The 72089-nt window shown below is 40.7% G+C and overlaps 2 long non-coding RNA genes across 6 annotated transcripts; one reads left to right on the top strand and one right to left on the bottom strand.

Moving 5' to 3' along the window:
* Positions 1-22459: 22459 nt before the first annotated feature.
* On the bottom strand, positions 22460-40887 carry LOC104862291. 4 transcript variants are annotated; one of them, XR_780259.3, is made up of 5 exons: positions 40758-40887; positions 39290-39403; positions 35908-36954; positions 25243-25354; positions 22460-22563 (listed from the first exon to the last, which is right to left on the bottom strand). It is a non-coding gene; the product is annotated as an uncharacterized LOC104862291 (long non-coding RNA). The 4 variants fall into 4 exon arrangements; XR_780258.2 differs by lacking the exon at positions 25243-25354 and having other exon boundaries at positions 22460-22621; XR_780260.3 differs by lacking the exon at positions 25243-25354.
* An 890-nt stretch (positions 40888-41777) lies between these two features.
* Positions 41778-47266, top strand: LOC104862290. Of its 2 annotated transcripts, none has more exons than XR_780257.1 (3): positions 41778-41856; positions 42805-42899; positions 46918-47266. It is a non-coding gene; the product is annotated as an uncharacterized LOC104862290 (long non-coding RNA). The 2 variants fall into 2 exon arrangements; XR_780256.1 differs by having other exon boundaries at positions 41784-41861.
* The last annotated feature ends 24823 nt before the right edge of the window (positions 47267-72089 follow it).

Below are 72089 nucleotides of genomic sequence, written 5' to 3'. Positions count from 1 at the left end.
GAGCATGTGGGAAGAAATGACCACCTCCATCACAGTTGGAATGGCACTTTCATTCCTCCCAATTCACCTGGTGCCCTTCAGCTAGTATTTACCTTCCTACTTGGAACATAACCTACAGGCTCCAGTGAATTTTGTTGCTATTCTTTAAAAGAAGAAATAAAATAAGATCTAAAAAAAAAAAAAAGTTTGTCTGTCATTGTTAACAACCACAAGATGCTTTGTCTGTGTTGGGGTACAGAGCTCACTCATACAAGGATAAGGGAAAAAGAGACCTGCCCTGGGAGAAGTGAGCACAGATGATGCAAATCAATTAGTGACCATTTTCTATGAACCAAAAACTGTATTGAGTTTTTGATTTTAGTTGTATCATTTAATCTTTACAGGCAGCCTGTATTTTATTATGACTATCTCCATTTGCTGGATGATAACAAGCGACTGTCAGAGACGTAAACATTCTCAGTCACAAAATGAATCCAAGGTAGACTGAGGGTTTGATCGCCAGCCATAGGGTTTAGAGCTACAATTCTTCTTACCGTCTTCCTTTGCTTATAAAATGATTGTGTCTCATGGACAAGGAGGCTTGCAAATAAGATTGAAATGGCATAACATTTTCCAAAAAGAAATTGTGAATTGTGGAAGAGGAGGCAAGTGGCTTGGAAAACTTTCAATTAAAGTGTGTCTGGAAAACATCACCTATCAGTCTCACTTATTTACCTGCTTTATCAAAATTTCGTGTAATTAAAGAAAGTCAGGAGTGTGTAGGCAGAGCTGTAGCTTTTAGAAAATCAGTACTCATGAGGAAGTTTAATATTATTAGTCTGAAAGTTTTATATATTGAAGAAAATCCTTCTGGGACAGTTTAGGAATCAAATCCCTTATTCTGAAAAGTTCCATTCTAGTAATAACATTCACATATTACTTCGTTAATACTCTTCCTAAACTTCTTACTTAGACAGGGGTTACGTAAGATTGTTTCTGACTTTAAACTCCATTTTAGTTTCTTAATTATCAGGACCAGACTGCATCCCGTTTCTTTCCCCTAAAAGCAGAGCCACTTTGAATCAACTAAGAAACTCAGGAAAGAAACGTAGGATGCAGGCTGGTCCTGTCCTAACCCCACCCCAGACTGGAGCTCCATTCAGCACTTCTTGATGTTTTGCTTCGGATTCGTGTGGGGAATAGTTGCCATGGAGCACTCCAACACCCATATTGAGGCTTCTGGCAACGATACTACTCTTCTCTAAAGTTCCAGCCCTTCTCCTTCTCCTTCAAGTTTATGGGTGAAACACACGACCCATGCGTGAGCCAACAGTGAATCCCCTCTATTTGGGCAGACACTTGCTCTAAGACACCCCATTTTCTCTGAAGTGCTGGAAGGGAAAGATATTGCTTCACCTGATTTACAGCCATATGACTACTTTATGGGAGCAGTGTCCCTAAGGATGGCATTGAAATAGGGAAGGGGAACAGAAAATTAAAACAAAAAAATTTTTTTCATGACATTTGTCAGCATTGGCTCAACCACACTTACTACTTCTGTTCCATTTGCCAATGCATTCTAGGTTTTGCTTACATTTTCATTTGTTTTTCTGCTGCTTAAAATGGAAGACTCTTAACTGAAACTTTGATTTCTCACCCCAAATTCAGTTCCAGGAAAGGAGTTGGTGCCGTGATTCCTGTCTCGAGTCTCTGCCCTTATCACAAGAGTCCCAATCCCTCTGTGCGCGGACCCTGCCTTCAACTTCTCACACATCTCTAACCTGGACAGTGGACTTTCACTAGCCCCTGCTCCAGGCTAAATTGTGAAAAAGGCTGCCTCTTTTCTCACTGTGTCCTATATGATTACTTAAGAAACACATATTAATGATGGGACACTTACCAATATATGCCGGGCTGGGGAAAACTAGCTACATAGAAGTTTAGCACCAGGTAACTGAAGGAGCTTCACTAAAGGTAGGTGAAACTCTTTCATTCTTGTTTTCTTAGACCTGTTGAAAGTCAGCATGAAAAACTTGGAAAGGACACGGCATCTTAGGCTCTGCCTAAGAACGGGAGAGCTTAAGAGGCCTCCGCGAAGTACTCGTGGAGGAGGAAGACCAGAAGCAAATGACAGTGTGGGGAAAGGTGCACAGTTCAAGTATGGGGGCAGGCCTGAAGGAAGGGCATCTCACAGGAAGATTGCAGGCCAAGGCATGTGTGTGCCCTGCAAGATGTCAGTCTTCTCCTCAGCCTCCTCGGTGAGTTCTGCAGGATTCTCTCCTGCTCATCAGTCTGAGTGGAGTTCATTTGAGCAGAGCTTGAAGGAAGAGCATAGGAGGGGAGAGGTGAACAGTGAAACCAAGTTTACTGTATCAGGCATTTTGATGAAAAAATTGCAGTGTAGATGTTGTTGGGCAGAAAAATACTATCTTTTCCTTTGTTTCTTTACATACTTCCTGAAATGAAAAATCTTGATATGAAGCCTGATGGCCCCAAGCCCCAAAACTGTACATCTGCCGTTGGGGCCTAGAAGTTTCTGAAAGGGAATTGGTCTGTGTTCTTGTACCTACTTTTATTGACTACTACACACTTTGGACATTGTTTATTGTCATTGAATATCACTTTTTCTGTAGCATTTTCACTAGCTCCATATTACCCATTGTGTAGCTACACAAACATTTGTGCATTGACTGATATCTTCTGCTTGGCATTAATATTTTGGGAATTTTTTAAAAAAAACACATTGAGATGTTACAGAAATGTTCTTGCATGTTTTCTTAAAATTTCCCTTAAGGTAAGTTCCTAGAAGTAGAATCTATGGGTCACAAATATTAGTATTTTACATTATTGTACATTCAGGCTTCCTTTCATTTTGTATTTGTATGATATATGTATGCATATATGTATGATAGATCACTATATAGTATGTGTTTATATTATATAATGTATCTTAAATACATTGAGTCAATATGTTTGCTCATGGGAAAGCCTTATAGACAGGTTGCTAGGACTTCATGTTCTTTACAGGTCTCACAATTAGAAGGAGTTTCCAGACTAAAGTCCCTCAGAGATAAGGAAATAATGTTAGAGCTCTAAAATCTTGCTACAAATTTTACCAAAGGTCTGTGTCCCTCCCTTTTTCTCCAACTTTCCCTATATAACAGCTCCATTGTGTCTAATCTGCATAGAGAAGAACATAAACTCCTTGAAACATGCCCAGTGTCCCAAGTTAGTAGAGAAATGTTAGAAGTAGAAAATCATCATGTATAAACCCAGATACAATCATTGATTCAGGCAGTGATCATCAAAGAAAGCTAAAATAGTTAGGTGAAAAGTTTTGGAGAACAAGATATTCTCACAGTGCCAAAATATCACCACACACATGACTAATTCAAATGGGAAATTATATCATTACAGTAAAAGACCTGATGTACAACACATTCACCCAGTGACCAAACTGTGTGTCACTAATGGTGGAATAGTTGGGCATTAGTGCCTCTTTATGTCCCTCAGTGTCAAATTCACAAAGTTTCTGGTAATATCTTCTCGTGTCAAAGAGTTCCATCTGAATATAATTGATCCCTTCATACTTAACTTCTATTTCATAGAAAATTTGAGGGGCAGAGGAAGTTAACTGACACTATAAATAATCAGAAAAAATCCTAGATGTAGGATATTCTAAAGGACAACATTATGATTTAGACCCAAAATCTTACCCCAGAGTCTTGTGTATTCAGTGGTGGGGCTTTTGGAAGGTGATTGAATCAAGAGGGTGCAATGATGAATTCATGGCTAAATATGCTGCTAGAAGGCTGGGCCTGGTTGAAAGAGGTGTGTCAGTGGGGGTTACCTTAACTGGCTCCATCTTTCTATCTCTTTGATTTCTGGGTACCATAGGTTGAGCTGCTTTCCTCTACCACGCATATCCACCATGCTGTTTCAGCCTGTCATGGACTGAGTCCTCCAAACCGACAAGCAAAGTTAAATCTCTCCTCCTTTAAACTGTGAATGTTGGGTATTAGGAAAGCTGACTAATACAGACACAACCTTAACTCTTCAAAAAGTCAATCTCCTTTTTTAAATGTAAGAAAACTCCATTAAAGTCCAAGCTACAAGAAATGCAAGAAAAAAAAAAAAAGAAATGTAAGAACTATGATGTAATAGCTAAGCTTAACCACAAATCTGGAAGGGAAAGAAAGAAAATGAACATATCTATAAAAGACATCCTTGAGGTAATTAGTAACTTCACATTAGATAATATTATGAAATATGGACTTTGACTTTATATGAAAGGAGGGTCATAAGCTTTCTTTGTCCACAGTGTATCTAGTCACTGCACGTACTATATACAAGGGCCTCTGGTCAGACAGCCATACCCAATGGTGGTCTTTTGTGCTTGATTCCATTTACTGTGCTGACTTAAATGTCCTCCTCCGACTTCACTGATTTTTTTTCTGACCTGTAAGAAATAGTCTCAGTGCATTTAATTTAAAATAAGATTTTCTTGTCTATGATACAAATTTGTAAGGCCAAAATGTCCCTTCTGGCTTCTGTTCCAGCTGCATCCCAAAAGGAGTGACAAATTTTTCTTCAGTTGATGCCAAAATATTTTCTAAATTCAATATTGGTGTCTCATTTGATTCATTAATTATTTATATATGTCCTTTTATTTTTAAATATGTGTGGGTTTTTAATTATCTTTGATAATTAATTTCTAACTTATGTGCTGTGGTCAGGGAACATGGTTTGATTTTTATGTTTGCTCAAACACGGTCTGTGGAGAAGTAGTAGTCAATCTTTGTAAATGTTTTATGTGTGCTTGAAAAAAATGGGTGTTCTACAGTTTGGAGTGCTCTGAACATGTGTCTGCCTTAGCCCTGCTGTGATAATTGTGTTATGCAAATAGTAATAGCTCTACTAAGCTTTTGCCTGCTTAATTTATCAAATCTGAGGAAGGAGTATTACAATTTCCCACCATGGTTGTGGTTTTGATACTCTCTTATAATTTGGATTATATTTCCATATGTATTTTATCTGAGGTACATGGGAGATACAGGGTTGAGACTGTCAAAAACAAAGAAAGTCTGAGAAACTATCACAGTTGAAAGGATCCCTAGGAGATTTGAAAATTAAATGTAATGAGACTTTTAGTTTGCAATCTTGGGACAGAAATGGGACATTAGGCATATGCTAAGAAAATCTGAAGAATGCATAGATTTCAGTTAATAATAATATTGGTTCATTATTTGTGATGCATGTATTGGGAAGCAGGGCAGACATACAGGAAGCCTCTATATTTTTACGTTAGCTTTCGTCTCATCAGAAAAAATTATCTGACACCCACAACTTAAAGTTGGAGAGCCAGATTAAGCCTGTTTTAGGGGGATTCAGTCCATGGTCAGCAGGCTCCAAAGAAGAAACATCATGGCTGAATAGCATCGTGGAGCTAGCTGCTTAGTTCATGGTGGTCACAGAGCAGGGCCAAGGAACAGTGCCGGAGAGAAATGAGTATGGAGGGATCATACATAATACCCAAGGCCATGATTCCATGAAAGACCCATTCACCCACAATTGTACGCTACTAATATACTAGGCATTTCTTAATCTGAAATTGACATTTCAGCATTAACAGTCATAATCCACTCCTTTTCAACTTTACATCCAAACACGTCTCTTTAAACTATATTTAATCTCCAAATGAAGGCAATTACAAGTTCATAATGCTGCCTAACATGATACAGCTATCCCATGTGCAATTGGAAACACAATAATCCCTTCCCCAAAGTCTCAACAGATCCAGCATTTTTCAAAAGTCGAAATCTATGTCTTTTCCAAGACTCAAAGCAAACTCTTAGCTGTGAACCTCTGTAAAAAAAAAAAAAAAAAATCAAAAACAAGTTACATAATCCCAAGGTATAACGAAACAAGATAAACATTCCCATTCCTAAAGGAAGGAATCGGGTGATAGAAAAGAATAGGACCGAAGAAGACAAAAACAAAACAAAACAAAAATCAGCAAGGCAAACAAATCATGTAACTCCTTTTCCAGCATCTGTAGCAGGTGGTGTTAAAATGTGAGTTCCAAAGGGCATGGCGATCCCACCCCTATTACCTTGCCAGTTGTATCCTGATCATGAGGCCTCTCTCAGCCTGGCTCTACTCATGGCCTGCAATTTTCCTCCACTAATGTTTCACATTCCTGGCATTCCTGGCTTCACAGCTTTATGCACTGACCTGTCAGGGGCTCCTTGATGGCTTCCCGGGCTTTCCTTTTGAAATCTAGGTTTGAAACTTTCCTGACCCCACAACTCTTGCATTCTGCATGCCAGTAAAACTGGAATCACATGAACAATACCAAGTTCTGCCATCAGCACATACAGTAGCCAGGGCCCCTTGGACCATGACAAAAGTGTCTTCTGAGTGCCTAGATGGCTGAGCACAGTGAAATGAATCCCAGGGAACCAATTCCCTAGGAGGCTTTTCTTGGTCAGGGATCCAAGAGACTTCTCCAATGAAAAGTGATACTTTCGTACCCTTGACCCTGCCTTAGGCAGATTCCTGAGATGCCCTCAAGGTCATCTTTCTTCTTATTTCTTTACAATATACTTGATTTCTTTTTAATGGTTCTTATTTCTTGAACAACCATACCACCATTAGCCTGAACTTCACATACGGTTCCTTTTAGGCTAAAATTTAAGTGTTTTATATTTTCCTACTTTGCCTTTTGCCCCTGATCCTCACTACATGTCAAGCTAAAAGCAGCCACAGTACCCCTACCCAGCCTGAATGTTAGGTTGTCTTGAAATTTCCTCTGCCAGATTATTCTACCACCCTTAATCTCAGTCTACTGCAGTCTCAGAACATGGGCAAAATGTAGACAAATTTTAAACTAGTGTGTAATACACACAGTCTCTAGTCCAATTACCACTGGAGTCCTTGTTCCCAACTGAAATCACCTGAGCCTGACCTTTACTGTCTGCATTCCTATCAGTATCCTGGTTTTTTCAGCTTCAATCAGTCACCCATAAAGTTCTATTTTTAGCACTCTAGAGCTTCTCTAACCCACTTTTTTGAAATATTTCTGAATTACATCTGTAAACCACATGGTCAGGTACAGAAATAGCAGTGACTCCTTTTCTCTAGTGCCAATTTTGGTGTTTATGAACTTTTTCTTTGCTGCACTAAAATACCTGACTCCTACAATTTAAATGAGGGGATGTTTAAATTAGTTCATATTTTAAGGGAATCCAGTCCATGGACGGATGTCTCCAAGGCAGAAACATAGTGAAGAGCATGGTGAAGCAAGCTTTCTAGTAAATCAGGAAGCACATTGGTGGAACAATGCCAGACAGGAAGGAGTGAGGAACCATATAAAGTGCCCAAAGCCACACCTCCCAAACTCACCTAGACATACCCAGGATCTTGCTCTACTAATCTGCTAGACATGTCTTAATTCAATAAAGTTTACTCGTCAGGATTAATGTTCACAATTAGCAGCTTTTCTATAAATCTAAAACGTCTCTAAAGTTTATATATGCAACTTTTATATAATATGTGTAAATTTATATAATATATGGATATAGATATATAGATATAGATATAGATATATGTAAAATTTGGACAAAATTAGTGGCACTTTCCAGAATAAAATACTCACCCAGAATCACAATATTTGCACAAAGCCCTACAGAAATTGATCACAAAATATAAATTACAGTAACAAAAGGAAGTTACTTTTCCTGTGAGAAAGAAATAGAAAAAGACTATAGACAAGAAATGGCACACTAAGGTCTTCCAAACACTTAAGATGATGAAATTTTCTGCTATACTTTATAAAAATTATTTTAGATGATTAAAACTATAAAAGTCGAAATTAAAACATTGGAAAATGATTATATATATATATATATATATATATCTGCACTCTACATTTTGTTTACTCATGTAAACAGTTATGAGACTAAGAAGACAACAGAGATTTTCTTCTCCTTTTAAAAAATATACATACAGTCAGTCACAACCCAGAGGATTTTTAACTGCATGTGGTATAGAAAGCCCATTACCTTACTTTAATAGCAGGTATTCATTATCAGAGACATACAGTCTTAAATACTATCTTTGGACTAGGATATTATAAGAATTACCAAATAGCAAAATTCCATGTAGCCTTAACAAAAACTGCAAGAGGGCACCAGTACTGAATGATCAAACATAACCTTCAGTAACAATCACAGAAGACAAAGGGTTTCAACTACATTCAGAAGTTGTGTTGTATTTTTTTCATTAAGGCAAAAGTAGAATTTACTTTCTACAGACAAAATTGGTGCTCTGAGTTACTTAAAAAAGATTTAGCACAAAATCACTAAAGTTTGCAGTTTGAGTAAAGAAATTTTCAGATCAAAACTTACCAGGTGAAAGGGTGAATTATACTACTTTGCTCTGTGTATATTGACAACTAATTTCATGGGGTCTGAGGCCTAAAAGAGTCTGCTCACTAACAGAAAGTGAAACCTGACATCATATAAACCATGAATTCCCTCCTTTGAGCTTCTTGTCTGCAGCAGCATAAGTCAAATTAGGAAAGGACAGAATGAACAGAAGACCTTTTCTTTTCTTTTTTTCCTTTTGGTTTTTTGAGACAGGGTCTCGCTAGTAGTTGAGGCTGACCTGGAACTCACTATGTAGCCCAGGCTGGTCTTGAACTCACAGCAATCCTCCTGCCTCAGCCTCCCAAGTGCTGGGATTACAGGTGTGTGTCACCACGCCAGGCCAGAAGACCTTTGCTTAACAAAAGGACAATAAAGCAGAGAAGGAAGCATCTTTTGATGCAAAAAATTCTCTCATGCACTCTGCATATTTAGTTGTGGTTTATGCAGTTATGACTCAATTAAATGACATTAACTGTCCCAAGTCAAGAGTGATTTTATTTTCCCTCTTCTTTATAATATGTAACTCACCCACTTTGGAGACAGTTAGTCATCATCATTGCAAAAGGGCACAGAAATATGTTACGGTCTGATTAAATTCAAATGCTGAAGACATATCTTTTAGCCAGAAGAGCATCTTGTATTCCTATTAGAATTTCCATACAGAGAATGTTATTGCATTTATCACCCTCCACTGGTTTTCTAAGGTAAGTAGCAAAGACTATTTTCATTTTCTCACAAAAATTAAAGACTGAGAAAAAGGTTGTCCGGGCAAATGAAACAGAATGTTAAAGGAACAGGAACAGTCTCCTGACTCTGTCTAGACTTTAAGAAACTTTCTTCTAGAGATATCTAGGGTTGAATAAAATGATTATATGACAAATAAGAGGCAGTCTGAACTCTACTTTTTCATTCCTCCCACAGCAAATCCTTTAGTGAGTCCAGGCTACAAAACTTCCAAACTACTCGTCAATCTGCACTACAGTCTCTCTGCTACTATCACCAACTCCAAACCTGCAATCATCTTATCTTGGACTGGGACAAAGACCTCCTACATGTTTCCCTTGATGCCATACTGTCCTTCAACCCACTCTTGTCCCAACAGCCAGAGTATATTTAACAACCACAAGTGGAAAAGAGAGTCAATCTCCTGCTTGAAACCTTTAATTGTTTGCTATTGCTCTTTGAATAAAATTAAAGCTCCATACCAGGGCCTCCAACGTACTGTGTTACCTTCATCCTAGTCAATATGTCTGACCTCATCTCCTATTATATCCTCCTTTCACCCCTCTCCAACCACACTCCTTATGTCTCTGTCTCAGCCAGAAAAGTTCTGACTCAAGATCTCACAATGTCTGGCTCATCCTTGTCACTGAGATCTTGGTTTAAATGCCTCTTCCTCCAAGAAGAAATGCATAAAGTCATAATCTAAATTGCTGTCAGTCATTCTTTTTCTCACCATCCTGCTTTATTTTACTTCTAGTACTTGTTACTACCTTGTTTTTAAAAACCAGGTATTCTGCCTGTTTCCCACCTATCTATCATTAGAATCTTAGGAAAAGCAAGTGAAAGAGTCACCTATTTGGTTTAGTGATATATCCCCAGTACCTCATACAAAGCTCAACCATAACTGGGCAATAACTTGTTGCCTGAAAATGTTAATGAATAAAAAAAATGGATGGATATCGTTGATTTAGGAACAAAGGTCAAACAAAAGTTGACTGGATATGCAGAATGGTTACTATTTTTTAATAAGACTAGAATGAATTAGAATTGTTTCAGGAAGTCCTACTTAAATAAAGTGGCATCAATTGAGAGCATTTTATTTTACGTTGACTCCCTTCAAAGCTATTCACAAAAGGGCCATTTGACAAACATGACTGAATGCTACCCAAATACATGATCTCTTTTCCTTAGTGGAAGATTAAGGCTGGCAACTGGGTGCCTAGCCAGGGACTACGGTACCTTTCCCAACCACACTCGGTCCCCTCAAGCTTATTGTTCACTGTGGCCAGTTTTAATGGGTAATATGTTAAAGGAAATGATTTGTGGCACTTCCAGGCCAGTGTCATAGAAGTCTCCTGTGTAGTCTGCTTTCATTCTCTTTTCCATGTCTGACCAGCAGGAATGGAAGTGGGGCTCAGAACCAACTGGGGACCCCTGGATTAAAGATAGAATCAGTTTGAGTCTAAGAATGATTTACACAGAAAAAGCCAAGGTGCTGAAGTTCTTATCTACTGGTACCATTCCCTAGGTAAGAAATAATTTTCTATAGCGCTTGAGCCATTTCATATTTTAAGGTCTACCTATTACTGCAGTTAGTCTAATAAGAAACCTCACCAAAGGTCCAAGTAAATTAAATTTATCACAAGAGAATATATGACCCATTGACAATTTGTTTGCTTCTTGGGAAACTTAAAGTAGATCTTTCAGTGATAGATTCAGGTAGTTAGAAAAGAGGAAAGTGTTTCCAGCATTGGGAAGAAAGGGAAATCAGAAGGTAAATAACTCATAGTTTCATGACCAGTAATTTCAAACTGGTCATACTCTTGCACAAACAATGAAAGGAGCCTCCATTCCTAGAATGGAAAAAAGTGTATGGTAAAAACTTCTCCCACTGAAATAACAATATCTCTTTAAATAGGGTGAGTGCAGACTGGAGGTCATAAAAGATAAAAATTTTATCAATCCTAGGATTGAGAGTGAGAAAAACTTCTCCCTTGGTTTGCATCTGGAAAAAAAAATAGAGCTCCAGCTATATGAAAGAATTAATTTTGGCTGAAGGGAAAGAGTCACAGTCAGGATTGCTGAGGCCTCCTGCCAGTCCATGAGTGCTGATCTTCTGCCACCTCGTGCCAACCAAAACTCACCTTGCATTTCTGCCTGCATGATCCCTCTTTGGAGATATTAGAGCCTTCTTTACTCCAAGACTCTCACAATGTGAAAATTCTGTGCAGCCACGGCAGGCCTAGGGGCCACCTACTTCTGACAGGTTAATCTGTTCTGTGTCCCATGACAGCAGCATGAGGTGACCTTTACCAAGGTTAATGTGACCCCATGGACAGTGTCAGCCATCAAGAGCTCTTGGGGTGAGGTCTCATTTCTTCCTCGGAAGACACTCAAAGGTACTACAGGGATGTGTGTATCAGTGGGGAACAGGGATAGATTTGCCCACCAGTAGGGCTGCGCTGCTGAGCTATTCTCTCTTATTTGAAAATCTAGAGCACTTTGGTTTGTTTCCTCAGCACACTCCAGGAGACACCAGGGCCGGAGGCATGGCCTGATGAAAGGGCCCAGCCATTGTGACACACGGATGTCATGGAGTACATGCTTTGGATGTTCTGGGGAAGAGGTGCAGCGTTTGGTGTGAGAGGCCACAGTGGAGGAATAGACAGATCGAGGACAGGTGAACGAAAGTGACTGATTTCCCTCCAGGGGAAGAGCAGGCTGTCCTGGGGAGAGACGATCTTCCAGCCTCTGAGGTTACTCCCTGAGACCTGAGGGACCGCTCAGAGTCACGAAGCAGATGGAGGTCACAGGCACATATTGCACAAGGGGAAATTTGGCTCAATATTAGAAACAACAGTGAGAATTGGGGCTTTCTAGAGAAGTAGTGGATTTCTTAACCCTAAGGGTATTTTAAAAGGTACTATGTGAGAGAGATAAAAATGAATTCCTTGGTTTAGTCAAGTTTTGGACCATATGGCCTCTAAGATTCATTTTCACTGAAAGAGCCTTTAATTTCCTTAAAGCAGCAGTATTTTTATTGGGGGGTAGGAGGAAGGAAAGAAGAGAAAGCAGAAACATTTTTAATTTAAAAAATTAATTTAGGCATATATGCATTGAAGTCCATGAAATCAACTATCACTTAATATATAGAAATAAAAATTTCTTGTTCTCCCTCCCTACCTGCCAGCTCAAGTCTCCACCATTACCTTTCATAACTGTGTAACTTATTTCTGAAATAGGTATTTTATATGTCTTAATTTATCAGTTTTAGACATTTTTCTTTTGACTAAAGATGAGAAAGTCCTTCTCCCCCACAAAGCCTATTACTTTACCATTCAGTTCCACAAGAGAGCCATGACAAGATTTCGGTTAAATCACTAGTCAAGGTTTAGAATCTTTTCCCTTTCCTTAGCTTTTTTTAAGATTCCAGGAATTTGTGCATAGGAAGGGTCTTTTAAAATTCATTCAGCTGAGTACTCAGTGGAACTTTTCAACCTGAAAATTCATGTTTTTAAGTGCTTGAATCAGACCTGCCATCATTTCCTCTATCCTATCTTTTTGCTCCATTGTCTAAAACCCTTAGTACTAGGACTGATGTTTCTCTAATTTTTCTATTATTTTCCTTCCTAATTTTGCAGTATCTATATTTTTATCCCAATTCTGGTAATTTTCTTATTTCATTGTGCTTCTTTGATTGGGATTCTATTTCAGGTATAATCTTTTTAATTATTAAAAGGTCATTTTGGTCTTGCGAATGCTATATTCCTTTTTATTCTTGCTTCAGCTTTCAATCTCCAGGAGGTGTTAATTATAAACTACAATATTTTAATTTTCCTCTTATCCTCTATCATCCCTGTAGCCTTTGAATTAGTTTTAAAATTCCATTTGTTGCAAACTCTCTTGCTTATTTTTGAATAACTTTTGGGGTATCTAGTGTTTGTGATAACATATTCATACTGTTCTATCAGTGTAGTGTTATGGTTTAGATCTACCATGTCCCACAAAAGTCTTGTATTCATAGGTGGAGCTTTTGGAAAGTCATTGGATGGTGGCGGCATTAAAGCCAACAATTAACCAATCGATGAGTGCATAGCGCAATGTAATGTTCTGAGGTGAAGCCTGATGAGAGGTGATGGCTCACTGGGGTGCGACTTGGCAAAGTATATTCTTATCCCCAGTTCCTTCCTTCCTTCTCACTCTCTCTCTCTCTCTCTCTCTCTCTCTCTCTCTCTCCCTCTCTGCTTTCTGGTCACCATGATGTGAGCAGCTTTTCTCTACCAGGTCCTTTCCCAATGCCTTTTCTGCCTTGCTGCTGGCTGATGGTGAACTGAACCCATTGAAACTGTGAACCAAAATAAACCTCTTCTCCTTTAATTTGTGAGTATCAGGTTTTCTTCCCCAGTGATGGGAAAGCTGACTAAAAAAGTGAACATGCTGACTCTTAGGCTTTCCTGTGGAATTTTCAGACATCAGGTCCGCCTTCCCATTGGGAAGATCACACACCAATATCCACAGGTCTTCCTTCTTGATCCCTCCAGTTTCACCATGCAAGAAAACATTGTCCCTTGCAGCTAAGGCCCCAGACCCCAGCCTCTGAGGCCAGGGCTTGGAAAAGTAAGATAAAAATCTGTTGCTACACTGACCTTTCCTGTTCTCACTTTTCTGGATACACATCTCCTACCAGACCTGCACTGCTTCCGGTAACTCCAAAAGAGGAATTAAGTAATTCTATTTTCTGAGAGAAGAAGCCTCCAATCTCCAGCTCTGTGGGGCAGAGGTGACTCTGGTTTTCTGGAGTAAAGAGGAAAACTGGAGTACCAACTGTTTTCTTTCTGGCTTCCAGCTAATGTGCATGCTTACCCCAGCACCCCGACTCAGGGGTGAGATTCCTAGATGTTGCATAGGTCAGATTGGCTCCCTACTCACAGCCTTCACAGACACTTAGTTTTCAAGGCCTTCACGCCGCTTTCATATTCTCCAAAACGTCTTGGCAACTCTTGTTTGCTCTGACCTCTCCTGCGTGTCCTTTGCCCTCAGGACAAAAGCAGATATGCAATCGGTCTGTTATGTTTAAGAAGTATTCAGACTATTTATAAAGACTATAATTGTCTTCTATGACCTTATTTTGGAAAATTTTGGAAATAGCCTCAATTCCTAGAAGTGATTTTTGCAGTGCTCCTGAGTCTTTGTGGAATCAGAAACCTCAAGAATCCTGTGCATATATGTGGCTTCCATAGAGAAGCAAAGAAAATTAGAAGCCTCTCAGAGCACCAACTGTTTGAAAAATTTAAAGTCTGAAAAGTCATCTAAAGATGACCATAAACAAAAGGATAGAGCCGGGCTTGGTGGTGCACGTCTGTAATCTCAGCACTTGGGAGGCTGAGGCAGGAGGATCGCTTTGAGTTCGAGACCAGCCTGAGCTACATAGCAAGTTCCAGGTCAGTCTCACTACATAGTGAGACCCTGCCTCAAAAAACAAACAAAAACAAACAAACAAACAAACAAACAAAAAACAAATGGATAGAAAGGCCTCTCCAGTTCTGGGGATTCTGTGTTTGCTTTCCTTATTGTCTTAAGGAGTCATGGGAGAGTTTCTATTTTCTGGTTTCATCTTTTAAAGTCTAATCAGACTTAAAGTGGGAACTTTTCAAGGAGGTGGTGAAGCAGCTCTAATGTTCAGAAGTTGCGGCCAAAAAAGTCTGTGGGAGCGATACACACACACACACACACACACACACTTTTCAAGACTCAGATTCCTAAAGGCTGCAAAGTTGAACAATTTCTTCCTGGGGAAAATAGATTTGGTCTTCTTTTCTTGACTCCCTCCCTACCTTGACTTCTGCACAAGAATGTCAAGGGCACAGCCATCAACTGGGTTGACATCAAGAAGCTTCCTCCATTGAAAAATGATGGAACAGCTCACACTGGGAAGCTTTTTGCCTAAGGAACTGTGAATCTCTGTTCCTTTTGCACTAATAAGAGAATTTTACCTCATTGGGTAAAATGGAACACAGCTGTCAGTTACCCATGACAGATAAATCATAATATTAGTTCAGTTTATCTTCAGCACCCCTCCAATTCTCACTGAGTTATTCTTGGTGTGCAGCAGGTTATTCTTGGCACTTTGAATGTATTAATCTTTATGAAGAAAAGAGGCAGAAGAACAGAGTGTTTAAGATCTCACATCTGGATTAAAATTATAGGTCCCACACTAGCTAAAATAAATTGAGCATGTTCCTGAACCTGTAATATTCATATGTTATCTATGAAATATGTAGTCATAGTATTTTTACAATAGGACTTTGAAGATTAAAGGAAAAATATTTAAACATATAGGAAGTGCTTAATAAAGGTACATGTTATTTTTATCAGAGAGATAAAACATGTGTGTGTGTGTGTGTGCATGTGTGTGCATTTGGTTTGGTATGTTGTGTTGGACTAAGGTGTTAAATGTATAAAGTACGTCCACAACCTTCTTCCCAGTAGGGGTCATGCTGCCTTCCAGAAGCATCTAAAAGTGACCATGTTATGTTCAGAAATTTTGACTGTTAGAAAATTATTTTGAATGTAAACCAAAATGCTGCTCTCTATCATTTACATCTGTTGACTGAGTAGCCCTTAAGGACACATGACACAAGATGAATCTGCTCTCTCCTTCATAGTCATTTTAGTTCATTTTCTGTATTATAATGAAATACCTGAGGTAGAGTAATGTTATGAGGAAAAAATGTTTAGCTTAGAGTTTTGAAAGATGAAAGTCCAAAGAGCTTGGTGCAGCATCTGGTGAGGATCTCCTTGGTCATACCACCTCATGGCAGAGGGCAATGGTGGGAGCACGGGGGAGAAGTGATCACATAATCAAACAATTAAGTCAGAGAGCAAGTCTGAGGTCGGTCTCATTCATACACCCTCATCCTGAAGAGAGCATAGGGATCCTGTGAATGTTACCTTAATTCCTTCCTAAGACAACTTCCCCAAGGAGCTCAAGGAACTCCCACTAGACCCCCACCATCTTCCACATCCCCACACTGGAGACCAAGCTTCTAACTTACACACATTTGGGGACACCAAAACCACATCCAAATCACTTCACCGGTTCTCCAGGAATGTGAACACAGATGTCAGTGAGATTTCTCTCAGTGGGGACACTGAGCCATTTCCTCCATGGTTTGTCTTGTGCCTTGGTCTCAGGCCCTTCTCACCCTGGGAGATCTTTTCACTACATCAAGTCACAGCTCATGCTGAATGGTGCCCAGAGTTGAACGCACTATTGTAGGCGTGTTCTCACCGAGGCAAAGCACAGCCCAACTCTTACAAACTCCAAGCTTCCTGAACTCCAAAAAGCCGTGTAAAATGAATCTACAGACTCCACCAAAAAGAGCATACACACTTCAGGAAAAGAAAAACTTGTACAAGTATGTTAACACTAAATTTATTGAGACATCATGCAAGTTACCTTTGGCCTCTACCATTACAAGAGATGTTCAAAATGGTCATTAGCTTTATTAGTATGACAAATTGCTGCTTGGGTAATCTTGGTCACTGAAATTGCTACACTTGCATTTTCAATTTCTTCTCTAAGGGCCAGCAGTGTAGTGGGTTTTCTGCAATATCCAACATCCTCCAGGATCTCCCGTACATACTACTAACACTATCTGTTGAAAAACATCATACTATTTTACTTTGCCTGAAGTGTGTGTATATTTTTTCTTTTGGCAGGCTCTTTATATATTGGACAAAGAAAACAGATTAAAATCCAGGATCCAGTAAGTTTGAGCCAAATAAAATGCTTTTGAAATGCCGAGAACTGTTTATTCTCATTCATGCTTTATTTTTAGTGTTTACTTTGGTAGTGCCGCAGGTTGAAGCCAGGGCTTCACACATGCTAAGCCTATGCTGTACCTCTGAACAACAACCTTAGTCCCCGGGACTGGTTTATTTCAAAAATGGCTCCTCTATCTGTCTTATCTCAGTGTCTGTCGTTATGGGAAAAGGCAAAGCAAACTAGAATCTTAAGGACACTGGGATTCCTAGATTCTCTTTCCAACCTAACTTTGAGAATTAGTCCCCTGACTAAAACTGGATTCAGATTCAATTTCAGTCTCTCCCCTTCATTGGAAACAAACTTTACAGGTTGTGTGACTTCCTGCCCCCCTTACCTTCAGTTCCTTGGCTCTCTGAAATGCAGGAGACACTTGCTGCCTGCCATGACTATGGTGGGGCCATAAGCAAAGATGGTGACAGGAGGGCAGCACAGGGTCTGTCATGGCAGTGCTGTGGAGGGGCTGCCCCCATCTGCTGTGGCTCAGTATGGCCTCCACCTTAATTCCTGTCACAGGAAACTTTTCTCTCTTCATTACCTACTAGAAAGCTCACAAGACTGTGAAGAGAACTGATTATGAATGAAATAAAAAATTGTGAAAAAGTCTTAGGAATCCTAGAATCTAATTCCACTCTCCTGACCTTGAGTAAATTCCCATCCCCTCAGGGTCTCAGTTTCCTTACTTGTAAAACATGAATCTGATTATGACTGGAAAATTCTCCCCAGTTCTGAAACTCTGTGGTTCTACTTTTTTCTCCCCCTTCCAATTTATATCATTGTCTGGTACATCCTGCAAGTACACTTCAGAAAGCTACGTTTTGTTTTAGTTTTATATATGTGTCGGATCAGACAGAATGGAGTTCTTGAAAGCATCCAAATTCATTGCCCAGACAAAAATTTAAACGATTTCTTCTTACTCTGTGACTTTGGAGCAGAACTTAGGAACTACACAGTAAGTTAATATGTGTGTCATTTCTATTTTCCACATATTAAGAAGGGTGAAGGGACAGATCTTTTATCGCTCAGCTTGCCCCTGTCCTGAGAATATTACTGTCCTTTCTTTGAGGGTTGCTGCTCTGCATAGCTGTGTAGCAAGTATCAAGAGGCCAGTTGTCCTAACTGGCAAGCTTGCTTCACAAGGTTACATGAGTGATGACCTCACTGTAATACCCATACATCCCGACAAAGTGACAAATGGAAAGATGCAAGGACAAAGGTAAGGCTCCAGGTGAAATGGATCTACACTGCAGAGAAGTAGAAAGGGAAATGCACAACAGCCCTGGCCATTAGAGAAATGCAAATCAAAACAACCCTGAGATTCTATCTTACCCCCAAAAAGAATGGCCATCAGGAAATCCAATGACAAATGCCAGTGAGGGTGCAGGGGGAAGGGACTCTTCTACATTCTTGGTGGGAAATGCAAACTACTGTAACCCCTATGGAAATCAGTGTGTAGATGCCACCAAAAAAACAAAAAACTAAAAGTGCAAATTTCATTTTCACTCAGCTATTTCCCCTTCTAGGTATCTTCCTGAAAGGCATCGTATTACTGTGGTACATGCGTACCCATTTCTGTAGCAGCACAACTCTCATAATAGCAACATCGTGGAAGCCTCTTGTCTGTCCATCAGTGGATGAATGGATAAGTAAAATGTGGTATTAACACACAATTGAGTACTCCTCTGCCATAAAGAAGGATAAACTTGAGTCATTTGTATAATAATGGATGCACCTGGATACCACGTTGAGTGAAATAAATCAGATACACAGGCTTAAATATCACATGGTTCTATCCATCATGAAATAGTATTTAGTTATACTACCTAAGTTCGTGGATCCAAACATCAAAGATCCAAAAATAATCAAGCTAATAATTGGGAAGTGGAAGGGAAAGGAAAAAGTGGGTAGCAATGTAAATAATTGCTCAGTCCTCATACCTGGGAAATAATGGCTCCTGCCAAGATTCTATAAACCAGAAAGTGGGATCCAAGTATGTTATATAAAATTATAACAATACTAGAAAAACTAAGAAGAGGGAATACTGACAGTGACTGTCTCCAGGGAGAGGGGTTGGTGATGAAGTGAGGATGATTTTACTTTTATTTTTGTTCTTCTGCACTGTTTGAATATTTTAAAATTCTATGCATGCATTAATTCTATTTTAAACAAAGGAAAATTCATTCTATTTAAGTATCTAATAACAGGTAGATAAAAATTTGGATGATGATGGTTTGACTAGAAATTGTCATATATTATATTTAAACTCATACAGAGAACAAAAAATGGAAGACTTTTTAAAAAATCAGATTAATCCTTTTATTTCAGAAATAAAGTATCATGAACCAAGAGGAAGAAAGTAATTCTTTCAAGGATCCTATCTTGGGCTGACCATGAAACTCAGATTAATATTCTGCTTAATAGTATTCTGTTCAAGACTGAATTAAAGCATTTTTCCCATTTTGACACCTGTTCCAATAATGTTCTAATAATGTTATGTAAAATTCCAATAATGTTATATAAAATTATGAATACATAAATGGATTAGGAAAAATGTGAAAGTCACAGCTATCTCATTAGGTAATGCATTTCTAATGAAACTTACCAGTTAAAGAATTTTTTAAAACATTATGCCAACTTGAGGCACCTGATAGCATCAAAATTTGGTGGTTTTGGAAAAATGTCTAAAGGAGTAGGGGAAGTGGGAGGGGTGGGGAAAGGAAAGAAGGGAAAAGAGAAAATATGAGAAATGGAAAAACATGGAAACAATGACTTTGTAAATAGGGAAGGGTGGAGGGGGTGAAGGGAGGGCAGGGGAATGGGGAAAAAATAAAACCAAGATGCATCATGTAAAGATACAAGATCCCAATGATGAATGTAACTATATTGTATTCCTAAAATGTACCAATAAACTTAATGGAAAAAAATTTTGCAGTTTTGGGGCAATTTTACCATGCTCTCCACCTCCCAATCTGAAAGGGAGTCTAAGCTTGATCATCTCTGCCCCTTTCTTCTTGGTTACTTGGCTATGTAATGGGAGGAATGTCTACGCCTTTTGATAGCAGTGTAGTTTCACGAGTTTGTAAACCACAAAGTTCAGACCCATGTCATGAATACCATTTTTATACTTTGCTCATTACCTCGTTACTGTGGTATACAGAAGAGTCTATATAGACATTGGATGGATTTACACAAATGTAAATATGTGTAATCTCTCTTGACACATGTCATAGTCATGTGGGCTGAAACTCTAGACCTCTACAATCTACTAGGCCTTTGAATCGTACTGTTTCATGTGACAAGACAGGGCTCCATCAGAGAGCATTGTCCCATTTGCTCCCTGACCAAACTGAGGAGCTGGACAGAGATGTGTGCTGGCTCTGTTTAGCTTTCTCTCTATCTCCTTTCCTTCCCGTTCCTCCTTCCTTCCTTCCCTCCCTCCGTTCCTCCCTCCCTTGTTTATTTGCTTATTCCTCCCTTTCTCCTTTTCTTCCTGCTTTACTTCCTCTCTTTTCTTCTCCTTCTGCCCTTTCCTCTTCCTCTATCCTCTCTTCCTCCCCCGTCCCCTTCCTCCATTAACCTCAGTAAAGAATTTAAATCTTTCTGTTCTGAGTTCAGTATCTCCCAAGCTTCCGTTTTCTCTCTCCTGTGCTCTGTCCATGTTTGCCCATGAATGTGCTGAGTTACCGGATGCCTAACCATTCTCCGCAGTGCCATGTGCTTTACCCTTCATGAGTCTGATCGTATCGTTCATTCCGCCTGCACCACCTGCCCACTCAACACACTCACTGACACAAAGTCAGATCCCATACCAAATTCAAGCCTCAGCTTGTGGATCAACCTTCTCCATTAAAGCTCCCCGAGCACCCCAAACTCCAAACATAAGTAATTATTCTCTCTATACCTTTATTGCCTTGTCCTGCCTTATGGAAGAAGTCTATGTATCAGAACTATTTATGCATGTACTTAATGTCTCACTGTTCTCTGGATCCATGCCTAAGTCCCCCTCTCTCTCTTTCTCTCTCCCCCTCTCTCCCTTCCTCCTTGCCTCCCTTTCTCTCTCCCTTTCTTCCACACCCCCTTTTCTATTTCACAGGGCTGGTATATCCTAAGTGCTAAATAAATATCTACTAAGTTTTATTGATTTGCACAAGTTTACATAGCTAGCATGGCAAAATCTGCACTGAAGCCCAGTTTTTGAATGTTGCTCCAGTGTCCTCTCTATTACACTATGTGGTCTCATACGATGCACAAGATGTGTCCCCGTTTAATGCTAATTTAAGCTGACAAGGAAAAACATAAGGTATGAAACTGTCCTTGGATAAAGCAAAACAACAGGGTTTCCCACCTGAATGTTTTATATGTCGTGAAAACATGTCAGATCCCATTAGGGAAATGCAACATCCTTTAAAGAAAGGACAGAAGATGCTGGTCAAGTGTTATGGCTGCTACCTACTTTTTAAAATGTTGTCCTCAGAGGCAGGAAGTCAACTGGTATCCAGAAGTGGTTTGCCCTAGAGAAAAACCTTCACAAAGCATTAGGCTCCACATATCTTTTCTGAGACCACCACAGATCATATGGTAATTTAAGAAGTTGAAAAACTATTTAATAAACCTATCTTCCAACAACCAGATTTTAAAAAGTGCAAAAAGAAAGAAGTGCAAGCATTTCACTTATTATAATATTTATTATTTAACCAAGAAACCTCTGCACCATTTTTATCTTTTAAAAAATTGAAGCTATTATCCTAATCTAAATTATTGTTGGACTTGTTTTTCTGTTTTATCCTGGGCAAATAATAAACAAAAGTCCATCAACCTAAATATGTAAACCAATGAAAGCCATTTAGCTGAATTTATACTTTTCCTTTTATATCTTTTGTCAAGAAAAATATCTACAGAAACTACAATAATATGAAGTGCTCCCAGTCAAATTTGATTCTCTAAATCCTGACTCTTCCACATCCCCAAACATAGTTTTAGTGTAGTTCCCTGTCTTCCTTATTATGCACAACCCACTTACACAAGCTCTCTATTACTCAATATAATTCAAATGCCTTGTCCCATTTGGAAAATTGAGGCTTGAGGGAACACACTGTCTGAACTACACATAGATTTCCACAGTGTAACAAAAAAATCTTTTACTTAAGACATCTTAAGAAAAATAACTCCAGGTACTTCATGTAAGAGCAATCATGAGCCTTTGTATAATAGACAACATTGAGAATTTGGATATGTATAGTCACACTGGTCTTGCAAATGTTCAGAGCACTGTGTACATGAGGGATAAATCTACAGGAGTAGCCTTTACATTGATGTTATGTGTAGAATGTTTATGATGTATTTCTCATCCACCATCTTTGTTTATTCTGTTGTGGCAAAGTGGAACAGCTCAGTGTCACAGCTCTGTGTTACAGCTCTGTGCTACTGCTATAGCAATTGGAAGACTGGAGAGTCACTCAAAGACATGGAGAAAAACCTTTTATTATGCAGGTGCACTCAGAGGAGTTTTTAATCCAAAGTCCAAGTGGCTGAGCAGAATTGGGAGCATCCTTATACAGGGTAGGCGAGCAGGCTCACTGATGCAGCGGGTGGAGTTACAGAACGTTCCTGAAATACATACATGGGGGGCTCACAGAGGCGAAGCAGCAGAGTTCTTAGAACATTCCTGAAAGGGTGGAGTTAACAGGACACTTTTGAAAGGCCTAGCAGTTCACATAGTTACAAAATATTTTTATACTCTGGGCAAGAGCACCAAATGGTTACATTTTTGGAGCAAAACATTTTAAGGAAAGAAACATGGTGTGTGGGGGGGCAAAGGCTTGCCTTATGCTTTACTGCTCTTTCAATTCAACCACGTTACTTTTCCCCTCCTTTCTCTGGAATGTTCCCCTCTTTGAAATAAGTATCTCTTCCATAGTGTTACTGCTACAGACAATATACTAATGTACCCTGGAAAATATAAATCTTCTCTAAGCAAAGATGTGAAGCAAAGTCCTTCCCAGACGTTGCAATGTTAAATCATCACTAAAAAAGTGACTAGTCAGAAAGATAGATCTGAGTCCTAATCTATGAATATAAACTTAATTGAAAGCAGGATCTTCGCACAGGTCATTGAGTTAAGGATCACAAGAAGAGATTATCCTGGATTTAGGGGGCTGTAAATCCAATGATGAGTGGGCTCAAAGGGAGGAGAGAAAGGTTTGAGACACAGACATAAGAGAAGGCAATGTGAAGATGGATGCAAAAGCTAGAGTGTTACAGGTCAAATGTCAAGGATTAAAGGAAAATCACACAAGCTAGGAAAGTGAGGAGAACCTGATTCTTCCTCGGTCTCTAATATGTACTGATTCTGTCACCATCTTGATTTCAAATTTCTGGATTTCCAAACTGCAAAAGGTTTGTGGTACTATGTAATGGTGATTCCAGGGAATTAATACACATAGAAATGGGTGCCTGAACAGAAATTTTGGCTCCACAGGGAAAAATGAATGTGTACACATACATCTGTGTGTAAGTTGGAATCACCGTTATTACCTCAAAGCCTCTACTCCATTATGAGAATGGTGGTTGTGAGGCATATCCAATCAACATTTATCAATATTTATTCCATTGATGAATAAATTTTTTCATCAGAAAACTAGCTGTGTGTGCTGCATGGATGAGTCAGTGACAGCTAGGGGTAGTCGTGGATCAGTTGTAACTCTTCCTGAGGTGATGGCCCAGTTATGTTTCCACAGTCTCTACTGGGGAAATGAATAATGTAAACCAATATATTCCCCTGCTTGAAGACTTTTCTTACCTCCCCCCTTCGGCCAGTCAAAAGAATGTCTATCTCTGACTTCCCACAGTCCCTCTTGGCCACTTTGCCCTAGAGTCAACTGTGTATGAACAGTCCCTTTCGATATTAAACCAAGCAAGTAGATGGTAATTCTGTCCCATGAAAAGTGGCTGGATTTTAAAGTAGGAAATATAAAATTTCTTTCCCTTTTGACCCAAAGCAAGCCACTTTCCCTCAGTGCTTCAGGCACTTCTGTGAAAGAGCAGTAAAAATCCCTGTCAGATACCCCTCACAACCTTTATGGGAGTGGTAAATAAAGTAACCGAAGCAAAAGTATTGCCAAAGAGAGTGTGCAGCCAAAAGAGTGAAAACCAGAAATGGCAGCCCATGGTCAAAACAAACATAGAAGCTCTTTTGCCTTTTTAGCCCTCAAAACACAACTTATTCCAGAGAGTATCTCATTGAATGGCTCTGGCACACACAGACATGGCCAGATGCAGCAATTCCCTCACTTGAATACAACCAGGAAGCTTCAGAGCAGAGTTTTCTTAAGGCCCTTGAAAAACAAACTAATGAGCCAACTAGAAAACCAGACTTTTCTTAACTCCATAACGGGTACCCTAGTGAATAAATTCTGTTTGCAAAGGGACTTGAGCAGCCCCATCCCTGTATAAATGGAGTACTCCAGGTCATGGTCTGCCTGTCCAGAAAGTCAAGAGACCACTCCTTCGTCTTTCAGTTTCAGACTTTAAAGATTGTCAGAACTGCGAATTTCAGTGTTCTTCTCATTTTATAGAATAATAACAAGGCGCTTTCTCATTTTGGGGTAACTATTTTTTTTAATTTTTTTGTTTTTTGAGACAGAGTCTCACTATGTAGTGAGACTGACTTGGAACTCACTATGTAGCTCAGGCTGGTCTTGAACTCACAGCGATCCTCCTGCGTCAGCTCCCCGAGTGCTGGGATTACAGGCGTGTACCACCACGCTCGGCCTGGGGTAACTATTAACTGGATTTTGAATTAATGTAGAATTTGGGGGCTTTTTTCTTCCCTCATCAAAGTTCCAGAAGTATATAGATTCCTAAAGCTTATCTATGGGTTTTAGGACTGTTACAAGCCCCCCAAATTGTTAGGATATTTGCATGTTTGTGTACTATAGAAGAGGAAACAACCTCTAGTATATCTAGAGCAAGTTAAAAGTTACTGACCCCTTCAGCTTTCTTACATAAAATATTTTTACTAGTATGCTACTATAGTCACTCCTAAATTATTTATCATTCTCCAGGCCTCCTATAGGTGCCTGCATTATCTCATAACAACCTTCCAATTTAGATCTGCTTGCTATCATGATTAATAAAGCTATTGAGATGGTATAACTTGGCTTAGTTTGGGTCCATTGAACCTGGCTAAGGTCACTACTTTTGTAAGAGAGGGGACAACACAGCAGCTATTCTCATATAACTTTTGCCTCTTAATTTTTTCCAGTGTTGTTTATCACAGTGAACCACCTCTCCTGGAGTTGCTGGATTCTGGATGGAATTGAAGGCCATTCCCCAATCTCCACCAAAAGTTGGGTCGGGATTCTGCTTTGATGGGTGGCCCATTGCCTTGGATCTCAGTCTGTAAGGTAGAGAAGGAAAGGGTGCTGATCTGATAAGCGTGGTGAACCAGAGCAGCCTCTAGCTACAGCTCTGTGAAGAAGTGCCAGAGCAGACTGCTGACCCAGCCCCTCTACTAAATAAGGACTGAAACCAAGGAAGCAGAAGGGCTGCGCCTAAAACACTAATCAGTCTAGAGCATAAAATAGAGGAGCTTGAAATCAGAGGCCCAGATTCTAGCCTAGGTTCTGCCTATGGGATAAAAGAAAAAACCTTGCTTCTCTGTTCTTCGGGCTTCTTATCTGAAAAGTGAAAAGATTAAATCATGTGATTTCAAAGTAATTTTCCACCTCTCTGTAGCAGGGTCACCTAGTTAAGCTTCCATTTTCAATACACAGTGGTACCTCGGTTGATGAACTTAATGCATTCCATGATTCTGAGGAAAATGGCCATGTTCGTATTCCTGCAGGGAAGATGACCACAACTGTGTTTGTCACCCAATACAGCATTCACAGCCAGAAGCAAAATTTTGCCCAATGCTTCTGTTCACAAACCAAACTGTTCGCAAACAGAGGCATTCATGAACTAGAGCATTACTGTATTTTGAACATATACCACAAAAGTGCAAAGTATTAGAATAAAAAAATTGAATCTCATGTAGACTCAAGGTCACAATCAGAATCTGGGAGAATATTTTATTTATAAATCATGTATTCCTTTAAAAAAAAAGGAAACCTAGAAACCTAATAGAAGCTATTATTGATGAAATCACCAGAAAAAGAGCGGGGAGTATCCAAGATAGGCAATTTATAAGGATGGATTATCAAGGAGCTCGTCTCCTGTCAATTTAAAAAGCTTTTATGACTGCTCACTTTCCAATTCCAAAGCTTCTATCTCAAATAGCTCTTTGCAAAAACAATTGCACTAGACAAGTTAGTATAACTGTTTTATGATGATAGTGCTCACTACTACTACCCCTTTCCTGGTCTCCAACTTTATCTAATGCTGCTGTGAGGAAAGGGAATGGTTGCCAAGAGGCATTTCATTGGGCCACCCTCTGCAGAAGGCATTGAACACATGTTGTCCCTTGTGATACACTAAACAACCTTGTGAAACAGTTGTTTCTCTACCCATTTTATTCATGAGAAAACTGACTGCCAGAAAAATTAGGTCGATCAGAAAGTAACAAAGGACTGAAACTGGAGTTAGAAAGTATGATGGTGGCCAGTTCACCATAAACTAAATGCACCTGACACTCAGACTTCTTTCTTCAGCCCAAGGTAATCTATTGATTTATTCACTGATCCTTCACTATTCTCAGTGTTGTGATTTGAATTTTGTCCCCTCAAAACACATGTTATGATTCTAACTTCCCCATATATTACCATGTGATTTCATTTGGAGTTAGGGTCTTTACAGAGATGATCTAGTTAAAATGAGACCATTAGGGTAGACCTTAATTCAGTGTGACTGGTGCCAACAAGGATAGGGGGAAATTGGACACAGAAACACAAGTTTATTCAAGACCACCAAATAAAGATGAAGGTGGATCCAGGTGAAGCCCAGGAACACTAAAAATGGCCAGCAAACCACCAGGATTTAGGAGAAAGGCAAAGACAGATCCTTATTTACATCCTCAGAGAAAAACTAACCTTATCAACAACTCCTTGATTTCAGAATCCAAGTCCCCAGAACTGAGACTAACACTACAAATTTCTATTGCTTCAGCCACCCAGTTTGTAGTGCTCTACTATAGCGGCTCTGGCAAAATGTGACACCCAGTTAGTTAGATAGCAAAGGCACCAATAGCAGTTTCAAGAGTTCAAAGTCATGGCCAGGAAAGTCTCTCATACTCAATGCAAAGCTCTTTCCATCCATTTGTTCCTCAGCCACTCATCACAACCCCAAAAGGGAATAAAGAAAGGCAAATTATCTCCTCAACTTCAAAGATAAATAATCAGAGGCTCTGAAATTTGAGAGACTTAAGAGAACTGTAACCAAACTCAGAACCAATTAAAACTTGGATCCAAGGATATCTGCCTCTGGGTCCAGTCTGAATCCCCTGCACAATGTTAATTCCCTCAAGAAAAGGGGCATAATTCCCCAATATGTCAACATCACTGTCCATCTTGGCACCCAGTAACTTTCATCATTATAGCTTGAAGATTTTTCAGAGCCCTGAGCCTTCCCTGTAGCGGAGCCTAAAGAAACTGAAATGACTGCCTTGCTTTTCAGAGAACTCTCCTTACAGAAGAGCCTTTTGGGGATGGAGGTCTTACATTCTGATCTGGCCATGGAAGACATAGAAAAGAGTGAACCCAAAGCAATGACTTACAATGCAGTATGCATTTATGACTGCTGATCATGCTACTTCTACTGTGCTGGGCCTTGGGGAAAAAAGGTGGACAAGATACAATTTTCATCCTCAGTGGCTCCTAACAAAGGAGAGACAGACAAAGAAAGAGGATTTCCCAGAGCCACCCTTAGCTCAGCTAATGGTTCAGAGAAGACTTCTAGGAAGAACTGATGTGAACCGAATGTCCACTTTAATTCTCTCAAGTCCATTAAAAAAAATCACACAGCTCTCTTAAAGAACAAAAATTTCCAGCACACCTCAGAAGGTTCATCATCCACCATGTAGACTGACAGGAAGTCAAATGCATATTTTCCAAATTTAGTAACTTCTTGCCTGCTCTTCACAATAGTTTTCACTCCTACCCCAGGGATAGTAGGGAACTTTCCATATCCTATTACACTTTCCAATATGTTCCATATTTTGGATGGTGTTACAGTTTAGCTCTGGGGTGTCCCCCAAAAGCCTCCTATGTTTGGAAGGTGATGGATCCTGGTGGATCTGTAGCTGGACTACTCTCAGGATGTGGAGCCTGGTTGGAGGTGGGTCACTAGGCGTGTCACTTGGAAAGCTATTATCTCCCATCCTGCCCCCTCCTTCACTCTGCTTCCTGGTTCTGATCAGCTTTCTTTCCCAGTGCTCCTTTGATACTGCGATTCTGCCTTGGAACCAACCAATGATAGGCTGGAACCTCTAAAAACTGTGAGCCCAAATAAACTTTTCCCTTTAAGTTGTGGTTTGGGGAATATTTTCTCCTAACAACAAAACAATGACTAAGATAAACAGAATATATTTCTTAGCACTTTCTATGTTCTATATTCTTGGTACTTTGCTAAGTATATTCCATATTTGACCCCATCTAATTGCCATTTTATAGATGAGTAAACTTAGAGAGGTTAGGCAATCCATTATCACAAAAGGGGCAAACAATGAGAGTTCTCTACACAATGTCCACTCTACCTTCCTCTTTTCTAAAAGACACTAATTTTCTTTAGGGCAGTAAAACTCCCAACTGAAAACTAAATTTCCCAAACCCTTTATAAACAAGGTGGGTACATGACATAGTCTTTTGAAGGAGTCTGAGCCTATAAAGCTCTTTAAAAGGGTCAAAATCCTTTTTTCTCCATGTTTTCTCATTATTACAAGAATGTGATAGCTAGTGCTCCTGCAGCCTTTCTGAAACTAAGATGAGTCATACACACATAAAGGACTGCTGAACAGAATACAAAGACCTAAAGTCACCACTGACATTTATGTGCAATGTGCCAGCAGTAGACCGCCTGCCTCTGCATTTGTCATTGTTTGATGGAAAAGTAAGACCTATGAATGTTATATGCGCAGCTACTTTTTTGTTTTCTCTTATTTTTTTTATTAAAGATTGCAAAGATACATGATAACAAGAAATGAAGATACTAAATAAAAATTTCAAATATACATATATATGACAGCAAAAAAGGATATGAAATAAACAAGAATTTATGTAACACAGACTAATTGAAATACATTAGTTTGATATGATCTTCAAACATGTTCTTTCTCATTTTCTTAGATTTTTGAAATAATGTAATTATAAATAGAAGAGTCACATATTTAGTTGAGAAATTGTCCTCAAAATTTTATGATTTATAAACTCCTTGGTTTAATTAATTGATAAATATCATATACTTGTTGATTGTACCACTTACATTTTCTAACAAAACTTCCCACAGAAAAAAATATACTTATATTTGAAATCCAAAAGCGACTAAAAATATTCACATTTTTAAGATTAGATTTTTCTGTTTCTATTTTATTATATCCCATACTTATTTTTATTATATTTTCATAAGCATAATGATAGAATTTAACACCAAGAGATATGTAATATTCTTCCCAAACGAATGACTATGAAGTCAAGCATGTAATTTAAAGAAATCATAAGGTTGCCAGAGAAACTATCAATATGCCAAATGTGCACAATCCTACCACATTCATGCCCATGTTTCTCATTTAATAGTGCACACATATATGTAAAAACATACCCCCATACATATACACAATGCATATTTTCTACAATACAATGTATACTTAGGTATAATAACATAGTGCAGTGATGTGTGGAATGTTGATGATTTGTATAATTTGAGAAAAAACAAATATCATCTTTGAAGGAGTTGGAGAATTTGTAATATGAATCAGATACTAAATGATATTAATGATTAAGTATAGTTATAATAAAATTTACTTAAAAATTAATATATGTCATCAGTAGAAAATAAGTACAAAATATATTGATAACATAACAACATTTATCTTAACAAATTTCCAACCAAACAAGCTGTAGTGACAGAAAAGGAAGTTTTCAGAAAGCAGAGATGAAAGAGGAAAATGACAGATGGGCCTTAATACTTTTCCTACTACTCATATATACAGATTTCATAAATTCTCAAATAAAAAAGCAAAGAAAATGAGAACCAAAGTAACTCATCAGTTTGGCAGACCAACATATAGAGACAAGGATTAATGTATTGATAAATTTTAAAAATATGAAATGTAAAGCCTGAGATTTAGCTCAATAGTGCTGCACCTGCCTAGCCAGAAAAATGTGCTGAGTTTAATCCCCACCATCAGAAGAAGAAAAGAAAAAGGAAAAAAAGAAGAAAAGAGGGAAAAAAGCACATATACTTTCTGACATACTCAATAAATTAAAAATAAATTATTTGTTATCTCTTCCTCTTGAATTGTTCCCTTCACAAGGATGTAGTGAGCTTCTTTGCCTCTTTCAATCAGTTTAAGTTTGAAACTTACTTTGTCTGTGAATAAGATTGCTAGTCCTGCCTTTTTTGGGGTGGGTAGATCCTGTTACATGAAGAAGCTTTCTGTCCTTTCACTTTCAGTCTATGGGCTTCTTTTTACGCTAGACGTGTCTTGTATATAACATGTTATTGGATCTTGCTTCTTAATCCATTCTGCTGGTCTATTTCTCTTGATTGGTGAATTGAGGCCATTAATATTGATGGTTATAACCGATATGTACTAACTTATTATTATCATGTTTTGTTTTGTTTTTTTTCACCTTCTCCTTTTAGTTTCTTGACTTGCTTATTTGATTTGCTCTGTTGGGCCTCATTGTGTTGTTACCTTCATTGTCTTTTTCTAGGATATTGTTTAGAATTAGTTGTTGTGCTGGTTTGGTATTCATAAAGTTTCTCAGGTGTTCTTTACCCTGGAAATATCTTACTTCCCCATCCATTTTAAAAGAAAGTTTTGCAGGATACATCAGTCTAGGTTGGAGGTTGTTTTCTTTTAGTACTTGAAATATCACATTCCAGGCTCTCCTTAACCTAAGGATTTATATTGAAAAGTCTGCTGTAATTCTGATAGGCTTTCCTTTGCATGTAATTTGTTTCTTGTCTCTTACTGCTTGTAGTATTTTGTTCTTCTGTTGGGTTTCTAGGATTTTGATTATTATATGTCTAGGTGTAGATTTTTTTTGATCATGGCTAGTTGGAGTCCTATATACCTCACTTATCTATATGTCAAATTCTTCCCCTCTATTTGGGAAATTTTCTATAATTAATTCTGTGAACAGCTTTTTTAAGTCATTTACATTTTCTCCTATTACTTCTTGAATTCCTATCAATCTTACATTATTCTTAGTATCATCTAAGAGTTGTTGTATCAATTTCTCATGATCTCCTACTGTTTTTAAGAGACCTCTGTTTTCATGGTCACTGACTGCAATTTTATCTTCTATATCTGAGATTCTATCATAGGACTCTTTTATTCTTTTGTGAACACTCTCAATGGAGTTTTTAATCTCCTGGATATCTGTTTGAATCTGTCCTATGGATTCAATTTCTTTCTTGTATTGGACATTTATTGTTTCCAATTCTTTCTTATACTGAGCATTCATGGCTTCTACAATGGTCCTGAGCTCATCTATTTTCCTCTCAGTATCTGTTCTAGAGTCACGAATTATAACTCTAATTTTGCTTGTCATCTCTATGATTATCTGGGAAATTACTTCTGTTTTATATTCCTCTAGAGCCTGATTGATCAGTTTTGTTACTTCCTGTGCATTGAGTTCAGGGTGTCCTGATGATTCACTATCAGACTTTTCATCCTCATCTGCTCCACTATTTGCCATTGGTGAACTGGAAGTCTGTCCCTGTGTTTTGCTTAAGCATTTTCTCATTTTTACTATTATTGTTGGGTTATCCTTAGTTTTTAACCTTTAGATTATTACTTAAATCTTCCTGATATAGTTGGGCTGCAGCCCATGGGTCTCTAATGACTCATAGACATACTCATTTTCATCATACTGAAGAAAACAGCTCATTGACTCAAGCACAATCCTTTATCCTAATTGATACAATCAGCACCACAATATAATGAAGCACAATTTGCAAATTGACCACTTATGGTAGTCATCAATCTATCACCTTCAAACCATGTAAATTTAATTAAGATCAAGAAGTAATCCAAAATACGCTTATAGTAAATAAACTTTTCAATAAGGATATTTACCATTTATAATGGGGGCTTAAAACAAAGTTAAGACAAGAGGAGTAGATAAGTATAAGAATTAGAGAAGGTTTCATATAAAGCCAAAAGACGTAGAATGACCAATCATCAGGAAATTGTTAAATTCAAAAAGAACAAACAAAATAGAAATATAGTAACCCTTGAGTGAGGTAGAATAACATAAGAAAAGAACATAAAGAAAAGAGAAAAAGATAATAAAAGAAGAAATCTGAATTAGGACAAGAGCAGAAACAAAAAGAGAGATGAGGGATACTATAGTGGAATAAAAGACTTAGAGAAAGAAAACAAAAAGAAAAAAAAGAATTTTCAGAGTAGGATAAAAAAAGAAAGAAACAAAAATGAGTGTAAAGGGCCTCTTTCAGACTATATCACTGCTGTCATAATATACAATATGTGCTGCCATTTGCAGAGCCGAGTCCCCTGATCTCAGCTAGCTGGTGGCAGAACCCCACAAAGCAGACTGAGCTCAGGCTGCAAGGCCGAGACTGAGTTCCCTGACCTCCTAAAGGTCGTAAAGAACTCCACTCAGTTCTACTATAAGTTTCCCCCACCACTTCTTTAAAGATGTTCAAAGTTGAAAGTGCCAGAAAATACTCTTTATGACCACCTCTGCCTCTACAGAGTAGGTCCAAAGACTGGCACAATCAGGAGGTCTGAAAGTGTGAGGGGGAAGGTTGGGGGGCTTCGGGGTTGCCCACGCAGCTACCTTTCTAGCGCCGAAGATGGCGGTACGGTGCCAGCCGGGGAGGGCCCGGCCGAGAAGACCCTCCAGGTGCTAAAGATGTCTGAATGCAGCCTGCAGGAGAGAGCATGGCTGAAAAGACCCTCTGGCACTGAAGATGGCCAGAACACTGAGGGGAGGGAGCGGCCAAGAAGACCTTCTGGCACCAAAGATGGCGGACGCAACCTGTTTTCTCTTATTTTTAATAGAAATCATTTTCTGATAAAATATGCTGAAATGGGTCAGTGCTGAAACACTCTTTGGAGGCGTCTTCTCCAAAATTCATAGCTATGAAGGTCTCTCTTTGAAGAGCTGGGAGTGACGAGCCAGGCATTCACATGTTCGTAGTGTAAGATTAGACAGGGAATGAACTGGAAACAAGGAAGAGGAGTCACTTATGGGACTGAGGAAAACAAGCTGTGCCATGGCTCTTTTCTGGCTTGGCTACTAAGCCATATTGATCTTGAGCAAGTCACATTCTCTCTTTGGGCCTCAGGTTTTTCATATTTGTAATGAGAAGTTTGGGCTGGAAATCTCTGTGATATTGACACAGAGAGGCAACTAATCTCTTAACCAGTTAAACAGGGAGCCTCTTGCACCCACAGTGGTCAGAAATAAGGTTCCTAGAGGGTCCACATTCAATCAGAGACCAAACTTCTCCAACTATCTAGCCCTTCTACCATTCCCATCGCTACCAGGAGATGCACATGAACTCCTCCTGTGTGTGCAAAGTCTTCTCCCTGTGTACAAAGTCCTCCTCAAGTGCATGAGGGGCCTCCTTATTCCCATTCAGTCACCATTTGTTTCCCTCATGCTCACACAAGAGTCCAGCCAAAGCTAGTAAATTAGGTGGTTCCATTCATATAAGGTTATGAAATAGCATTCTCTATGTGAAGAGTCCAAAAAACTTCACAAAACCACATTTTCTTTCTGAAGTGTCCTGAGAAATTTACAGCTATTTCCCTTTCAAAAGTAGAAATTTATTGCCAACAGACACATTAAGATTTTGGAGCTCTGAGTTCCCTTTATGGAACGAGGCTTAGATGAGGCAGTTTACAATTGCACAAAAGTATAACACAATTGCATGCACAATGTAGGAAAAACAAAAGCAAAACAAAAACAACAAAAGCATGAAGCTAGACATCTTCAGATCAGCATAGTTGATGTATGCCACATGTTCTAAGCTGTTGCCAGAAAAAGCCACAAATTTGTTTGTCAGTTTCCTTGGCACTAAGACAAATATGGTCATAATTTCAGAGATACTAACTTACTGAAGGCCGCAGTTACCCAGAAAACCTGTGGCTAAGTCAACCATGAAATGTAGGACTTCAGATCCCTTTCCCAGCACTAAATTCTACCCCCAATGAGCCCCCTGACAACCCCTCATAGGCAAGACCACCAGGAAGTGGCAAGAAAGGACTTCCCAGTATCTGGGAAAGCAGAGATATTCACCCTACAAACACTGAGCAAGTCAAGCCATCAGAGACTCAGGTTGTTTGTAGAACTTGGTGTCTCAGCTAATGTGGGAAACAATACGACAAAGCTAGATGATGAACAAAGATAGAGGGCTGGTGTGTAGCTTAGTGGTACAGTGTTTTCCTAGCATGTGTGAGGCCTTGGGCTCAATCCTTATCACTGCAAAAAAAAAATTAAAAAGGTGATAGAGGGATGGGTAATCATATATATTGTAGTAAAGAATATCACAAAAAGGACAGCTGGGCTATGCAAGCATTGTCTTGAGGAAAGCCACTAGGGTCTAGACTAGGATTTGTGGATGGACAGTTACCATTAGCTTTGTGGGATTCTTCTTACTATGAATCCATTCTTAACAAGCAAGCTTCTGATTAAGATTTAGTTTTCCAGGGGGCCGTCCTTAGGATGAGGAACTTCTGTCACATAGAATTTTGCAGTCCCGTCCCAGAGGACGTGTGTGCTTCTGCCCCGAGAATCTACAATTGTATGCATCAACTTTTAGGAGCTTGGTATGAGCTATGAGCCTGCCCTGGAAGATGCTCTAAGTGCTAATAAGATGAGATGGCATAACTCAGGGCCAGACAGCCGACCACAGCCAATTCTCTGAGGGGAAGAACACATCATTTCATTATTCCTGGATAATAACCAGCCTGTGGTTCCTCTGGAGTCCCCTCCCCACTTGGTTTGGGTTTGAACTTGCAGGGGGATAAGCATGAAGAAAGCTCAAGGTCCTTCACACTCTTTGGCATTCCTGCCTTCCCTCCTTGTTTGGGTAACCCCCACAGACCACCTTGGGTCTGACAACCAGTGGAACACGCTGCTTCTGCAATCCTGTGCCTACCTTTGTTCTTGCATATTGATGTAAAAAATCATTACATCTCAAACAACCAAATTGCCAGTGCTTTGCATTTATTACGCACATTACCCACAGGCAAATTTGAAAATTATACCTCTTCTTGGGTGTTTTATACTAGATTTCAAACAGCCCAGCCCAGCGTGAAACTGGAGGCAGAAGATAGAGAGGGATTGGCTTTATCTTCTGATTAGTTGTGATGAAAAATGATTTGAGAGACACAAATAGAATGACAATAACATGGTTGGTTGGCCTGATCGCCTGTTATCCATAAACAGATAATGGTGCCTCTGAGAGTTTATGTGGCTTAAGTTAGCTTGTGACGACCAAAAGGGACAGGCAGAGCTATTTTCAGTTTGGGCTTTAAACACATCCCTAAGCTAATGTAAATGCCAACAAAATACTAAAAAATAAAGAAGTAAAATAAATGAAGAACTTACAGTATAGCCAGCAGCAGGTCAGTATCAAGAAGAGAACTGCACAGATGTTCTGGTCTTCAGAATTCAGTTTTGCAGCAACTTGCCTTAGAGGGCCACTGCTGGCTCCCCATGCATCCCTAATTAGTAAGCAGGTTTTAAACTCCCCAAATACCTTATGTGAGCTGTTCTCCTCGCACCTACCCCACCTTCTTATTTTGCAAGCACTCACCTGGGTGTCCTCCTTTCCTTGTAGCAGGTCAGTCTGAGGGAGAGCCTGGGTCTCTCTCATCCATTCCGTTGGAGTATTGGCTTTACCCATTCATCTCACAGGTGCTCAGAAAAAAAAATGAAGAAAGAAGATGCAGGAGAAATTGTGGTGTAAGAAGAACCTCCCCCTTGTGCATATATAACACTTTACAGTCTCTCAAGTTGTTTCTCAGATGTGATCCCATTTGAACTACCCAAAGCCCTGGGATATTCACTAGAACAGTTACCCTCTGCTTCGGACAAAGATGTTTTACCTTTTATAGGCATTATTTTCATAGATCTTCTCTAAAATGGGAAATATATTGGTCCCTATCCAACAAAGCCACCACAAAGACTAAATGTAATGAAATGATTAATATACATAGAAGCCCTCACAATGGAGCCCAGCATATGGAAAAGGCTACATATGTTTGTTGTTGTTACTGTCTGATTTAATCTGGATTCAAGAGAATAGGATCAAAATGTTCTGCTCTCCCATCCAGGGTCCCCATGGCATTGGCTCGCCATGAGCTAGAGTCTGTGCCAACTGCTTCCTGCTGCAGCTCTCCATGTCCTCATCTGTGTCACAAATATTTGGAGTAGACCTTGTCCATGAGCACTGTCTACCATGGCCATTTATGGAGATACATTCTCCCATCTTCCCAAGCAACTCCTCTTTCTCCTCCAGGGTTTGTCTTTTCCCTCTAAGAGGACAGAGAAGGCTATCCGCTCCTAATGCTCACAGCCATCCTGAATTTTTCCAAATAGCCATTTGGCAGTGCAGCAATAAAGCCCCAAATGGGCAAAAATGTCTGTACATGCTGTCTACTGGAGAGGAGCATTAGATCAGGGGTTTTAGGGGCAGACAGGCTAGTGGCAGCTGGGAGGGGGGCCTGGACACAGTCCCAGTGTTTGATGCCAGGTCACCTGGACCCAGAGCCAGAGGGAGGAAAGCAGAGAAAACATGAACAGGCCCCACTGACTGAAGTGGTTGCATGTGCTGTCTGTGCTGCGAATTCTTCCTCTGGTTCTGAAAAGGTTAAAAACAAGTAAAAAAGTGAAACCATTAGACGAAAGGCAAACTCCACGTCCTCAGAATTGGGACACTGACAATAGTCTATGGATTTATTCTAGCACAATGGAACCCTTTCTTTGTTCCCCCACCCAGCCCTCCTCTTGGCAAGCCATCATCAGATTCCCTGTCCCACTGGCTCCCTCTCAGACCCAAGGAAGGCATCTCTCTTCTCTATGAATGAACAACCACATTTCTCTCTCCTTTCTTGGAACATTTAGCTCTTTCCGCCTTGTTACAAGTTCTTAGTCTGTATGTTTTACCTCCTTAACCCCAAACATCATCCCCTACTGCAGAATTAACTTGAGTCTCTTGGGTGCCACAGCAGCCCCTTCCACACGCATTGACCTCATTTGCTCTTGGTTATTTGCTAATCTGCCTGTCCCCAGCTGCTCCTCCTTCACCCCTGCTAAATTCCATTAGGCCAGAGAAGGGGTTTCTTCACTCCTGTGTGCCCGAAGCCTCACACTGTGTTAGCAATCATCTACTGTGAGTTCTGTGAGGTCAGAGATTGAGGTTTACTCATCTCAAAATGTTCCCAGCACATAGAAATTTATTTATGATTTGTTAATAGGATGGAAAATCTGAACTGGTGATTATTTCCGAGGAAGTAAACCATTATTTTTCAAATTTATATAACAATGGTTGTGAAGAAGTACAATACATGAGTGGGAGGAGGGATTCTTAGAAAAGTTTTAATTCATGATAGTCATGTTTTCGACAGCCTATTAGTTGTAAAATTACCAGCCCTGAAGGTTTGTTCCCTTGCTTTTGTTGTTGGTTTCGCAATACTGGGTTTAAACCCAGGTCTTTAGCACTGCGCTATGTTTTCATCCGTTTTAAAACTTATTTTCATTTTTAATTTTGAGGCAGAGTCTTACTAAGTTAGTCAACTTCCCAGGCTGGGCTGGGACCCTTCTGTGTTAGCCCCATGGAAAGCTGGGATCACAATCGTTTGCCACCAAACCTGCTAGGTCCTCAGGTTTGAAGTCAAAGATGGGAAGGTGGCATTAAATGCTGTATTAGATCAACCCCTACCCAACCCTTGAGCATCTAGCCTACATTTGAGCACCTTTGGGAGTAAGCAAAACACACGCTTCTTAAGCAATGCATTCAAATGTAGAGCCCTCCTTATAACTTCCAGTCATGAAGACAATGATTAAGAGGACTGTGTGGCCCAAATATAAAAACAAGTAAGATAAAACACAAGTACACGGTACAGCCAGGCCTGGTGGCACACGCCTGTAATCCCAGCACTTGGGAGGCTGAAGCAGGAGGATCACTGTGAGTTTGAGACCAGCCTGGGCTACATAGTGAGTTCCAGGGCAGCTTCAACTACATAGTGAGACCCTGTCTCAAAAAAAAAAAAAAATCACGGTACAAAAGTGAACATATATGGCATAAACATACCCATAAAAAATATGAGAGGCTGTAAAGCAAAGGAAGAAAATGTATCAAAATCATAATCCATTCCTTCATTTCTTTCCCAAACATCACCAAGACCCTAGTGTTGTGGATACTCTAGCATGAGTAGGATAGAGTAGTCCTCACGGCTGAGTTATGGGGATGAAATTGGGGTGATTGTTGTTTATTATCTCTATATCTTATTTTCTGACCTAGGCTTATATGAATGAATAAAACCTGATAAGACTGAAGAAGTACTTCTTTTACTGAAAGCACATGAGAGGAATCTTTTGCTTCTTGAATTCTGGAGACTTTAGAAAACAGGTTGTGCCAATAGCACTTCTCACTGAGAAAATGCTGAGCTTCTATCAAGGAACAGATTACCAATGCATCGATGTGAATGTGATACATCCACGACGAACTTATCTCCAAGGCAATACTTTCCACTGATCTCAAAGAATGCAACAGCTACACAATTCTGAAGCTGGAAAGGATTTCTGATTTTTCATTTATATTACCTCAGTTAAGAGGAGAGATGATACTGTTATAGAACTCAGATGATACTGTTGTCATAAAACCTCGGGGTGATTTGCACCCTCCACCAGTGCCCATGATAATGTTCTTCTATCTGACACCTCTTAGAAGTCCTCTAGGACAAACCACACCAAACAGAGAAGTTTGGTACATTAAAATTTCCAAAAGCATCCTACAGTGGGTAATTCCACAACTCAAATTACTTTTCCTTCCATGCCTGGTTTCCTCCGAAGGAACCAGGTGGCAACGTACATGAGCATTTGGTCCCATCAATTATGCAAAATGCTCCACGTGCATTACTCTGGATTTTGCCCTTCCTGTCATATGGCCACAAATAATAAGCAGCACCTCCTACCTGAAAGGCTTACAAGATGACAATAACTGATCAAGCTGGAGTCGCTTTCCCTAGACAGCACAGAGTTTGCAGAAGTCTGATGATATAGGCTACGCAAGCCTCAGTTGAAAATCCCTGAAAATCAATAAAAATATTATCCAGATTTTAAATTCACCAGTAATGGAATTCATTCAAACATCATACTGACGCATGCCGACAGCTTCAAAATTGAATTTTTCTTGTGATTGCTGGAGTGAATAAAATTTCCCCCTGGTAGCTAGCTGCTTTTGAAACCTTTATAATTTATGTTCTCACAGCAACTCAGTGTCAGAACCAGCAGTGCTCTTTGGCAGAGAAAGCTTTTAGAGAGACAACAATAGATAGTATAGGGAGAGGCATTTTCACCCCGTGGTCTGGTAAGATTTGTAACATGGTCTTCATTCACAGAGGATTTACTTACTGACAACCACAGTGAGTCCCAGAGTCCTGCTGCAGGGTTTGCTACATTTCTGCCACACCAGGCTCGTGCCTCTCCTCCATTCTCTGTTGCACCACAGGATGCAAAGGTGCCCAGATAAGACCACAGCATCCCTTAGCAAACATGTGAGTCACAGACAGGGGGCAGCAGAAATCAAGAGCCCATCTGCTTGAAATGTGTTCCCTTCAATGCGGGGTGGGTTTTCTTTTTACATTTTTTTATGCTGTGACAATTTCTTCTCTTAACCACTTTATTAAAAATGATTAATATAGTAACTCACTCATACTTACATAGGGAAGCTCTCATCCTACTTAGAAATTAAATAACTGTTTCCTATTGGTGGCATTTCCTTTGAAATGAAAGTTCCTGGGAGGGTTCTAGCGCTTCACAATTGAGCAAAATATTAATCGTCCCATTGCTGTTTATAACAGCAGTGTCACCATTGTTGAGCACATCATCCATGAAAGTCCCAAAGAATAGCTGTAAATGGAATCTACCCTTTTTGAGGAAGGTCTAGAGAGAATCGAGATGGAAACAAAGCTATTTCACAGGAGCCAGGATGAATGGTCTGTTTTCTCAGGTTCTCTCTGAAATTGATCTGCACCGTGGAAAACACCCCAGAACCTCTGACACTTGAAATAAATATCTTATTAAGCCAAATTGGCTTTTTCGTTGTTGTTCTAGAAAGTTTTTAGCCTCTTGTTTGTTCTTCTAGAATCAAGCACACACATACAAAAAATAATAATAATCTTTCTTGCACCAGTGAGCAGGAAGTACTGTGTCTGAGGGAAAATTCAGTGGTTCAGTTCTCAGCCATGATCTAAGCCATTTAGGACTTAGTCTCAATTTCCCCCTTTGAGAAACATGATTCTCATTCTTGGCATGCCCATTCCTCCACGTAACAATCAGGCACAAACATGCTAAGAAATGCGAAAAAGTTGAAGGAAACTGTAAAGTGCTCCTGGGTTACCAAAATCAAACTGGATTGCAGCCCTTTGTCTTACAATTCACCTTCATACTTGTATGTGTTCACCATGTGAGGTTGAAGTTCACCAGTTTCCATGACAAAATAACAGGACTTTTCTGTTAAGCTTTTTAAAAGGCTTCAGCCGGGCGTGGTGGCGCACACCTGAAATCCCAGCACTTGGGAAGCTGAAGCAGGAGGATTGCTGTGAGTTGGAGAACAACCTGGGATACACAGTGAATTCCAGGTACTGAGACCCTGTCTAAAAAAAAAAAAAAAGTTTAGATTTTCATGACACCAGATAATGAACAAAGGGGAAAAACATGAAAATTCAACTTCACATCATAGAGAACAGAGATGCAAATGTATTATTGCATGACATCACTTTCCAAAAAATGCAAATATTGGCCATATTATCTCTAACTAGTCTCAGAGGGGGGTTTGCAGCCCTCCACCCGGGTCTACATGGAAGTAGTAGGGAAACTCACGCACGCACACACAAGTACACACAGTCTCCTACAAGGGAGGGAGGGAGGGAGAACAGAGACACAGAGAAAGTATTCAAGATCAAATTTAACCAAGATGAAAACAAAGCAGAGAATTCACTGTGGTAGAATTAAGGAGAGGAGTGTTGTTGTTGTTGTTGTTGTTGTTGTTGTTGTTGTTGTTGTTAGAGTGAATAAATCAGGAATATGGGAAGAAAGGAAAAATTAACAAAATAAGGGGAAATCTGGGGTGAAGTCAGCACCCAAGAGCATCCCCGATGCTCTATATAATGTGACACGGATGCCAAAGGCCTGAATGTCCATTTGCAGCTTCCCGATATGCCGAGTTTCAGAGAAGAACACCACAGCCACACATCCCACAGATCTTGACCTATGTCAATGAGGGGAATGCTCCGGCTTCCAGACACAGGGCAACTGTGCTCACAGAACTGAGAGTTGGAAACTTATATTCTGTGGGCCTCTATAATGGACACATTGTGACAAACAATGTTTACACAGTTCCAGCCAATGAAATGCTCTGACCACCTCAGGTGTCAGACAAAGCTATTCTATGAGTGGCCTAAACCATGCTTTAAGTCAACAGATCTGATTCTAGTGCCTAGGAATCTCCAAAGCATTTTCTAGCTGTGAAAACTGGGATGTACGGTATAACCCCTTTAGTTTGAGTATTTACATCTGAAAAAGAGGAGTGACACTATTTATCCTGATAGGATTTCTAGGGGAAACTTTTAAAATAACTGGTATATAATAGGCAGTCAATAAATGTAGACTGCTCCCCCATGCAGGTGCCCAGGAGATCAGAGCACAGCCTGTGTAGTCCCTGTCATAAAGAGAAGCCTACTTTGCAGTGTAACTTTGCCCCAAACCCTAAGTGTGCAAGGTCAAAATTAGATTTGACCTGAAATTAGATTTCTGGTACACAGCCTTTGATCTAACAACTCTTTAAGGAGCCCATTGCATTAAGAGCTAATTTATAACGCATGGTTTAGTGGCCCAGCTCTTGTTCTACCCTCTTTTCATTTGCTCAGCGAGACCACAGGCATTAACTACTACATAAATACAGTCTGCATCTTGAAAAGAAAAACACACAGAATCAGCCACCCCTGGAAATTTACTCCTTCAAGGAAGCCTCAGACTTCTGCAACAGCAACGCACCCCTTTGTGGGACCCCACAGAGTTCATGAATTTCAGATGCTTGTAAGAAATGATCTGTTTTGCTGGACTCTCGCTGAGATCAATCATTCCCTCAGTAGTTGGTGCCAATTAAGAGCCAGTGTGATGCAAAAAAGGATATTTTTATACCCTGCTTGACACCAAGTACCTCTCTACCCTCTTCCTCCCTCTCTTTTTCCTTCCCTCTACCCACCCTACAACCACATTTTCAGTCACTTTCTTCTTTAACAGTGACTGTACTCTAAAGGTCCCGGAATGCAATAAAACTAATTGCTTCTGTCGCTTTTCTGCAGAGAAACGCTGTTTATCCAGTGATTTCTCATCATCTCACATGACCTCTCTGCAGCCTGGTACAGGATGCCAAGCAGAGCGCATTGCTGCTTCAGCCTCCTGTTGCCCTTTGTATTCCCCACAGCTCAATCTGTCTCACACAGCTGCCAAAGTTACCCGCGGAAGATCAAGTTGAACAATGTCATTCTTCTGCTGAAGTAAATCCCTGGCTCCAGGAAGGTAAAGCCCCTCTCAGGACCTTCTTCCTTACTTCTCTGCCTTTTCCACCCACTTTTGCAATTCCTTGAATACATTAAGTGAGTTCTTTCCCTCCTTTACTTCTCATTCCTATACTAAACTCCTTACACCACCTTGGTCATCCAAATAGCTAACACGCATCATGGATCCTTTATAACATGCAGCTCAGCTCTGGCCTCTCTAGGAAGCCTGACCCAATTCCCTTGAGATGACTTAGGTACCCTGTGCTATATTTCCTGGTCCTAGTACTTGCTCCTAGCATAGCATGTACTAGACTGCAGTATCATAGCTGGTCCACATGCCTTTTTGATCCCCCACCTCCCACTAGACTGGGAGTTCCTGAGAGCAAGTGCACTGGCTTTAGACATCATTGCACCCTTTTATCTGGCATAGCATCTCTTGTTCACCGTGTAGATCCTATAGCCCTAGCCTAGATCTAGTCCCTCAGTCTGTCCATCAGGGATGGCGCCGAAATGTGTGTGCTTTGTTAAAGCTCCACTGACCACATGCAGCCCTGGATAAGAATAACTTGGTAGAGAATAAATGTTTGATAATGAGTAATGTACCAATGACACCATTTTAGAACTGTTGAAATAAGCTCAAAAGGTTGGTAATTTGGACCAGACAGCATGCACACACACATGCGTGCACACACACACACACACACTGGCAGAGACAGAGACTGTGATATCAAAGAGAGTGGGATAGAGCCTTTGTTTGGACAAGATTTACCATATATGATCAAGAACTATGGTAAATGTTTAATTTTTTAAAGAAGTTATAACAGCAAAAGAAATACTACCATTCATCCCCCTCAAAATCCTGCCCCGTGCTTCAAATACCCTTAGCACACCACTCTTGCCACTTCCTGAAGCACAGAGGTCCTGGAAGTCCTCTTTGTGAGTGTCTTTACTTCCTGGCTATCTTTGGCTTTTAGCTATCCTGGCTGCCTCAGTGTCCTGAACCAATTCTAAACATTTACCTTTTGTGGTCACTTTGATTTTGGAGAAGAGTGAGAAGCTGCTTGGTGCCAGAACTGAAGAATAAGGTGGATGATCATTATGTTAATAATCACCTAATAAGGAGGTGATTATTACCAGCTTAATAATTTTGCAAGCCTGCCTTTCTAGGGGATGGCAGCCTATAGCAGCACTCACAGTATTTTTTATTACACCTCTTAAAGACACAAAAGAGGACTTCCAGTGGCAAGAATGATGGAATAAGTATGTTCAAGTCAGGGGGAGAAATTTGAGAAAGATTAATAGCACTGTCTTTTTATTGTAATTTTTTAAATTTAAACATTCTGTGTACATTTTTATGTTCCTTTGTATTTATTCACAGGCTGATAATCTCAGTTACTCTAAGCTTTTGCAGGTAGGAATAGGTCTATTTTATGTTTAAAACTTTTAATGAAGTCCAGCCCAGTGCCCAACTAACTGTAGGTCCTCAAAGTTGTTCAGATGTGAACTAAGAGGGCTATGGTAAAGACCTCATGCTCTAAGCCTAGATGTGGCATTGACTATTCCTTATTCTACCTCAAGAATTTCTTTAAGCTTCTGATTCCACAGCCACACAAAGAGGTAGACTGGATGATTACAAGTCACCCCATCTCAGATGTTTCTAATCTAATCAGTGCAGGAGAACTTGAGTCTGAATCTCAACCTAGTACTGGATGAAGGATCTTAATCTTGACTATCTCATGAAATGAGACCAGAAGACCAGACAGAAGAGCGACCTGACTGAGCTTCGCCTTTTGAGTTCATCGTGAATGTGGCCAGAATGAAGCACTACCTTTTGTTCTGCTGAAAGACAAATGACTACTCAGCCCTGAGCAGCCATGCCCCCAGAGGGATGTGTGCAAGTCACCCACAGACCGACTGTTGCAACCAATTTTTACAACCTTATACAGGGGGAAAGAAAAACCACATATGACCATTCCTACCTTACAAATTGTGAAACTGAATCATGGAGAGGTTGAAGGATTTCTGCATAAATATACAGTGATGAAATGGTAGGGACCTGATGCCAGGTTTTCTGACTAAATGACTTCTTTCCTTTTTCTTATCTTCTCTGTTGGATCCTACCAGGAAAAAAGTGGCAGGTATTTTCACGTACAAAGCCAAAAGTTAAAACTCCAAAGGATTTTTTAGAGTCACAGTAATTAGCAGGGGCATCCCAAGTGCTTTTTTACTGTATCACCACTACTGTTTCTTTCTTTCTTTTCAAATATTTTATCTTATATAACTCTCCTCCACCGGCGAGACTGAACAGAATGGATAGCAAAGAAAAATTAAATCTGGAGAAGTTATATTGTGAGAATTTATACAGGAGGAATTTGTGAATTTGAATTGGCACAAGAATGACCTTCTCAATAATTGAAATTGCCCTTCATGAAAATGACTCCCTAACCCATTAGAGCATTAAGGGCTTCTCAGACATAAATGCAGGGACAATAAAAGAAGAGCAGCTGGCTTAGATAGCCACAGACATCCATGAAGCTCTTTGCCAAGCGTCCGTGGTCCATACCACAGTCAAAGTCCCAGTCAAGATGTCCCCAGTTGGGATGTGAAACCAAGTCTTCCAACTTCTACTTTATCTGGTGCCTCCTTTACCTTCCCCCATCAACATTCACAAGGTAAAATATTGGTGAACTGTACATTGATCTATCACAAGGGCTGAACACCGAGGAGGCTTCTTGGGAAACGACAGAAAAAAAAAAGATCTTAATTTAAAGCCTGGGCTCTAGTCCTGACTTTTCTACCAAATCCTTGTAAGAAGCTGAACAAAGTTACTTTCCCTTGTACACCATTAAGGGTCCCCCTTTGTATAATGTGGCTGTTGGATAAAAGATTTTTTTCAAGCTTAGCAACTAGTGCATATAACTAGTTATCTTTGTTATCAACCACACTGAAACTAGAAGAGGAACTGAGACTGTTATAGTTTAGGTTAAAAACGTCTCCCCAAAGTCTCATGTGTTAGGAGGTGGGGCTTCGGAGTTATGGTTTATCATAAGAGCACTATACACATCACTGAATGAATCCACTGGTAAGGGCATAGCTAAATGATGGTAGGGCCTGGTTGGAGGAGGTTCAGTTAGTGAGGCAGTGACCTCAAAAGATGTATTCTTGTCCCTGCCCACCCTCCTTTCTCTCTCTTCTGATTCTTGGCTGCCATGGGTTGAGCAACATTCCACCACATGTCCTTCTACTATGGAGCCAGCCAAACGTGGACTGAAGCCTCTGAAACTATAATCCAAAGAACCCTTTCCACCTTTAGGTTTCAAGTGTCAGGTATTTTGTCCCAGTGACAGGAAGGCTGGCTGATACAGGGACTGGCAAGCCTATCCTGGGCAAAGCAGAGGATGGGAGCTCAGCAATGTCTGGCAGGCACTCTTTACCAGTCCTAAGTTCATCTGCAGCTGAGAAATAAGAAGTAGCCTAGAAGTAAAAAAATCATAAATCTTCCTGATGTCATAAGTCCTAAATGAAAATATGCCTCTGAGCCCCATCACCCAGGTTGGGTTGGCGCCGGTCTGTGTCTCTAGCTGCAGCATTTTCCCTACCATAACTCATCTCTATCAGCTCAGCTCCCCATCTCCCCATGCAGATATCCCTGCTGATGTTCCTGCCATTTCTTGACTGACAATCAATTTTGCTACCTGTCATAATCAATTCTGCTCATTAACTCTCCCACCTGCCTCAGTTGAAGCCTCCCGATGCCAAAAAGCATCTCCAAAAAATTATTTTCCTAGGTAGAATAATTGAAACTTCTTGCACCTCCAGAGAAGCTTATGTCTGAAGCTCTCTCAGAGCCATTTCCAAATGTCAGTTGAAGAGTACATTTCATACTAGGCAGGCAGATTCCGCCTTTCCAGCACGGTGAAGTGAAAAGTGAGAAAGAGAAAAAACACGTAGCTACTTCTTCTTTTTTTAAAAATTTGCGGTTCACAGAATACAGAGCTAATTTGACCTTTGTCACTTTTTAATTTAATTGCTTACAGGTCTTTCAGACATGACCCCAGAAATGATTAACACAAGAGAAACACCATAGAGACGGAAGTGCCGGGGACATCCCCTTGTGCCTTTCTCCATGGCATTGGTGACCTGCAAGGCACTCAGACTTGATAGGAACCTGCAGAGTAATTGTGCAGGGCAGCAGACAGTGATGTACGTGGAGAAGAGCTCCGTGTCCAGTGTCCAGCAAGCTGGAAGTAAGAGTTACAACAAAAACAATATATGTAGACCATCCTTTGTCACTAAGTATCTTCACACCATATTCTCTTACTTTGTGTTTGATGTGATAGCTACCCTCACCTCCTTCAGGGCTTTGTTCAAATGTTCTCTTTCCTTGAGGCCCCAAGTGCGATTTAACTTCACTTCCCACCTGGAATTTCCAATCCCCGTCCTGCTATATATTTTCTTTCACAGCGCTCCTCAACATCTGACCTACAATGTAATTTAATTATAGATTATGAGCTCCCTCAAGGCTGGGATCTTTTGTTATTCTCACTGTTGTGTTCTTAAGAAAGACCCAGTTTGATGCCTAAGATAGCAGTTGTGATGTGTGTCGCAGGACTAAAGACATAAATCAGACTGTGATCTTCCTAGTAGCCCTGAGGAACAAGAGGCATCTCTCTTCCTAATCTACAGATGAGGCAACTGAGGCTTGGAGAGGCAGAGTGGCCTAATCACATGGCTGAGAGGGGCAGCCCCAGCTCTCTGACTCAATAGGTTCTCCAGAGACATCTCAGAAACAGACACATTAACAAATGCGCCCTTCCACTCAGGAAGGAGCATCTGAGGCAGAAAGCCCTAAAACCCCACATCCTCTCACTGCCCCCCCTGCAGAATTGGGTTTCCCTGGGCACCCACCTCCCTGGCCCCTGGGAGGCCAAGTTCCCAGGAACCCACTGTAGTTGATGACAGTCTGTAGATCTAATCACCCCATTAAGGTTGAGCAAACAAAGAAAGGGAAGGAAGAAATAATTGCCAAGTCAACAAACCTGAGTGGTCAGAGGGAATAAGGTCAACACCGTAATTACACTTCTCCAAAACAGAAAACATGGGGACTAAGTATTTCCACCCAGCTCTCTCCTCTTTGAGATGGAAACTTTCTCTCCCAGTTAGCTGCCGAGTCCAACACCTGGGCTGGCAGCTTCGACCCTCGTCCCTGCCTGGTTACTTCTGTTGACAGAAGTGGGCCATTACTGTTCACTGAAATTCACTGCTCACACACCAAGCACCTGACCATGCTCTGAGCCCTGATCTACTCAAATGCTTTGGGAGCCAGATTAAGGCAATTTTTCCTTCCACTGCTCCACTCTAGGGTCCCAAGGGACAGAATCTCTGGGAAAAGGACAATTATGGTTTTCTGAACAGGGAGGGATGACTCCAGGGAGGAAGACAACTCAGAATCTTGATATGTTGAATACAAGTGGATATATATGCCAATGAATACATATACATACATATATTATACACCAAATACTATTTGTACTGCTGTGCTGTTTACATATAACATCTGCATGCATGGGCTTAGTGCCCTTATAAAAAGGACCCATGAGAGTGAGGACACAGTAAAGGGGCCATCTTCAAACCAGGAAGCAGGCTCTCATCAAATGCTGAATCTGATTCGAGACTTTCCAGCCACTAGAACCATGAGAAATAAACTTCTATTGTTTATAAGCCACCCAGTGTAATATTTTGTTACAGCAGCCTGAATGGGCTAAGACAAGCTCCTGTACATGGAAACTACCATAGCATAAGCAGGGAAACTGAGGAAAGAGAAAATTAACTTGATGAAGGACGAAATCCCATGGTTCACCCATCAGCTGGTAGGCTCCTGGTGCCATACTGAGTCTGAGCAGCAGACCCGCCCCTTGGGATGCCCTGTTGTCTCCTGCCCAAGGCTAAGTCTTTCTAGGCATCTTCTCTCACCTGGGCTGTCTGTGTCCCTAGCCCCACATGGAATCACAAAACGCTAAAACCGGGCGAGCCCAGAGAATTAGATTAGCCTCACCTAGTAAGTCCCTCACAGCTCACAGGAAGTTAGAGCTCAGAGGGCAAGTGAGCTGCCGAAGGCCTCTGGCCAGGGCCTTTGGGAGACTCAAGCCAGTGAGGACCACGTGGGAGTGGAGTCCCCTGCCCTGGCTGCCTGGCAGCTCTGTGAAGCCCTTGCCTCTGATTACTTCTCCTCCCCATCCCACCAGTCAAAGCCTTGGAATGATGCGGCTTGTCTTGATTTTTGTTTGAATTGTTTGATTTTTTTTTAAATGGCACCGGTCATATTCAGCACAGGTAACCATAAATCATTTAAAAAGGTGAGTACACTATAAAAATAAATAAATGCATGTATTAGAAGATAACTACCTATTCGGCATCCTTTTCACCATTCTTTCTGGAAACTTTGCAAATTCTAAAGTATAGAAGTGCCATAGAGGGAAACGAATCCAGCGGGGTGAGCCATTCATAGAATCCTTTTTCGAAGGGAAGACTTCGGGTTGTTGCTTTTCAGTGTAGAACAAGAGGCCATCGAAACAGCACTGCCTCCCGCTGGAACTCGAAACCCTTACCACCGAGCCCCCCCCGCCCAGGGACAATACAGTAGGAACCGGTATGAACTGGTCACGTCTTCCCCTAAAGTACATGGCAGGGGGTCCCCAGCCACACTCCCCACTGTACTTTTGCCACATTCACACCCGCTCCTCCATTCTGACTGACCTGCTGGTCACCACCCGCTCAGCTTAGCTGACCCCCCTTCCTCTGGGGAGTCTGTTCCTGGCCCCCCAACAACTCCCTCGGGTGAATCACCCCAAGTTATGTTCATCACTCTCTTTAACATTACCTGTTTTCTTCCTGAGTGGTTTGCTATACTAAAATGCACGCTCTCTGAGGAGAGGCTCTGGGTTTAATCTCCTCGCTATTCTTTTCCTAGGGGTTAGAGCCGGTCCTGGTACACAACGGGGACCCAAGAAATGACTGTTGGACAGAGGGGAATGATGAATACGTCATGTTCTAAATCAAGACTATGATTCACAAACTGGCCAAAACCATCCATCCGTCAATGCATAGTTAACATTTAGTGTGTGGGGGGATCATTTCATGAACTGGAAGAGGTGGGGGTGACATGTCTATAGCAACACAATTCATAATAGCTAACTCTGGGAAGTTCCTCCTTAAATGATTTGTATCTGTCCAGCAAAAAATGAATGGATAAATAAAATGTGGTATTTATACATAATTGAGTACTGCTCTGCTATAAAGAAGGATAAATTTGAGTTATTTGTAGGAAAATAAATGAACCTTGAATCCATAATATTAAGTGAAATAAATCAGATACACAATTTTAAATATTTTGTGATTCCTCCTATCTAAGAAGCCCAAAATAGAAATAAAGAACAAAATAAAAGATAGACAACAGGAAGTAGGGGAGTAGATCTTTTGCAAAAGAGAAGGGAATCAAGAGATGTGGGGAAGGGGAAGAGAGGAGAGGGGAAAGAGATGAGAAAGAATTATGATATGTTATGTACACGAACCGACTCCCCCAAGGGGGATCATAATCCTTATGTATTCCAAACATGTGCTAATAAAAAAAATTAAAAAACAGAAACAAAACAAAACAAACAAGTAAGATTATCCTGGTTAGGAATGTAAGAGTATGCACCTAGGAACATAACTGAAACAGTGTAGCTGGTGCTCAAGCACAAATAAAGTGTTTGGGAGGCAAAGGTGCTGAAAGCCAAAGACAAGGGAAGGTTCACAGAAGGCTCAGTATCTACTAAATATCCGAAACCCACAAGCAGAAGAAAGGAAACTGCAGCTTCTCAGCACTGACCCACCCTGTGTGCTGTGCAAATTCCTCTGTGACGCTATGACTTGGGGCTGGCCCGTTTGACTCCCAAACTGACATCTGGAGAAGAGCCCACCTTGGCTGATGCTTGCTCTGTGAATACTCTATGCTTCATGACACATGTTGTTTTGGGTGTTCCTTGCTGCAGCCCAGCATACAAGAAGATACCACAGTCTGTATTTCAACCTATGAAAACTGAGGTTCAGTTGGGCATGGCACACACTTGCAATCCCAGCACTCTGGGAGCTAAGGAAGGAGGTTCATGAATTCAAGCCCAACATGGTAAATTAGAGACTAAGCAAGAGATCCTGTCTCAAAAAATAAAATAAAAAAGGGTAAGGATGTAGCTCCATGAAAAGGCTCTGGCTTCGATCCCAGTTCCACAATGAATGAATGAATGAGTGAGTGAATGATTTAGGCTCTGGGATGAGAACTCTTTCACCCAGTGTCACAGCCAAGAAAGGTCAATGACTCTACCCCTCTGCAAGATATTTCACATTCTTACTTCACACATCTGCTCCCTTGTTTACAGCTGGAGACTTGTTCAAGTTCATGTGCCTGTCGTGGTCTATTTCTAGGTCTGTTGGGCTGCAAAAATGTGCTTGTCTCAACTTTGCGATGAGGAACAAAGACCAAGCCTCTTGCGTGGCCCCCATGCAGAGACAGCTCTTCAGAAGGCTCAGATGCTACGTAGATGGCAAAAAGAACAGAGGGTAAAATGCAGAACTGCACAGTTTGGGAATTCATTAAGCACTCCCATTCTTTTGCCTTTTTCCTGAGGGAATTATTCCCTGGTGACTAACTCTTTCAAGAATTTCTCTCCACTCCTTTCTGCAGCAGAGAGTAAATGTATGTCATCAAAAGCCTAGGAATAGTCAAGATTGCAAAATTCTTGCTGTGCTCTTGGTAAAAATCATTACTCACCAGACAATATTTAGAAATCAAAATGCTCCCCTTAAGTGCCATTAAACACAAATATTTATCAATGCTGTGCTAGAATGTTAGGCTGACGAAGCTGGGGGTTTGTTGGTGTGCATGCATGTGTATAATAAGATTCAAACTTTCAACAAGTACAAGCTGCCTTACTAAAGTTATGGCATCCACATGCCCACCTACCTGCAAATTATTTAGTCTTAGAAAAAAGTGTTCAAGTCTCGGAAGTATTGTCCAAAGAGAGCCACGAAATTTCTCTTTCTTAGTTACCGTGAAAAGCTCTGACTGTGATAAAAGGAGTTGATTTCCCGGTGTGGCTTCTAGGGCCAGTTTAGCCCTCCAGCAGCACTGGTGGAATAGAAAGTGGACATGAAGAAATAGATAATGATTCAGCCTGGCGAATGCTGATGGGCAAATCATTAAACTCCCACTACAGCTTGAAGGAAATGAGGCTTTCAATCTCTGTCTTCAATTTGCTACACATTGCTGCCAGAGGTAGCATCTTCTAAAACAGGCTGAGATATGTCTCATTTTGGTCAAGTTCCCTAGAAGCCAAGTTTCAGACTTGCAGTCTTGATCCAGCGATTTATTCACTGTAGTGTGTTTGGGAGATGGAAAAGAAAGAAGCAGGGTGAGGTTACCAGGAAAAGGCCAATCGGATCAGTCCCCAAGGAGCACAAGTCACACACAGTCTGTTTGCCCCACCCCAAGGCTCTGCGCACTTTGGAGTCATAGGCTGAGCCTTTCCTGGGAAAGGCTCTGATTCTTCACAGAAGCAAAGCAGCTGTGACCCTGTGACCAGTGAACACACACAGTAGAGGGGATGGATGCCTGTGTAGCCAAGGCATCTGGATGGGTCACTTTGCATCTGTGAAATTGTTCTCTAATTCTTCAGAATAAGTCTAAAATATTCAGCATGGTATTTAAAATATGTATCCTTGCCTCAGCCTCATGCTTCCAAAAGAGGTTTTCGAAAAATCCAAGACTTGTATGTATTTCTTCACATGTCTGTTTTGTGAACATTTCAGAGTGGAGTCAAGTGACAGCCTCCCTCACAGGGCCAACAGTTCCAGCTGCCCTCAGGACTGCAGTTTTCTACCTGTCCTGCTATGTGCCCCAGGCTGCTCCTACAGCCTTCTCTTCTCTCACCTCTGTACACACAGCCCAAACTTTGGCAGTGAGCGCAGTGGACTTAGTCATTTCCCAAAGATGCCCTTTTCTCCAGTCCCCCTGACTTTGTGACACTTGTGATCAACAAGAGATAGAGAATAGTACCAAAAACTAAAACCCATTCCAGCCCATCCCTCACTGTTACTGGCACTTTTGTTTGAAATCACAGTCTTATTAACCTTGGGTAAGGTTCTTACAGAAATCTTTCTTCCAAAGCTCTCATGTTCTCTGTCCAGTCCTACATCCCTAGTGTTGACTGTACTCAGCCAGCTCTTCTGCCTTTGTTCAATTCTAGCCCTAGTTCAAGTGCCACCTCCACTGGGAAGTCCTCCTTGGCCCACGTGTCTTCATATCCCTCCATGGCCCTGCACTGGTATGTTTCTTTGTCACTAGCTCTACTCTGCTTCTAGAAAGTGTGTTGTGCTACCTCCCACCACTGCATTGCTTCCTAAGGCACACTTTTCACTCCTGACCCCTGCGACAATGGTCACAGGGACTGCAAGCTGCCATAGTGGAGAAATTTGTAAAGACTCTTAGACATAATGACAGAAACAGCAACAAATGCTAAGACTGATTACTTGCTACGTCATAGCCTGGGTTGAACATTTTGCATATATTCACTGATTTAAACTTTTTACTCAGATGCTATTTTTGTCTCCATTGTATAAATGAAGAGACAATAAATATTATTCAAGTTCACACAACTAGTAAGGGGTAGAACCAGGACAGCAGAGCTATAACCTGAACCTTGATTACATGCTCTAACCACTAAATAAGCAGTAAAGGCAAGATGATTAAGTCTCATGTGTACATTGAAATCATCAGTCCATGGAGCAGCTACATGATGATGCACACAGTCACAGCACTTTTGTTGCAAACAGCTAAAAGCCATCGAGCTGACCATCCCCTTTTTCCAAGGGGAACCAGCGAGAATGATAATGAAGAAAGTGGATTTTGCCGTTATATTTCATGTGTATCATTTGTAGCTCTTTGTTCCATTGTTTTGTTCTCTTTGTCTTTTCCCCTAGAAGGGCTCTGAATTGGAATAAGAAGATAACTTCTCTGGGTCAGGGCTTCCTCATTAGCAAAATGGACCTTCACCTGTTCTGTTCATCTCAAAGTGTCTCTGCGTGGATTCCCCATTTATCTATAAGCTTCATAGAAATGGAAATTATATCCAACCTATTCATTACTATATTCCCAGGCTCTCACACAGTATCAGGCACATAATAGGACTTGATAAATATTCATGAACTATAGGAATCAAGGATGGGCCAATAAGGTAACACAGTGTTTCTTCAGGTGTGGTTTGGCGACACCTGCTTCAGGATTACCTGGAAAGCTAGGTTCAAAGTGACTTCTACTCTTGATGTTTGAGAACTATTGACTGTTAGATTTCCCTCACCTTAAAATGGCTGCTACATAAAATAGCCTCCTCCTTCCCATAATGCTCTGCACCTTAAATTGGCTGCCACATGGAATAGCAGCCTCCTTCCCATAATGCCATGTTAAAATATGGCTTCTCCCACCAAATGACGGTCTTCTTCTTCCCAACATGCCCCTCTTCCCTCCAAGAAAGGTAACCTGATACTTGCTACCTCCTAGCAACTAGTGATGTCACAAGTCCCTCCTAGTGATATTACAGGCTCCTCCAATCCTTTAATACTACCTCACTGAACTCCATCCCAGCTCAGGCTAACCCCACCCCGGTCCTATAAAAGAAGCTCCCTGTTCTGCCACCTTGCTCTCTTTTGTTCGGAGAAAGCCGGGGAGACTGGCCCCATAATAAAGGCTTATGGTTCTGGTCTGGTCCTCTTTTTCGTCTCTTTTTACTTAACACTGAGCCATGTGTTGGTCAATCATCTAAAAACTACTCAAATTTAATAATATAACCAAATTACCCTTAGGTGCATTTGCTATTATGATATGGAAAAATACAGAAATTAAATCTTCCTGTTTCTGCCCACATTCCTTTTTTTTAAAATCAGGGATAGGAACTCAGGTCCTTGTGCTTTCGAGGCAGGCAGCGGAACCACTGAGCTAAATCCCCAACCCTCCCCCATTCCCTTTAATCAACTTCTCATTCTTCATATTTCTCCTCCCCTGCCTTGCTTCTGCAGTCTTTTACAGTTTCTGGCTAAGGACGAGCCTCGGGAGGACAGACATGGGTTAAATCCTATCCCCCAACCCCAAGTATTTCACAGTCCAACAGGAAAGGGGAAATAGTGACTTACGTTTTGATATAGTAAATGCTAGATGCTAAGAGAAGCTGAGCTGTCACTTCCCTGATTTACTGGAATAAAGAAGGTGGGTCCCACTCTCTTGGGTCTCTTGCCATCCTTAAAATGTTAAAGAGCAAAGGAGCTGAGCAAAAAACATTTTTATAGTCTTAATCTTAAAAGATTTGATGATTAAAAAGATTTTTTTCTTCCAATCCATAGTTACCTTCCTTCCTTCTATTTAAAAATCTGATGTCCTCCTATTGACCAGCTTTCCTAGGTCAATAACTCTTTCTTCCACACCATGTCAATTTTATTTATCTGTTTTCACTTATGCCCAGCTGAGGCACACAGTAAGATTATAAATATTGGTGAGCAGACACATTTCACATTGTAGTAAACAGTAATGCCTTAAAAATTCATCCTCTATGTAGTACTTTTTTTGCCCTTGTTCTTATTGTGAATATATTCTGACCATCTTAATTTCAGTATATAGACAATATTTGACTCTTTTTCTGTAAATTAAACGATGATTACTCCAATGTTTACTGTGTAGTAAGGCTGGAGAAGAAGGCTCACTGACTAAGCTTAGATTTTGAAAAAAGTACATTAGACTTAATTCAATACAATACAAACAACAGACCCCACAAAGGGGGTCTTCTCTTACAGACAAGAAAACCTGAAGTTCAGTTGCACAGCCAGTTAATGTGAGTGGCCCCCAGGCTTTTTTTTTTTTTTTTACTACATTGACCAAGGCTTTTTGTTTATATGTCGTACCTTCCATGAGTATGGTCTACTAAAGAAAAATGTGACATTTTGTCTGCCTCTTATTAATATTCATCCCTGTATCCCTCCAGGAAGTCTAAGACAGAGTCCAGGAAAGAAGGAAGGAAGGAAGGAAGGAAAGTGAACCTAAGTGTTTGCAACAGTTTTTGAGATCACTAAGGACATCATTTTAATTAGAGAAGTGAGCTATGAATGCTTGAAGGAGGAGGTGGTCTCCGTAGAGGAAGATTACTCAAAAGTATCCATGTTGGTAAAGAGTTTTTCAAGCAGAGGAGGAAATGGGAAATGCAAAGGGATGAGCCGAACCAAGTGGGTTGTGGGGAGGAGATGAAGGGTATGTGAGACACAGGCATGCTCAGAAAATCGGCCCTTAACAGTTGGACTCCACCTGAGAAACAACGGGCAGCCAGGTGTGCTTGTGGGAATCAGATACAACTTGGAAAGTGGGGAAAATGGCAGCCACTGCTTCCAGATATGCAGAAACAAATACGTGAATTCATTCCATTGACAGACAAAACATTCTAATAGGCAATTCCTGGTTTCAGCTAAAGAAGGTAACATGAGTTATACAACTGAAGGCAAAACGAAACGTTTTCCTAAAGGTCATATCATTCCTCTCTCCCCAGCTGAATGAAGATATGTGCGTTTGTGGGAATGTTCAGAAGAGCTCCAGAGAGCCTGGTCAGGAAGGTGTCTGTAAACCTCCGCTCCTTGGTGCTGTGGGCTGCAGGATTTTTGTTCAGGAGAAAAAAGCATCAACTGGAAGGATATCAACATTCTAACATGCATCAAGGGGTCTGGAAATCAATATAATGAGTACTCACTGCCTGCCTTCGTTGAGCAAATGCATGGCAAGTACCAGAGCTAGGCTGTGCCCCTCCACTCCTTGCACCTCCTTTGGGGGTATGTGGCAGGGTAGCAGAAGAGGTCTATCTGTAGGGAATGCTGAGTGTCAGGCTCTTCCGCAGGGTCACCAGCCAAGCCAGACCTTGAAAACCCAGCAGGATATGATCTGTCATAGCCCATGGGGGAAAAGCATTATGTCAGAGTCCCAGAACCTCATCGTCTAGGGACAAGAGCAATGTGTCAGACACTTTGTCATACAAAGACCCCTGAGCACAGAGGACCAGGAGTAAATCTGACACATCTACTGCTTTGTCTCCACATCTGCCCTGCCTCGTGGCCATTTCATGACCCGATGTTCTCAGACTCTTCCTGTCGCAAGTATCAAAACCCTGTTCTGTGTCTCACACAAACACTCATAGGTGGGGATCCTTGCAGAGTAACCTTTCCAGCTACACAGTACTCCCACAGTGTGTGATAAAGAGGAAAGGAGTTCTATTTGTTCCAATAGAAGGAAATGAAGCTCCAGAGCATCCAAATAATTTTCTTGTTGCACTTTGAATGTTTGTGTTGAAACTTGATCCCTAATACAGCACTGGTAGAAATGGGACCTTGCAGATAGGATTGGTGACCTTGTAAAAGGACTAGGGGAAGTTAGCTAGGCCTTTTTACCATTCCCCCTTGGGCCAGGTAAGGGCACAGCCAGAAGGTGCGACTTGGGGAGCAGAGACCAGCCCTCAGCAGACACTAAAGCTGATTTTTGATCTTGAACTTCCAATGCAATAGGGCTCTAAGCAAAGTTCACTAGCAGACTAGTCCTCCAGTGGGGCCTTTCTCTAGGCAGCTTGGCAGTATAGCTTCCTTCCACATCTTTGAGCAGCGATCATCTCATTGCCCTTCTCCGGCATTTTCTGTGGCTCCCGTCATACACAAAAGGCCATTCTGCATCTTTCACAATTCTAACTCGTACACAGACTAGACCCAGTCTACCTTTATTTCATACCTCTAAGTGATGAACAGTGCCAGATAATGTCTGTTGATCACATGCTATGAGCCAGTGAGCTCAGGAGGCCTCTATTGCTAATTTCACTGAAAATTACTCCTCCCCTCCTGTGTGTTTCTTTGACTCCCAGTGCCAGGCCTTAAATACATTTTTTGTTGCTATAATAAAACACATGAGACTGTGTTACTCAGTTTGCAGTTATAAATAAAGGCTGGGAAGTCCAAGAGCATGAGCCTGGCTACTACTCGGCATCGTGTTGTGCTGTAACATGGCAGAAGGCAATCCATGGCAGCACACAGCAAGCACATCAGCTCGGGTATATCTTTCTCTTCTTACAAAGCCACTAATGCCATCATAGGGGCCCCACCCCAGATGCCTCTTCCAATCCTAGTTTTCTCCCAAATACCCTACTTCTGAAAAAACATTAACATGTGCCTTCGGAGGTTGCTCCCAATACATGAACTTTTGGGGAACACAAACCATACCATGCTTTATTTACTAGGTGTCATTTATTTATTTATTTTTGGAGCCAGGGATCGAACTCATGACATTGTGCTTGCAAGACAGGCACGGTGCCACTGAGCTAAATCCCCGGCCTGTATTAGGTGTTCTTTGTTGCTTATGTTTTCATCTTGCCAGTCCATAGGTGCAAATCCTTTGAGGCCAGGGATGTGTCTTATTTGTCCTTATATCTCCTAGAGTACTCAGGACAGCACCACTCACAGCAATGCCCATGTCCCTTACAGCAATGTCCCAGCAGATTACCATTCCTTTCATGTTGATGTGCCCTCAATACTCCCAGCTGGTGCAAGGGCCAACCAGGTAGGAAAAACCCATCTTGTACTTTACTGGTGTGGAGCCTCAAGTTCAGGAAGCAGATATTCACTCATAGGTACCTACTGGCAGTAACTACAGATGTGAGCTGGAGGTGTTCTGATTCCTAGCCACTTATCTTTTTCTTCCACCAGTGTTTGGGCCTTGACCTCTTCAGAGCATGCAGTGAATGCTTGTTGACATTTGCCAAAGACCACATAGCATGGAACAACAAGGTGAAAAATAACAATAGCTAGCATTTGCTGAGCTCTTAGTGCATGTCAGGAACCATTCTGAATGTCCCACTGGTGGATCATTAGTCAAAATATCAAGTCAATGGCCCGGGGATTTAGCTCAGTGGTTCCACTGCCTGCCTCGCAAGCACAAGGTCCCAAGTTTGATCCTCAGTACCAAAACAAACAAACAAACAAACAAATAAATAACAGCTCCGTGAGGGGAGGCCCATTATTGCCATCAGCTGTTAAGGAAAAGCATAGTTGGGCAGAAGTTAAATCAATGAAGATGAATTTTATTCAAAAACCTATAGCCACTGGGGAAAAGAGACCTCAGGTTGTACTGCACTCAATTCCAAATACAATCAAAGCAAGTAGAGATTTATAGGAAAAAACAAGGTAAGGAAGAAAGAGAAGTAGCGAATGGAAAATTAATCAGAGGAGACATAAAGTCTGGGGGGATTTTGACTGATCCAATCTAACAGGCAGCCCCGGTGATCAGATATCACCAAGAGTTTGATCAGATATCCAGTAGCAAATGTGGGGATCTCTCCCTAAGCTGACTATCAGGGTGCTTTCTAAACCTGGACTGTTCGAGGCAGTAAGTACATGGATGGGTCTCGTTGAGGATAGGACAAAGTAAAGTTTAGTTGAGTGTGGAATCTTTTTTACAATTCCATTTTGTTTTTGAGAAAAGGAATCACAGAAAGGTCTAGTAACCTGTCTGAGATGTACAATCATGAATAGTGGAGCCAGGATTTGAGCACAGAAATTTTGTCTTCAAACTACATGTGTGTAGAGTCTATGCTAAGCCTGGGTTCTGAGGCCTGTGGGCTTTTGGACATACCAGGTTCTCACACTAGACCTGGGATATCCCATGCCAGACCCTGTGTATAGTAGACCCTCCTTAATGGTCACTCCAAAGGGGCCCAGACTGGCAAAAGCCTTCCATAGCAATGAAAGAATTTGGTAAATGGAAATGTGTAATCAGCTATTCATTTTCAACTTACCTCCGCTTAGTTGAGGTAAAACATTAAATGCATCACTCCAGATATGAGAGAGCGATAGGCGAGAGTCAAGGTTTGACATTGGATTTTAAAAGCTCTTAAATAATTACAGTGTTCAGAGTAAACAAGGCCTTTCTGCCTCATTAGGCCATGTGGACTGCGGCACCATTAACACACTGCAGTGCTTTCCACTTCCCATCTTTTGAAACACGCTGAGTAAAGAGCTGAAGTCATCAATGTTAATTGATAGCTAACACAACCAAACTTTCTAAAAGGGAGATGATTTTTAGGTCCTAATTTGATTAATTATTAAAGCTCCCGGTACCTATTTTGATGGGGTACCAGGAAAACCAGATATCATTAATATTTATTCCTGTGACAGATGACACAGCCCAGTCCCAGCCTCCACAGGCCTGAACCTTTCACTGTCATTCCTGAGTCTCCCTGGCTAGATAGGAAAGCCAAGAACATTTAGAGATAATTAACAATAAAGCGCTGGTCTCACTTTCATTCCCCAGAAAATCCTGCACTTGTCTTCAGTGAGACGATTTGAACAGGAAGACCTCACTTCTATCCCTGGACTATTCTCTCTCATCCTGCCCTGAGAGTTCGACAGCCCACAATACTCAGGGCTTTCCTTCATAGTAAAAAGCCTGTCTTTAATCAGGATGAGTCCCATCCTAGCAAATGCCTTCATTAATACCTTTACAGGAACAGACGCAAACGCCAGGAGACACGTAGCTAGACAGAGACAAATATGGATGTAAACACAGATGTAGATACAAATGAATAAATGTGTAGATATTTTAACAGATGTACATGAACTATTCTGAGTAATAATTAAGGGCTGGACTCCAGGACCAGATTCCCTGGTTCAGATTCTGCTGTGATTACTTATAAGCTGGATGCCCTTGAACACTGTACTGAATCCTGGATGATTCCATGCCATTGCTATGAAGCTCAAGGGGTGAAGTAATGTAAAATGCATAGAACAGTTTCTAGTCGTACTGTTTTGTTAGTGCTTGTTCTTACGATGGATATTATTTCCAGTATGTGCCAGGCCCTGTGGGGGGGGCACTAAGTGTAAATGGGGCGTTGGCCCTGTCTTCAGGAAGTCTGTCACCATTTGCATTATGACGTTTTTCACAAACAATACAATTTAGAAAACAATAAAAGCCTCAGAGAGGAATTTAAGAAAGGCATTAAAGGTTTACAGGGAATGAAATTTCCAACAGGCAGGGTGACAGATGTTTTCTAGAAGAGATGAGAAAGACACTCTAGGAGATGTGTGTGAGCTGTGCGTACAGAGAGAAAGTGGGAAAGTTTTCTCTGAAGAGCAATGGGTGAAGTACTGTACTATTAGACTCAGCCTTAGACCCAAGTAAGGGAAGGGGATGAGTCACTGTGAGGGATTTCAAAGATTGCACAGCCCTCCTGAAGATTACAGTGATATACAGGGACAAAAAGCACTCCAAAAAAACCACACTGGGGAGGGAAGCCACAGGGCACCAGAAAAACACAGCATATTCATTAATATGAGGATCGCAGCCACCTGATGGTCGAGGGAAATGAGAGTCACTCCCCGCTCCTCTTTTCACCAGTCCAGATGAGGTTTTAGCATTTCTCTGTATTTCCGAGATTTCATTTGCCTCAACTATAATGTGAGAGATTTGGATCTGATAATCTCTAGCAACCTTTCCAGTGCTGGCATTCTATGACTCTATAACTTTGCCAAGAGCTGAGATATTTCCTTCTGCACCTCCCATTGTCCACTCATGTGCCTCTGTCACCCCTCTAAAGTCTTCATTCTTCCATAAGCACACAGAATTTGAAGAATAAGGAAGAGTCAGAGGTAATCCTGATGTGAAAACACTAGCGAAGGATTAAAAGTTTAAAAAGTAGAGATAGAAGTGGAGATACTGGCTGGGTGTTACTAAGGACAGGATGGAAACAATTTTATAGCAAGGCCAACGTTTCCAAACCTACCTTCGTGATCTGAGAGTGAAGCTATTAAGTAGCTCAAAGCACTCTTCTTTAATGAAGTGGTTCATTTGGACAAACACTTTAAGCTAACAGGCAATGTGGCCACAGCTAGAATTAGAGTGTTTTGCAAGGCATCAACATAATCTCTCACTGTCCTCTACTCTCCTCACTCCATGGCAAGTTGAGTTATGTGAATTAGTGTTCAGCCAATGCCATTTTAAGCCTTTGTGTTCCCTAAGTTTCTCAAGATTCTACTATGTCATCTCTACCGACGTGATTAACTTCTCATTAACTTTAATGGAAGCCGTGGGCGTGAAGTCCATTTTGTTGTCTGGGACTTTTGCTTCTTGTTGGTAAATTTTGGGGTTTTATTTGATTTATCATTATAAATATACATCCGATAATAACCACCAAGTCACAGCGGCTCCTGAGCAAAATCGACCTTCTACTTTCAACTCATTTCATCAACTAATGGATGTTCAGGATTTGAAGAGTCACAAAGGTCACCTAGTCCTGCCATCGCTTACTTGAGTGTTGAATCTCCTTTTAAACATCCTAACAAATATAGCCTAGCCTCTACTTGAATTGATCCAAATGTGAGAGCTAACTTCTTTCAAGTGTTCATTATTGTCCAACAAATACCCAAGACATTTTACTCTTTGACTCACTTTCTTTTGAATATGCTCCTATTTACATCTCTGGATTGCACTCAGCCATGCACAAGGTTGTCACTGACCTTTTTGGACCAGGCCTTAGGCTCCAAGAACAGGACCTCACAGAGAATACACCTAAATCTAATTAGGAGCATTGTATCACCAGAGACTAGCCCTTGCTTTCTTAAGTAAAATGTAGTAAGATTGTGATAGACAAAATCATGTTCTCCTCTCCTGCAAAAAAGACAGTCATGACCCTCTCAAAGCCCATGAATATGTTATCTGACATACAAAGGAGATTGGTAGGTGTGACTAAATTAAAAATCTTGGAATGAGATCATCCTGGATTATCCACATGAACCCAGAACAAAGGTATATATGCACACACATACATATACACACACAGACACACACACACACATATGTTTGAGACAGGACTGTCAAACTGAGATAAATTGTGACAATGAAAGTGGAGTCTGCAGGAATGTGCTGCCTTTGGCCAAAGTATAGGGAGCTTTTAGAAATGAGAAAAAGTCAAGAAAATAGGTTCTCCTCTTAGAACTCCCAGAGGAAACACAGCCCATCCTAAAACTGCTTCCAGACAGTTGACTGCAAGAATTTTAAGGTAATAAGTTTTTATTATTCTGAGCCAGTAAGTTGTAATACTTTAGATCAGCAATTGGAAACTAATGTACTAGCAAGAGTAAAATCAATTTATTCCATAATTGGACATGTTTGCCTAGATGTGAAGGATCTTGCTCTGTGGTCTGACACGAGCCACTGAAATCTACAAGAGCCTGAGAGCTCAATATGACACTAATTTACTCAATGTGATATAGTGACTATTTCACCAAGAGCACCCCAGTTCTAGGATCAGAAAAAGGAGTTTGTTATGGTTTATATCTAGATGCCTCCCAAGAGCTTCATGTTCTCCCAGAAGGAGCTTTTAGATGAGAATGGACCATGGAGGTGTCACGGTTGAGTGCTGTTAGAAGTGGGGCCTGGTTAGAGATGGGGCACTGAGGTTCTCACCCTGAAGAACTTATCTCGTTCCCTGGTTCCTCTCTTCTCTTTCTGCTTCTTGACCACCATGATGTGAACTGCTTTCCTCCACCCAGCCCCTTTGCGTAAGTCGTTTCTGTGTTTAACCCTAGGAACATCGACAAAAACTTCTGAACTGCGAGCCACAATATACTCTCCCCTTTGAAGCTTCGAGTGTCAGGTATTTTGTCCCAGTGACAAGGCAAGTGTGCAAGACAGAAGTGGTCTTTAGAACTTTATTTATTGGTAAAGAAGTCAGAGCAAAGAAAATTGATATTTTTTTCCCTTTTTTTTTTTGAGTATGGTAAAACCTCCTAAAGTATCCCTGCCTGGAGTCCAGATTCACTATCCCTTAGAAAGTACTAAACAATTGTGAGGCAATATTTCTTCTCTGACCATAAAATGATGTATCACCTGGTACCAATGCAAGTCACACCTTCACACATCTTTCTGATAAGAGGGATCAACCAGAAGCTTCTGGGCTCATCTTATATAAATTATATTTTTAAAAGTGTTTTTTGGAAACACCTTGGAGTGATTTGAAAGTAGCTATAGATTCACTAGCAACATCCACAAGCCATCTCACTGTAGGTTACTTTCTGGATACTTTGGTTGAATTCAACACCAGAGAATAATTCCTGACATTCACCACAAATCCTTGAATTATGCTTCATTTAATTCCTTGGGACCCATTATCTTAGTATAGTTTTGAGATGCAAAGAAATCTGTAGCACTATACTTTCATCACTGAGGGCTATCTGAGAGTCATCTCTCACTCATTATTTTCCTTGAGATCTCACATCTTATTTATTCTAAATTCCCATGATTTTGTCCTCTAAAGCACCCTGACCACTCCCTCATCCCAGACTCTTTCGGGTATTGCCACCTATTTCCACACTGATCTATCCCGTCTAGATGTTTTACAATCTCTTCCCAAACTACTTAACTTCGTTTCCCAGCATTTACTTTATTCACTTTTCTACAGATCCTATCCAACTAGATAGCCCCAAATTCTACAATTTTGCCTGTGTTGGATCTCTCTCCAGAACCACCCTAATCTACCAGGAGAGGATGCTCAGAAATCCTAACTCTTACTTAATGTGAAATCGATAAAGACAAGTAGTTCCTTGAATCAAATGTGGCAGATTAAACTCCAGATTCTTCCACAAGCTTCCTAAGCTTCACCTGTAAAATAAGAGTTAAAATTCCTATTTCGCTGTTTCTATAGATTCAATGTTTATTCTCTTCAAACACAAGTAAGACTATATCAATTGAAAAATAAAATAAAAACTACTTCATAAAATTGTTATAAGGATTAAACGAGGGAATGTGTGTTGTTCAAAATTCAGCGCTATTTTAATTATGTTTTGTAGGTTCTCAAATAGAAATAGAAAAAGAAACAAAGGAACAATTCCTTAGTTCTGAGGCTTTTCCAAGTAGTTAGGTCCAAAGCACCTTTTAGATTTAGGAAATACTAATTCCTTATAGATTATCCCAATTGGTGGTAAGATATTCTGTTCTGTCACCAATCCAATGCTAGAATAATTGGGATCCAAGGGCAGGTGGCTAACCTATGAGCTGAAAGAGAACAAATCTGTGCAACCCATGAGTTTCACACCAATAAATTCATGGAAAATTAAAGGGTCATTTTGACATTAAAGTAAAAGTTACTTCAATGATAATCTCTGTAGTGTATCCCCCATAGCACAAAAGAAACACTGACCTACACAAAACTCAAAATCGTTGACTCTACCACTAATATGTCACCTTGTTTTTAAGATCTGTGCATGACCAGAAGACAAAACTTTGCATTCAATAGATTCTATTTCAACTGCTCTCTGCAAGACTATGAGAAAGAAGGAAAAAGGGAGAGAGAAGGAGAGTATTGACTGGATTAGAGATAAGAATTTGTCACAAAATTGAGTCGAAGTCTCAAGTTTATTTAATTGAGTAAGTAAACAATGTGATATAAAACAGTTGTCTTGTTCATCTCAGAGTTGCTGTAGGTCAGAACATGCAACCATAAAGTCTATCTCCAGTGACCACTAACCTCAAAGGATGCAGGAACTGCACACTTTGAGGCAGTCTCATGAGGCAGACTAGCTCCAAAAACTTGACAGTCTAGGATTCTTCTTGAATGTTAAACCGTGGGAACCCTACTGGATTCAATCTGAGCCAGCCTGCAGAGCTAAGCCTGCAGTCACTCAGCATCTCAAGGAAGCAGCTTTGTCCTCCTCTGAAGAGGGGACACATGGCCAATGTCTCTGTTCTTAGCCAAACCTAAAATCCTAAGAGGCTTTGTGATCAATTTGGAATATTCATGCCTCACAACAAAAGTTTTCAGAACCCCTAATGTCACTGCAATTTGCCACATTTCCAGTTGTTTCTGTTATTCTTCCAAATCTACAGGAAAAGAATGCAGTGAACAGCTCCATGTCTCAGGCCTTTCTCTCCAGTGTTGCTATCAGAAATGTAAACATTGCATCGGGATATTATTTCAATAAGCTCATCCTGAATCACACTGGTATGGAAGTGACTATGCTGATCTGTATGTAAGCGAAAAGAATTTTTGGGCTTGGTATATGTTGAAATACAAATTTTAAAAAGCAAGAGAATACAACCATCATGCCTATCACCTAGGCTGAAAAGATTTTGTCTTCTTCCCCTCTTTGTAACAAAAAAAAAAAGAAACAAAAGACCAATCCCACCCATGTGGCAGGAGTGCACTGTTTCTTCTTTGTGATCACTGTGACAGACTTGGTTGTTTTTTAAAATTAATTATTTTGGTACATTTGTAATATACATAATGATCCCACTCATCACAGGTAATTTGTATCTGTGCGTAATATACTAGATTCCTCTTTCTTCCCATTGCCCTCCCTTCCCTTCAACCATTCTTCCTCTCCCCTATTTATAAAAGCTCTGTTTCTGCTTTTTCCCTTCTGTTCTCTTTTTCCCCTTTTCCCTTCCTTCCTTCTCTTCCTCCTTCTCTTGTTCCCCTTCCCACCTGAATATTTTCTTCCTACCTTCCATACCTATCATTTTGTTCCTTGTTTACCCTTTCACTTCCTCACAAAAGAGAAACACGTGTGCCTGGTTTATTTCACTTGAGAAGTTTGTTCTCAAGGTGCATCCATTTACCTGAAAAAGTCTCAAGTTTATCCTTCTTTATGGCAGTGTAGTACTCCATTGTGGGTTGTTTTTTTTTTTCATTCCATTGTACTTTAAAACAACGTTTTATTTATCCATTCATCCATGATGACCATCTGGGCTGTTTCCAAGCTTTAGCTGTTACAAATTGTGTTGCTATAAACACAGGAGTACATATATCTCTGTGGTATAATGCTTTCAATTCTTTCAGTAAGATACTAACAGGGGGAATGGGTGGGTCAAATGGGACCTCCAATTTTAGTTTTATTTTAGAAATCTCCATACTGATTTCCATGGTGGTTGTGTAAATTTATACTCCTACCAATAGTGGAAAGGGGTTCCTTTGCCCTCATGGCCCCTTTATTATTTGTTAGTGGTTGATTTCTTGTTGTTGGCTATTCTTTCTGGAGTGAGATGGAATCTCAGTGTTAATCTGCATGCTTTGAATCACAAGTGATGTTGAATGTTTTTTCATGTAGTTATTTGATGTTGATAATTTTTCATCTGAGAAATCTCTCTTCATTTCAGATGCCCATTTTTAGATTGGGTCTTTAAATTTGGGGGCTTTGCTTTTTTGTGTGTTATTTACATATTCTAGATATTAGTCCTTTGTCTGAAGAATAGCTAATTTTTTTTTCTCATTCTATGGGTTATCTCTTCACTCTGTTGGTTTTGGGGTTTGTTTTTTGTTTTGGTTTGGTTTTTTGCTATGCAAAAGGTTTTTAATAAGATGAGATCCCAGTTGCTGATTTTTTTGTAATATTTCCTGTGTAATCAGGGATCTGTTCATAAAGTCTTTGCCTACATCTATGTCTTCTAGTATTTTACCTAATCTTTCTTCCGGCAGACTTAGCGTTTCTGTTTTAATATTCAGATCTTTGATCCATTCTGATTTTAGTTTAGTACATGGTGAGAGATATGGGTCTAGGTTTAATCTTCAACATGTAGAAAACCAGTTTCCCCAGCACCATTTATTAAAGAGACGATCTTTCTTCCAGTGAAGGTATTTGGCTCCTTTGTCAAAGGTAAGGTGGTTGGTTGAATGTTTTTGGAGTTATTTCTACAACTTCTATTCTGTTTTACTGATCCTTGAGTCTGTTTTTTTCTTTTTCCTAGACTTGGTAGTTTTAAACAATACTCCTGCACAATTCTGGAGATCAGAAGTGTGAAGTCAGTTTCACATCTGATTTTTCACATGTAGCAAGCCCTGCACAGGCTTACAAGTGACATCTGTTTCTTAACCTTTTTCAGCTTTGAGAGCTGCCTTTCCTTGGCTCCGCATTTGTAGCCAGCAGCTTACCATCGTCTTGCTTTCCTATCACCTCACATTTGTCTCCTGGGTTGAATCTTCCCTTCTCTCCTATAAGGACACTTTTGATTACATTTAGAAACCACTGAAATAATCCAGGATAATCTTCTGATCTCAAGGCCCTTAAGTGCATCTGCAAAATCCCTTTTGACATGGAAGATGATGTTCACAGGTTCCAAAGATCAGGACCTGGATCTCTTTGGGGGCCATTACTGAGCCAAGCGCAAGCATCCATAACCTGATCAGAGGTGGAATTGTGTGGGAGGTCCCAGGAATTAGGAAAGGGTGATGGACGTGATACTTTCCAAAGTAAAATTAATGTGAGGCTTGGTAAGGAGATGTGAGATCAGATAATGAGATGAGCTCATTTCATTCTTATCCCATGGAAATAAAGACCAGCAAAAAAGACCCAAAGTGTTTACAGGGATGTTGGGGATTCTTCAAGCTCCTCTGTGGGACATAAATAGCCCAAGTTGACCACTACAGACCTTCTTCTCCCCAGCATCTCCAGTCATTACAGCAGGATATGGTCTCTCGGGGAGATCTGCCCACTTCCTCCTGAAAGTGTCTTTTTTCCCAGATCGTCCTTTTAAGCCATCTACTAGACCCATTGACAGCGTCTGGCCTTTCTTGCTTTTGAGCAAAAAAAGTGGAAGCTTGGCATAGTCGTTAGCCAAATCCTCAGGTCCTTCAGCAGTTTTGTGCCAGTACCCCCAGGGACAGCCAGGGCAGATGCAAGGGCAATAGGAGGGTCCACAGGCTCCATGAGATATTGAAACCGCTGGACCCTGCCTCAACGTAAGAGCCTTGTAGACAACTTCCTGAAATCTGTTAGAGTGTTCTGTGCTCCCCAGAGAGCATCGGTGCTGATCGTACCCGGGAAGGGCCTCAATCTGGGAAAGTGGGGTCTGCAGCACTCACAAAAGCCAGCTTGTCTAAGCTGGTATGACTCCCAAAAGAGATTCTGAGCCACAAGATGCTTAGAGCCCACTTGGAGAGTGAGGCCAGAAACAAAAGAAAGACAGAAGGAGCCAAAGCTCCAAGCTTCATTCACCAGTCTAGGTGTCTTCCTTGCATCGAAATGCCTCGCCCCAGGGGAATCTGCGCATCTGAGTCTTGTGCTTTCTTCACTCACCCTGTCCAGTGCCCCCTTCCCCTCCGAGGTCCAGGGGGACTTGGAAGTGCCCGAGTCCTTAGGTTGATGGTTTCCTTTACTCCTCACACACAGACGGACTACCTGGCCATGGAGGAGCCCTGTTCCCCTCACCACTCCTCAGGGCATTGTCTCAGCTTGCTGTGTCCCTCACAGGTGAATCCCCTCACTCCTCGGTGTCCAATATTCTGGGTTCCAGATTGCATTTAAACCCAATCTCCCGACTAGTTTATTGGATCCAGCATTTTAATTGCTTTCCTTTTTTATTATTCGACATCTTCCTTATATTTAATGACTTCCAAGGGCTCCCGAGGTATCCAGATTATGTAAGTGCCAGAGCTGGGATAAATGATGCCAGCAGCTTTACAGCCTGCGAGGAAAACATTGAAAGTGAATTTCATTTCATTTTCCTTTCAACCCGGCACCCAAAGATTAGAGGAAAATGATGGGAAAGTTTTATGTTTGTTTGCTTTTTCTTTCTGCAACAAGAGGAGAATTTGCAAAAGAAAAAAGCTTTTCCCTAATATCAGTTTATTATTTGAGAAAAGCATGGAGAATATGGAGTGAGCTGGCATCGTCGTTTCATTGTTGTTCTTAATTTGAACAATCCAATGTGATTTCTTTTAAATGCATCTCTGGGGTTTTAGCTATTTTTAATTAGTGAAGCTTTGTTTTCTTCTTCTATTTTATGGTTATCACTCTAGTTGATTTCTCTTTGATCTTCATGCTTCACCAGCCCATTTCCTTACCTAAACTCTTCCGTCTCCCCATTGTATTGACCCATGGTTTATAGACTCTGGTAAAACTTCTGACGCATCTGTGTCTGTGAAGACAAAGAACTCTGGGTCTTTCTCGGTGCCTCTCCTCTCTTTTTTATCTGAATGCTTAGAGAGTTGAAAGTTTACGAGGTCATGTTCCCTCGGTAATGAGGAAAAACCGCATAAACTGTACCATAAAACTAGAGGTGAAAGATCATACATTTTAACATCTCACCAAGCTTACTCAGGAAACTGAGGCCTGGCTCAGCACAAGCCACAGGGCCCAAAAAGGCTGCACCTGTCCGGCGGCTGGTGCCATATCTGCAATAGCTGCTACCTCTTCTCCATCACCACCTGCTCTGAGCTAAGGCTGAAGGAAGAAGGGTAGTATCAAGTAGCAAGCTGGGATCGGATCACTCTTTCAGCTCCCTCTCTGCTCCCCAGAAAGGCTGGTGACTGCTCCAGTCTCGCTGGGCAGCACTGTAGCTCTGTGGTTAAAAGAGCACAGAATTGAAAGTCAAAGGATCCTAATTCTAGTCTTGCCTTTGACAGCAATCCTCTCCGAACTGGGGTGGATGATTTCAGTATCCAAATTTCAGCTTTTTCTCTAAGAAATGCAAAAGATGTGTACTTGGCCCACAGTATAGGATAGGAATAAACAACCCCGCTGTCTTTTGAAAATCTCCTTTCTTGCCTTCCAGGATACCCTTCTTTCGTATTTATTTTTGTTAGTACATGTTTATAGTACATAATGCTTAAATTCGTGGCGGGGAATTGGTACATTGATGTAACTCAGCCTAATTCCTTTTTCATCTCCATTCATTCCCCTCTCCCTTCCCTACATCTTTTAATCACTTTCCCTTTTTAGAAACCTCTACCTCCTGACATAGCCTATCAAATGTCTTTTACTTTGCTCTTTATACTTTGGGTTTCTCGTACAAGAGAAACCGTGCAACATTTGTGTGTCTGATTTATTTCCCTTAACGTTAGGATGCAGGACACCCTTTTATTTTATTTTTTTTTTCCTTGACTTGGTGGCCATTCCTCATAGCCTCCTTCCTGCCTACCTCTTCACCTACCCCATCTACCGTCCACCTCTTCGTGTGGATTTCCTTTACGACTTTTCCTCCTTTGGCGTTTTTTTCTGATTCTGCACACTTTTCCTGGATAACACTGCCCTTCAACTTTAAGTGTTAACGCGTGAGCTGAGGGCTTCCCAATCTCATCCCATCTCAGACTTCTCTCCTGAGGAGAACATTCACGTTCCCATTCACCATTTCCCCTTGGGTGGTCCTTAGCACCTTAATTTAAGATGCTCCGCCAAGGCTTACCACGCTTCCCCTATACCGTCCCCACCTCTCTTGCTTACATTGGCAAATGACACCTTGGTCTACTCTGCTGCTTGATCAGAAAAGTAGACAGCTCAGTGGTAGAATGTTTGTTTAGCATGTGTGAGGCCCTGAGTTCAATGCCTACTACTGCAAAAAAATTTTTTTAATAAAAAGGAAATTATGTTGTTTTTTCCTCAATCCATATCTATGTAGAGTGAAATCATAATATTCTGTTATTTCTTTCTTACAATTTCTTTCTGTTTCATTCCCTTTTTTCCATTGTCATTGTCTGGTTGAGGCTCTAGACTGTTTCCACTACCCTTAACCTGTCTTTTCTTCATTCAGTTTATCTGTTTCCACCCATTTCCCACATCACCATCATCACTAACTACCCGAAACAAAATTCTGATTGCTTTACTTTCACTTTTCAAAAGCCCCTCATCATCTGCAAAATGAACTAATTAAAACTCTTTTACAGTGGTCCATCATCAGCCATCCAATCTCAGCTGTCCCCATTAACACACCACCACCACCACCATAGTTTGACACAACCAGAATTCTCCCTTCTTATTAGAGATCTCCAATCAGCTTACAGTAGGTGAACAGACACATTCTGGTTAGTCTTTATAGGCTTCTAGTCTCCTTTTTGGAAGCATTACCCACAGTGGAGAGCCTTGGAAACCATATTTGTATCCCATCACCTTCCTGCTCTGATCACGATAGTATAACTGGAGCATTTAATACCATCTGTTATAATCCAAGCAAGGCCAAATAGTTATTCTCTACCAAGAATCTGAAATTTAAACTGAGGGGTGCCAGAGATTTAGCTCAGTGGTGCCACTGCCTGCCTCACAAGTGCAATGTCCTAAGTTCAACGCCCAGTACAAAAGAAAAGAAAAAAGAAATTTAAACTGAGAGCTAAGATTGTTATAGCTACAG

This window comes from Fukomys damarensis, unplaced genomic scaffold, assembly GCF_012274545.1.
Source record: "Fukomys damarensis isolate Sample0158 unplaced genomic scaffold, DMR_v1.0_HiC HiC_scaffold_12, whole genome shotgun sequence".
In the NCBI taxonomy this organism is placed as follows: Eukaryota; Metazoa; Chordata; class Mammalia; order Rodentia; family Bathyergidae; genus Fukomys; species Fukomys damarensis.
Note: the sequence above shows the minus strand (reverse complement) of the source record. Positions and strands in the feature narration are given on the sequence as shown.